We start from the raw sequence: 70753 nt of genomic DNA, 5'->3' as shown, positions 1-70753 counted from the left end.
TTAAAGGAATATTTTGGGAAATATGTTTCTTAGCTTTCTGGTGGGGAGATGAGAAGATTGATACCACTCTTGTATCTGCACGTTAAATATGAAGCTACAGCAGCCATTTAGCTTAGCTTAGCACAAAGACTGCAAACAGGGAAACCGCTAGCCTGGCTCAGTCCAAAGAAAACAAAATCCACTAAATCCACAACAACCAGCAACTTACAAAGATGTTATATCATGTTTGTTTAAATCGTACAAAATGTCTAGTTCTTTAAGTAAATGTATAGTGTCATCATCAATGTATTTAAAGTACCATAAGTAACTGTAACATAGCGTCAACAAAAATAACATTTTTTGCCAGCTAAGAAGCTCCATGCCAGTGCATCGAAGAGTCACTTGAACTTCATCAATCATGGCAGCATTCAAACCTGTCTGCCACTGCTATGGAGATGCTAACTGCTGTAAAATGCAACATATCTAATTATAACTTTTTTCTATATATGTTCAGTGCATAAATGCAACATGTACTGTAAAGAGGGCAGTCTGGAGTTTTTCTAAGCAGTGTTTTGTCACTTCTGATAGGCGAGCAGTTTCCCGCTGCTCTCGGTCTCACTGCTAAGATAAGCTTAACTTGTCCTGGGTGTACAGAGAGGAAGCTGATATTCATCTTCTCATCTCATTGTGGGCAATACAGAAAACTAGATTTCCCAAAAGCAGCCTCTCTCTGCTTCTGCCAAAAACCGGAAGTAAGGGATGCCGTCAAGCTGAAGAAGGAGTCCTATCGAGCCTGGTTGGTTCGTGGGACTCCTGAGGCAGCTGACAGGTACCGGCAGGCCAAGCGTGCTGCAGCCCGGGCAGTTGTGGAAGCAAAAACTCGGGTATGGGAAAAGTTCGGGGAGGCCATGGAGGAGGATTATCGGTCGGCCTCAAGGATGTTCTGGCAAACCGTCCAGCGCCTCAGAAGGGGGAAGCAGTACCCTGCCAACACTGTTTACAGTGGAGGTGGGGAGCTGCTGACTTCGACTGGGGATATTGTCGGGCGGTGGAAAGAATACTTTGAGGATCTCCTCAATCCCATTGCCACGCCTTCCGTAGAGGGAGCAGGGGCTGGGGACCCAGAGGCTGGCTCATCCATTACTCAGGCTGAGGTCACCGAGGTAGTTAGGAAGCTCCTCGGTGACAAGGCACCAGGGGTGGATGAGATCCGCCCTGAGTACCTCAAGTCTCTGGATGTTGTGGGGCTGTCTTGGTTGACACGCCTCTGCAACATCGCGTGGCAGTTGGGGACAGTGCCCCTGGACTGGCAGACCGGGGTGGTGGTCCCCCTATTTAAGAAGGGGGACCGGAGGGTGTGCTCCAACTATAGGGGGATCACACTCCTCAGCCTCCCTGGTAAAGTCTATTCCAGGGTACTGGAGAGGAGAATTCGGCCGATAGTCGAACCTCGGATTCAGGAGGAACAATGCGGTTTTCGTCCTGGTCGTGGAACACTGGACCAGCTCTATACCCTCCGCAGGGTGCTCGAGGGTTCATGGGAGTTTGCCCAACCAGTCCACATGTGTTTTGTGGATTTGGAGAAGGCATTCGACCGTGTCCTTCGTGGCATTCTGTGGGGGGTGCTTCGGGAGTATGGAGTCCGGGGCCGTCCGGTCTCTGTATGACCGGAGCAGGAGCTTGGTTCGCATTGCCGGCAGTAAGTCAGACCTGTTCCCAGTGCATGTTGGACTCCGGCAGGGCTGCCCTCTGTCACCGGTTCTGTTCATTATTTTTATGGACAGAATTTCTAGGCGCAGCCAAGGGCCGGAGGGAGTCTGGTTTGGGGACCACAGGATTCCATCTCTGCTTTTTGCGGATGATGTTGTCCTGTTGGCCTCTTCGAACCAGGACCTCCAGCATGTGTTGGGGCGGTTTGCAGCCGAGTGCGAAGCGGCTGGGATGAGAATCAGCACCTCCAAGTCTGAGGCCATGGTTCTCGACCGGAAAAGGGTGGCTTGCCCTCTCCGGGTTGGAGGAGAGATCCTGCCTCAAGTGGAGGAGTTTAAGTATCTTGGGGTCTTGTTCACGAGTGAGGGAAGGATGGAACGTGAGATTGACAGGCGGATCAGTGCGGCAGCTGCAGTAATGCGGTCGTTGTACCGGTCCGTCGTGGTGAAGAAGGAGCTGAGCCGAAAGGCAAAGCTCTCTATTTACCGGTCAATCTACGTTCCTACCCTCACCTATGGTCATGAACTCTGGGTCATGACCGAAAGAACAAGATCTCGGATACAAGCGGCTGAAATGAGTTTCCTCCGCAGGGTGGCGGGGCGCTCCCTTAGAGATAGGGTGAGGAGCTCTGTCACTCGGGAGGAGCTCAGAGTAGAGCCGCTGCTCCTCCACGTCGAGAGGAGCCAGCTGAGGTGGCTCGGGCATCTTTACCAGATGCCTCCTGGACGCCTTCCTGGGAGGGTGTTCCGGGCATGTCCCACCGGGAAGAGGCCCCGGGGAAGACCCAGGACACGCTGGAGGGACTATGTCACTTGGCTGGCCTGGGAACGCCTCGGGGTCCTCCCGGAAGAGCTGGAGGACATGTCTGGGGAGAGGGAGGTCTGGGCATCTGTGTTGCCTGTAATGCAATTGTTGAAACACATGAAAGTCCATGTGTTTGGCAACTCCGTCTCCTGCCATTGCTGTTTATGGGCTGCGTAAGGCCATTCAAGCCGGAGCAAAAGAGCATGGGAATGACACAGTCAAGTTCGTGGAGAGGCACTTTTACGTAGACGACGGGCTGATCTCGTTGCCCTCTCCGACCGAAGCAATCGACTTGCTCCAAAGAACTCAAGCTTCACTCGCTGGGTCTAACCTCCGCCTGCACAAGTTTGCTTCCAACTCCCAGGCAGGCATGCAGGCCTTCTGCCCTGAAGACTGTGCAGCAGTAGTAAAAGACTTAGATCTTGGTGGCGAAGAAACCCAGTCTCAGAGAAGTCTGGGCCTCATCTGGGAAACTATGACAGACACTTTCACCTTTTCAGTGGCCATGATAGACAAGCCATTCACACGGCGCGGCGTCCTGTCATCTGTTAATAGTGTCTTCGATCCAATGGGCCTATTAGCACCGGTCACAATCCAAGGAAGGGCTTTGCTCAGAGAACTCACTTCTGAAAATTCAGATTGGGACACTCCACTTCCTGAGGACAAGCAAAGCAAATGGGAAGCTTGGAGAGACTCCTTCAAAGACTTGAAAGAGCTTCATGTCCCGAGAACATACACAACAACCTCTCTAAGCCAAGCAAAATGCAAAGAATTGCACCTGTTTTCGGACGCTTCCACCAAAGGCATAGGCGCTGTAGCCTACTGCAGAGCAGTCTTTGCAGACAACAAAGTCGAGACCGGATTTGTCATGGGCAAAGCAAGGCTAGCCCCCCAATCAGAGCCCACTATTCCAAGACTTGAACTGTGCGCTGCTGTCTTGGCGGTCGAGATGGCCGATCTCATTAAGGATGAGCTAGACATTCAGTTTGATGCAGTTCACTTTTACACGGACAGTAAGGTAGTCTTAGGCTACATCTGCAACGAGTCAAAGAGATTCTACACATACGTTCACAACAGAGTGCAGCGCATTCGCCAGTCTTCAAAACCGGAACAGTGGCACTATGTGCGCACCGAGGAAAACCCAGCGGATCATGCATCTCGCTCACTCACACCATCTCAACTTACAAAGACAACTTGGTTCACTGGACCTACCTTCATTCATCGTCCACCTGCAGAAACAAAACAAGAAAGCAAAACATTTGAGTTAGTTGAACCGGAGAAAGACTGCGAAATCAGGCCACAAGTTAAAACCTGTGCTACTCACCTCCAAGTACTCACCTGCAAACGCTTTGAACGCTTCTCCACCTTCAAGTCCTTAGTCAGAGCAGTGGCACTCCTCATTCACATCGCAAAGTCTTTCAATGGCACAAATCCAAACAGTGAATGCAAAGGCTGGCACAAATGCAACTTACCTCGTACACAAGACGAAATGACCAAAGCAAAACACATCATTCTTCAAAAAACTCAACAGGCCGCCTTCGACAAAGAACTGTCTGCCCTAAAAGCTGGCAAGCCAATTCCAAAACAGAGCCCCCTGCTGAAACTCAGTCCAGTGCTTCAGAACGACCTCATTTCAATTGGAGGCCGTCTCAAACACTCAGAGCTTGAGAACTTTGAAAAGCGCCCAATTGTTCTCCCTAAAGACAGCCACGTCTCCCTCCTGCTCACTCGTCACTACCATGAGCAGGTCCACCACCAAGGCCGTCATCTGACGGATGGGGCAATCAGGGCAGCTGGTCTGTGGATAATAGGTGGCAAAGGACTTGTGAACTCAGTAATCCACAAATGCGTCACCTGTCGCAAACTTCGTGGAAAACAGGAAGAACAGCGCATGGCAGATCTTCCACCAGAAAGACTGAAAACTTGTCCTCCCTTTAGTTACGTCGGCCTTGACGTTTTCGGGCCATGGACTGTTACTAGCAGACGTACTAGAGGTGGACATGCCCAGAGCAAGCGCTGGGCCATCATGTTTACTTGTATGAGCTCAAGAGCTGTTCACATTGAGGTAATCGATTCTCTCGATACGTCCAGCTGTGTCAATGCCCTGAGACGCCTTTTCTCACTAAGAGGACCCGCCACAAAACTGTTATCAGATCGTGGTACTAACTTCATCGGAGCTTCTAAGGAGTTAGGCATGGACAAGACACTCGAAAACTATCTAAAGGATCAAGGCTGCAGCTGGGAATTCAACCCACCACACGCTTCCCACATGGGAGGCTCCTGGGAGCGAATGATTGGTGTTGCTCGGAGAATACTGGACTCCATGCTGCTTCAAAGCAAGGTGCAACTCACTCACGACGTGTTGTGCACACTCATGGCGGAAGTCACCGCAATCATGAATGCAAGGCCGCTCCTTCCAGTTTCTTCCGACCCGGACAATCCCTTCATTCTATCTCCATCACAGTTGCTCACCCAGAAGTCCTGTCTTCTTCCACCTCCCGGACAGTTCGTGGACCAAGACCTTTACACAAAGCAATGGAGACAAGTTCAGGCTCTTGCTGACCAGTTTTGGTCACGCTGGAGGCGAGAGTAGCTGCCGTCACTACAACAAAGACAAAAATGGACTGTTTCTCGAAGAAATCTTCGAGTTGGTGACCTAGTTCTGCTAAAAGACAAGCAGGCCCCACGCAACAGCTGGCCCATGGCTAGGGTCACTGCCACCTTTCCTGGAAAGGACAATCACGTGAGGAAGATTCAGGTGAAAGTAAGTGAACAAGGTAGTGTAAAGACTTTTATGCGACCAGTCACCGAAGTCATTCTTCTTCTGCCAATGGACACTTCTTGTGAGGTTTAGTTAACTACAGTGGCCTATGAGGCCAGGCGGGGAGTGTGTTGCCTGTAATGCAATTGTTCATTTAATTCAGTTCATCTTATAATGCAAAGTGTTTGTAGTGTAGTATGTGTAATTGCCACTAGGTGGAGCCAGTCCACCATAATGCAGACTGTTGTCTACTATGCACTCCTTCCAATGCTGTGTTGCTCTTAAGGTGATTCTTTTCGTAAATAAATAAGTTCATGGGTTTAACATATGAATACAAGGCTAAAAACAATTGTAATTTCATTAAGAATTGTTATATATAAATATTTCATGGTTATTTGTACGTTTAGAAGAATTAAGAAGAATTTTAGCGAAATAATACCACTTCCGGTTTTTCCGACCCACTTCCGGTTCCGCATCGTTGCACGGTAAACAGCAGGTATGCCATGGCTGGTGTGACGGTAATTAAACAAATCTGTTCCCATCTTCCTTGAAGAGTCAACAAGGCAATGCCGTAAGTGTCAAAATGTGTTTATAAGACGTTTAGTTATTATATTTTTGTATTAGTTTATAGAAAGATGAAGTTTGTGCACTTTATTTTTGCGATCTGAAGAGCTCATGTGCTCAATGCATTGTAATGTATTTTCAGTTTTCACCATTCGAAGAAGGAAAGTAAATCTTCAAAAACACGTCCCCTGTGGTCCTGGTCCTTCTTTAATGGTTTAGCTTGATGCTGTATCGATGGCATTACAGCATCCCTGCTTAGACTGCTGCCCCCGCGACCCGGCCCCGGATAAGCGGAAGACAATGGATGGATGGAGATTTCCCAAAAAGTGTTTCTCGTCTTTTAAGGATGTACAGCGTCGTCATGTGACCTAATGAGAGACGTAAAGTTCCTGCTAAAAAAATTCAAAATCATTCTAAAATCTCTTCACCACATATTGATAACTTCAGGTGAAATGATGGCTCTCTCTGTTCCAGCTTCTGTCAGAGGAGTGTGTGTGTTTGTGCAGCAGGAGTGTGTGAAAGCCAGACCAGAAACACACACACACGCAAACACACACACACACAGGCGGAGAGAAATGGCCTGTAACTAAAACAAATAGCTCAGCTGAAAATCTAAGTCAGCGGTATGGCAGCATTTTGCTTTCCCTATAAGATACTGTATAATGCAGCATTTTGCCGTCTGAAAATAATGTTTGTGTCGCTGACGAAGCAGCAGTCCTCCATCCATGCCAGACACCTGTACTTCATCCTGTGACGGGCAGCACAACACACACGCTGCACACACAGAGGAAAGTCCACGTCCTTGCCTCAAATCTCTGCTTTTTGCAGTTGATTTAAGTTAATGGTTTAGTGCACACTCAGTGGCCACTTCATTAGGTACACCTCTACAATCTAATGCAATCCAATACAATAGGTGTTAGTTCATTCTGTGTTTTAGCATTGAGACCATGGCGTTGTTATCCTGGACTGCATTATATTTAGATGTGTTTCTTTTATTTTGCCCCCTCATGTATGTAAATTAATTGAATTACAAAATTAGAAAAAAAAAACTTCTCAGTGTAATAACATGGACACATCATGATTATGCCTACCTAATAGCAGGTAAAAAAAAGTGAAGCCAGCGCAGACATGCCAAAAACCCCAAGGTGAGTCAGTCCCCATAGACCCCCATATCAAAATGCCCAACTTTGCAGCAGAAATAAACATAAACATGTCCCGTTCATGACAAAAGTACAGGAAGTGAGTTTCTATAGTTATAATTTGTATTTTTTAATATATTTAGGCTTAAAGTTAGTCCTTATGGCTGTGGCTGCTTTGAGTGACAGCTAGCCTCTGGGTTTCAACAACCAGGCTTCATTTGGCCCACCTCAGCTCCACCTGGCTCCACCTCTCTGCCCAGTTTTGGATTAGCCCAGAGCTAGGCGGAGTCAGACAGAGTCAGGGACTGCCAAGATGGAGCCGCTGTCAGTGAGCTCCACGATGGCTCTTCAGAAAGCTGTGAGCCATCAGCTTACAGTCTATGACAAAAAGTGAACATTCGAAACTTTGTGAAGGTAGAATCCATGGAGAATTACACTGTACAGGTGTGCCTACTAACGTGACCACTAAGTGTACATGATACTCTGGTGACCCGACCAGGGTCCTGTGCTATGAAACAAGTTCAGTTTAGTCAGGCTGTCTTACAGAAGCAGCATGGTGCACAGAGGACAAGGAGAAGCAGTCCCCACGTCTAAGGCTGCTCTAGCACGTACATAAAAACACATGATGTTCTTGTGGAGAAGATAGTTCTGACTTTTTACATTTTTGCAATACACATTCTACTAAAAGATGAGAAATGCATACACTGCTGAGATTATACATGAGTTGACACACATTTATAGGCTTGGCACAAAGGGGAAATAAAGAAGAAGTGGCAGCAGTGATGTTTTGTATGTATTGGTTTTATAAGAGGACTCTTCTGTGGGGTATTTAGTATTTAGTTTATATATCCAAAATGCTTTATGTTAGCATGTTTTTTTCTTCATGTCACCACTCCTCAGAGACTTTAACTTTCTCAGTAACAGTAGGCAGCTGATGGCCTGTTTCACCTATTTAACATGAGCTGTGATGGGCTGTATTGTGAGGGAATGCCAGTGGACTAAGGCCTGGATGTTTGGCAGACACAAGCCAGACCACATTGGCAGCAAGGGACACTCTGCACCCTGTGTGTCAATCCTGTGCTACAAAGCTGGTTACCAAGTGTGTGTGAGTGTGTTTTTTTAACTCCAGGATAACAATCCAATTCCAAGCTTGTGCACAGGAAAGCGGCTGGGTTTGTAGCTAACAGCCAATCAAATGCAACATCAACTAAACCAGAACAGCATTTTAGAGATGAGACAAAACTGTTGATTCCTGCAAAAAAAATGTGGTCGTTGCAACAACAAAACATAGAAAACAACACAGCAATCACATAATGAAATGAATGTGTTTAAATAGAAGTTTTAGCTTTTATACACAGTTCTGATTTTGAAGTTTAGTAGCCTGGAGTGGATAACTGTGATTTCTATTCTTGTTGTATGAGTGGAAGAATATGATGAATAAATATATAATAGCATTTCTTCATCATGTTAGTTGTATAGTGTACAATGTTGCTGCTTCTGTTTCTACTTCTGAAGGAATGCGGCAGATTGTGTACAATTATAAATAGCAAAAAGAAATTGAAGAACAGTGTATATGATACAAATATAGTTAGAATAATCTACCGGGAGCTTAACTGTGCAGACAATTTTCTTCTGGTCACAGTTGACTTTTTCATTTATACATCATTGGGTCTACATAACAGCAGCACAGTAGTCTATATTTATTCCTGTATTTATAGTATTCATGTATGTTAGCTTAATTAATATGCAAATGTAATATGAAAAAAACACATTACTGAGACTGCAGTACATCTACATTGTTGTGGTGCTTTGGTAGAGACAACACGTCGTGCTGTAGTTCTTCTACCTTAAATGTGAATGCAGTACTTTTGTCCATGTTGGGATCCCATTTGCGACGGTGAATCCATTTCTACTTCATGCATTCGATTTGCAGCCCTGAACAAAAACTGCCTGTCTCAGGTTCGGAATGTGGCATTGGTTACCGTGACAACATAACAAAGCTTGAACTTGAGTCATCTTTCTAAAGCCGAAGAGTCTGAATTAACCTCAAAGTTAGCTGGCTAGCATATGAAGCCTGCTTTGAGAAGCAGGCCGCTGGATTTTGCTGAGATATTTTGACAAAATAAGCTGAACTCTGACGACTTGTTTCCTTTTTTAGCCACACCTCACAGCTTTTAGCTGCAGACCAACTAGCAAACGCTCAAACTGCTGGGATGCCCCTGACGATGGACGAACGGATGGATGGAGAAATATCTGTGCTTTAGGGAAGATATAAGCAAAAGTGAACAAATAAAAAACAAGATGACAATAAAAATATATCAATAAATCAGAAAGTAAATACCTCAAACATGAACACATAAGGGTGATGTTCAGATATGCTACGAACACCCAGTACCTTTCCTGTCCAGTGTCATAACTGTTTCTGCTCTGATTTTTGATGAGTCCAACATTAGAAAATCACAGAATTGTTTTCTGCACTGGTCAAATAAAACACTATTTTCATTAAATCAAGGATCTTTTGGAGTTTTTCTCTCCTGTCTTACATTCTGTTTATCTTCAAACTTGAAGCCAGTTCTCCTCCATCAGCAACACTTTTCATGTTTTAGCTGTTGTCTTCTAATGTGTTTTTTCTTTAGTCCTTTCAGACAGTTAATAGAGGCTTTATAAAGTTATGCAGGCAGGTAACTATTAATGAACAACAAATGCATCGAAGAGGCAATCCTGGTGTGAGCTGACCACATAATGAATTTGAATATAAATCAACTTATGTACTTTTCTGGTAAGATGCTTCTTTTTTGACATGTGATTCTTATTGAACCCATACAGCTGGACTAAGGTGGACTGACATGAAGTGCTTACAAAAAAATCTTCCAATTTCCAGTGTTTTTAAATGATTTTACGACAAAACATGTTCTATTTGTGCCATGTACTCTGTCTCACAGCAGTTTCCCCACTGCAGGCAAAAACAGATATTATCCAACACTGACACCTTGTGGAATTCTACATCCATTACATCTGATGCTGCAAAGTCACATGTGGAAAATAAGGGGTTGCATTAAACCCTGTTCTCAAGTTTTTTGGTTCTTGTTCAGAGAAATTTCCCTGAGATATGCTCATTTAGTTAGCACACAACTTCTTCACAATTACATGTCATGTTGTGATGTGACTGAGTGGCAGAAGTGCAAATGAACTCTGTTGAGACATGTCTTCGTCTCAGCAACACACTCGAGAGGTTTGGAGCGAGAATATTAAGCTAGCAGATCAAAACCAGCAGCAAAAGGTGCAAACATGAACTTTTACTGCATCAGGTGTTGTATTGCTTCGGACAAGTAATTGTCCAGCAGTAATGCAGTCGTGTTAAAATGCCTGATGGGATGATTGTAATGGGTAATCTCCTCTTGTAGAGCATCTTTGTTATGGCCCATATTTAGATTTTAAAAGGTCTGCAATGGGAGGAAGGTGAGATGGATTTACCAGGCGACTGCTGTTCAGTCAACATTTACCACGTGACATAACTGCTGACGTTGCATCACATTGATAACAGTAACATACCTATTTTAACCCATGATCTTTTAGTTATTAAGTTATTATTTTGTCCTCACAGAATGATTGTCTTGTGCGAGAAGGAGGGTGAGAAGCTGTCTTTCCTACACAGCCTCTCTATTCGAGACCTACACACCAAAATTCATTCAAAATTGTGATGTTTAATGGCTGTTGGTGTGGAGTAGGCCTCTCAAAAACAAGAGGAAAGCTTTTATTTATTCTTACTCGATAATACTGACAAGGACGTTTTCAGACATGTTTAAGAAAAACAAGACTGATATAAAGAATTCAGTTTGATACCGTTTTTCCTTTGGACACACCTGTGTGTGACTTTGGTCCTGACTGAGGGGTGGACAGCAACAATGCACAACTTCCGGTCAAAGTCAAACCACGCAGCGGTCTTCCTCAGTGGTACACCTGTTAGTGAGAACACACACGTGAGTTGATGATCACAATGAAATCACTTTCCGTCTGTAATGTCGTTACTTAAAATAACGTTTTTGTTTTGTTTTGTTTTTTTTCTCAAAAGTGCTCTCGTGCCGGCTCTCCCCTTATTTGCTGGCCAATAGGCTCGTGCGCTGCAGGTGAGTCCCCAAGCGGCAGAGTGGCGTTGCGGTCGCGCGGACATAACGACGGCGGAGATGATGGAAAGCGAGCAGAGCCAGGTAACTTTTGGACGCTGGACTGTGTGCCTCTTTGAAATGTCTTATTTCTTAAGTCAATTTGGCCTGGCTCACCTGAGTAGCAGCGGCGGCGCCACGCGCTTCACTTTTGAATTGACCAGCTAGTTAGTTTGTAACGTTCCTCGCGAGCTGTTTGTAAACACGTGCAGTTGGCTACATTGTAAAGCGTCCTCGCGCTGTTTTGTGCTTCACGAGGTAACTTTGTTACTCATGTTTTGTTTGCGTTAATCGCGTTTTCCTGTTTTTAGTTGTTCTTCCCTGCAGTAATCACTGTCTGGATGAGCACTCATTTCATCGTAGGTGAACCCGCCAATATTTTATGCCTGCTAGAAGTGACACACACATTAACCTCAGGTTACTGCTGATCCTTTCCAAGGTAAATCATGTGTTTTAGATTTATGATTTTTGAAACGTCGAGCTGACTGTTCTCCGTCTACTCCGGCGCTGTGTGCAGGTTTGTGAAACGTCCTTTTGTATCAGTCACCTTGCTGCGAGCTGTACACTTAAATTGAGTTGTACATTATCTCACACTGATGGCAACAAGTTTGACAGCCTTAAAAACAAGTCTGCAAAAAAAAGTAATGAGCTCAGAGATGGTCTACAAGGAAAGAACAGTCAGCCAGTGAGTGCTGCAGGATGGGTGAAGGAACACTTGATTAGCCTTAATGCAGAACACTTGTGTTAACCAGTTGAACTTGTGTGGCTCAATATAAATGGAATTGCAGTCCTGGGTTCAGTGGACTACAAGACTATTTTTGAACAGTAATAAAAGCAGGAAGGTGTTCACTGTAGTGAAACAAGTAGAACCCAGCGCTTACTTGGTGGGAATAACGACATAATGACCACAGACAAGGGTGATGTCTGATTTCAAATGCCAATAGTACTGATAATATATCCAACCAAACTTTGTTAGCTATAATTGACTGATGTGTACTTGATTGGAATAAATGGGCTTCAGCACGGGGACAGGCATTGATCCTGTCAATAAGGGCTGAACTTTCCGATTAGGTGGAACTGGCCTGTTGCTGCGGGGGCTCTCTAACTTTGTTTTCCCCTCAGGTGCTGAATATTGAGCGGGTGCAGGAGCTGGAAACCTGGCTGAGAACGACCGATACAAAGTTAACTCAAGTTAACGGCCAGAGGAAGTATGGAGGACCCCCTGAGGGTGAGGGAGGCTGCTCGGCTCAAACACACTGCCTTCACACATGACGCTACAACCTGCTCCGATACACATCTGGGGAAATTAGGATTGTAACAAGAGATGAATTTCATTGTCCATTAGCCTTATTATTTTTAATATTTCTTAATTTAGTCTATCAATGAAAGATAATAACTGAAAATGGTGGAAAATGACCATGACAAGTTCTCGGTTTTAGACGACTTTTGTTAAAGCAACACTAAACATCCGAGGAGAAATTTACAGTGATGTGAATCAGAGAAAAGCCACAAAATTCTGAGAGCAGTAACAGAAGTGCCCAAAAACATTTGCAGTATCATCTCGGTTTTATGTTGGGCAGAAAATGACTCAGTTTGACTTTATTTGTATTGAGTGCAGAATAAATGTAAAGACAAACAGTATGTGATGATAAAGGGATTTTAGCACTTTTTTTACGTTTTATAACCCCATGACAAGGCCCCATAGTAAATGCTTCCTCACTCAGCTGAGCAAGTCAACCAAACAAATGTGACCTAATGACACTAGCCAGCGGTCACAGTTTGATCCCTGGTTCTGGTACTCCTTTGGAAATACACCCAACATCCATCTTCGGTTACTTTTTTACGTTTTTTACATTTTCAGAGTTATTCTAGTTTTTATTGTGGGACTCAACTGCAGAGAATACAAGGCCTGTATCTGAAGCAAGCTTGTATTGTATACAGGCCTTCATTTGTGTTTCCTTCTGTCTAATAACTATAATATGTGCTCAAGTGTTAGTACAAAGCCTCCTTGTTTGCTGATCTGCTCCAATTTGCCATTAAAGTTTTATTGCTGCATTACACTGTTAATACAAACCCAACACTTCTGTCTGTTTCAAATTAAAAACCCCCTTTGCATTTCAGTGGACAGTTTGCAAACTCAGTTGTGGAAATTGAGCCAAAGCAACTGTAAAACATTTGTTGATACTGTTGTCCATGGCACATAGGCAGAGGCTGCATCAGGCTGTGGCTAGCAGACAGTACTTGTTAGTAAGATAAATTATTTGTTGGCTTTTGTCTCTTCAGATGGATTGTTGCCAAGTATAAAAAGATCAGATAACTCCAGCCTTGTCCTTTAATGAAGATCGTAGCAGACAAAGTAGCCTGATGACACCATGTGCTGAATATACCAAATAATCAGGCAGCATCACCCACTCCCATCTTTTCTCCATTCTGCTGTCAGTGTGGGAGGGCCCCACCCCAGGAGCCCGCTGCGAGGTCTTCATCAGCCAGATCCCGCGGGATGCCTACGAGGATCTGTTGATCCCCCTGTTCAGCACCGTGGGGCCCCTGTGGGAGTTCCGGCTCATGATGAACTTCAGCGGGCAGAACCGCGGTTTTGCTTATGCCAAATACGGCTTGCCAGCTGTGGCCACCAGTGCCATCCGCCTGCTGCACGGTCACATGCTGGAGCCGGGCTTCCGCCTCAGTGTCCGCCGCAGCACAGAGAAGAGACACCTCTGTATGGGAGGCCTGCCCATCACCACCAGGCAAGAGGACCTAGTGCAGGTACAGCAGCTGTGGCTTTTCTTTGTGATTAAAACATGTTTTTGGTATTTTGGCATTATTTTTAGCTAAAGTGGAAGACAATTCAAATGAATTCCCATCACACCCAACATAAAATATCAATAGAGACCATCTACAATCTTTAAAATGCAACATCTATATCTTGGCAACAGGTTGCATGTTGTTGATTAGATTTGACTGTGGTTGGCATGTACCTCACTCTCCTGCTAGGCTGTTGCACTTGTTGGGGTTGGACAGCTTAACCAGGGAAAAAGTAAGTGGGACTGGAATTAAGGTAGGGTTGTAAGCAAAGCTGTGGGAGCTAGTTTGGCTAGCAGGCTAATAAGCTAATAAGCATTCTAAAGTTTGTAACCAGGCTGGAATCAATTAATCAGCTGATCTCTCAATCTTCAGCTGATAACCTTGATGTTGATTGGTTGGCCTGGTGTGCTCCTCCTTGATTGGAATGACAACCTGCAGCCACGCGGCCCTTTATGGAATCAGTTTGACATGCCTGACTCAACTAAACCTAAACTAACAATCATGAGCTAAATTCAATAGGGAGTGCCTTTACTAGTATGCAGTTTGGAGTGTAACTGACAACACCACTGTCTGTAGCTATGTGTCACAACATAACATTGAGGGCTGTGCTGGTAAATACATGAAGGACGATTACAGCTGAAGATTTACCAGCACTGCTGAGTACATCTAATAGATCTACACCACTCTGCCCTCCCAGCTCTGCTTTTCTTACACATGTGTCTGGACTAGTTGGGACACCTTCACTGGCTTTTTGTGGTGATCCAGTAACGTTTAACCTACAAAGGTCTGTATTATACAGGAAGTGCTGTTTGTTACAGTCTACTTTAAACAGAAATATAATGAGAAGATTTTAGATTACTGTCCCTACTGTGCAAATGAATATTACATAAACATTGTTGTCTTTCAAACTCACGTTTGCATGCAGGTGCTGCGTGCACTGACAGAAGGGGTGGATAGAGTGTCCCTGAAGGCTGGGCCTGGTATAGAGGGGGTGTCTGCTACAGTCGCCTTTTCATCCCACCATGCTGCCTCTATGGCCAAGAAGGTGCTAGTGGAAGGTGCGTGAGCTCCTGTTGATGGAGATGCACTGACACATGAGCCCCGTGTATGGCTGTAAATATGGTCCCATTATGCTGTCGACATAGTGCAGGATTCATTTTAATTTTTTTTACTCTAGCTAAATCTAACTGCTAAAGTAAGTGTTTCCTCTTTCGTACACTGGACCAGCATTCACAAAACCAAAGGACAAAATGCCATCACACAATTCCTTGCTGCAGCAACATTTAAAGCGACCACAGCAGACCCATGGCAATAACATTTGCCACTGCTTGGTTGTATAAGCTAATGAAAGTGCAGCCAGATTCTCTTGGCACTGTGGTTGTCCATATGAATTTCCCTTCACATCTTTTCTTTACCTCATGACATTTTCCATCAAGGTCAAGGAAAAGTATTTAGGAAAAGACACAGGATGTCATTTTTCTGGCTAGTCGAGTGTATTGCAGGACTGTCAGTATTTCAAGAAAATAAAGTTTGAAGGAATGAGAATTGACATGTAATTTGTATAAATGAAGTTGAACACAGTCCATGAACTACACTGGAGTCTTACCTTAATGGTAAGACCTTAATGGACTTGGTTCCCTTCATTCATGGTGCCCCTGCTGCTAAGGGGTGGCCTCAGATTTGCTGTTGTAACATTTACTGTAAGGCAGTTTGCAGTTTTCCATTTATGGTCTCAAATTGAAAATATGTGCAAATGGTCCTTAGATTGTTCTGTGACTTTCGATTTTAATTTGCACTCCTCTGCCGTGACATGGATGGTGGAACCATAAGCTTTTAGCCCACATTCATCAGCACCTGCCAGTCCCAGGCTATCTCCAGTTGTCCAAACATGGTCCTTAGGGGAATCTTCCTTCGTCTTTGCTACCTTCCCAAACAAAGGAAGCTGGGCAGGTTTTTCTGGGGGCAATGCATCATTGGTTGTTCTGCTTTTGAGTTGCTGCCAGGTACATGGGCACTCCATTGTCTCTACAGGCGTGCCATCCATTGGAAAGGCTCACTTTACACCCAGTGAGGATGTCTCTAAGTGTAGCTGGTGATGAGCACGGGGAATTTTCAAATTCCACTGGTCATTGGCCATGTTCTGTCCCTGACACGTAGGACCGAACTGATTGCTGCATTCTAGTCAAAGAGTGCATTTCCACCAGGCGCAGAAGCGTTCCAGAAGTGTATCTACCCTCTGCTCCACGGGGAATACATGCCACGTCCATTTTTGATGGACGACACATCAATCTGCACAGAGCAGATCAAGCCAGACAGGGAGTCAGGCACAGGAATCACAGTACAACGACTGTACCGATCCGCCTGTCAATCTCATGCTCCATCCTTCCCTCACTCGTGAACAAGACCCCAAGATACTTGAACTCCTCCACTTGAGGCAGGAGCTCTCCTCCAACCCAGAGGGGACAAGCCACCCTTTTCCGGTTGAGAACCATGGCCTCGGACTTGGAGGTGCTGATTCTCATCCCAGCCGCTTCGCACTCGGCTGCAAACCGCCAAAACACATGCTGGAGGTCCTGGTTCGAAAAAGCCAACAGGACAACATCATCCGCAAAAAGCAGAGATGAGATCCTGTGGTCCCCAAACCAGACTCCCTCTGGCCCTTGGCTGTGCCTAGAAATTCTGTCCATAAAAATAATGAACAGAACCGGTGACAAAGGGCAGCCCTGCCGGAGTCCAACATGCACTGGGAACAAGTCTGACTTACTGGCAGCAATGCAAACCAAGCTCCTGCTCCGGTCATACAGAGACTGGCCGGCCCGTAGCAAAGGGCCCCGGACTCCATACTCCCGAAGCACCTCCCACAGAATGCCACGAGGGACACGGTCAAATGCCTTCTCCAAGTCCACAAAACACATGTGGACTGGTTGGGCAAACTCCCACGAACCCTCGAGCACCCTGTGGAGGGTGTAGAGCTGGTCCAGTGTTCCATGACCAGGACAAAAACCGCATTGTTCCTCCTGAATCCGACGTTCAACTACGTCGTTCCTTCAGACAATGCCCGGCCAGGCCCCGTGGGCTCACCTGCGAGCCCCAGCTGTTCTGGAATCGGGGTTGTCATCAGGACTGATCCGTCTTTTCATGTGACCAAACAGAGACGTGTTAAGTTCAAACCTAGGAGTAGCAGTGACGTACAGAAACACTAATGTTGTAAACAGACTGGTTAATGAGTAAATGAGAGAATTCATATGTATTCTCAAAAAACAGATTTAAAGAATTATCTAGCCATTTTCAGCAGCTGTGTGAAATATCTTTGGTCCTTACTACTGTACGTTGCTCTTTTGTCACCAGCATTCAAGAAGCAGTTTGCACTGACTGTCTCAGTCAAGTGGCAGACAACAGTGAAGCCGAGCCTGGACGAGCCACTGCCTGCACAGAAATCAGCCCAAAAGCCCCCGCACCGCATCGTCAACTCTCCACAGCCCTCTGTCCTGCCTCCTCGCCTGCTCCGCCCTCCATCCATCCCCCCGGGTTTCTGCAGAGCAGTGGGAGGACCCACTGTCCCCCAGCAACCTCCTCCTCCTCCTCCCAGCTCCTCCACCACCTCCTCTTCCTCCCAGGGGCATCTAGTGTCTGCTGCATCATCAGCATCCCCCGTGATGCTGCTGCGTAAGCTGTGTGAGGCGACTGGGTTTGGCCGGCCACTCTATGAGATGTACTGCAGCCATACTGGGTATGATGGATTCCTCTACTTTACCTACAAGGTGTGTATCCCCGGGATAACCATGGCTTTCGAAGGGGTGGTTATGATATTGCCAGGACCCACTGCCACCACCACGCTGGAGGAAGCTCAGCATGCTGCGGCCCAGCAGGTCCTGCAGAGGGTCTACAATAACCAGCTCGTCCACTAACAAGCTTATTAAATAGCATAGAGTTCACCTATTTCTACAGCACTGTTTCAGGCTCTGTTTTGTTGATGTTCTATCTAAGAAAAAAAGATGTTTGATCTTATATGTAGTTGTTGATTTATGCATGCTTTTATTAGTAGTCGACATGTTTGTCTTGTTTGAACTTCTGTGGTTTGTTTTATGCATGTTTTTATTGTGTTACTGTTGGATTGGTTCCTCATTTTAATTAAATTAGATTTGAAAAGATGTGATGGTGTTGTTACTTTATATAGATGTCTGGAATCAAGGATAAATTGAAAGTCTTTATAAAGATGACTGATTTGACTACTTGTTGTTGACAATGTTTCTAGTGTTTCCAGTCGATTATCATACTTCTACTCACTACATTGTGGAAGTGAATATTGCACGTTTTACTCCAGTACACTTATGACATAATGGGTGCATCTCATTTTTCAAAATTGTCGTTTCCTCGATCCTCGCTCGAACCGGAAGTACTTCTGGTCCGCCAGCCGTTCCAAAGCGCGAGGAGGGCTCTCGGAGGAGCTATGAGCGAGGATACATGAGTGCATCCTACCCGGAAGTCTGTCAACTGAACGGTATGAAGACCCCGCCCCCACAGCTGTCACGTTTGAACGAGGTGGCGGAGAAAGTGCGCTAGTGTAAGTATCCTGCAGTGAATGGCTGTAATTCATCCTACTGAACGTTACGTTCTCCAAAGAGCAATAATACAAGAACATGAGGATCCGTCATATTTCAATCAAGTAAGAGATAATGTATAGTGAGCAGGGACGATAGGAACCTGCTCACTGTACATTATCCCGCTTTGAACTCTGCTCACTACTAAAGCATTCAATATAAAGTGACACAAAATAGTGATTAAAACATTTTATTGATTTAAAATGAGCCTACTCTCGTCTGTCACCGCTCCCACTGCGCAGCGGCTCTGAAAGTAAACACGTACGTTGCCTAGCAACCGCCTCTCACTAGGCGCAGGACGGCAGGCAGGATAACTTATTTCTTTACAGTTATTCAGACAAAACATGTAAAATGTGGAGAAGTGACGGGGTATCCCAGACCTGAGAGAGACGTAGCTGGAGACAGAGTTTGGTTTATTATTTCAACTGATGGATAAGTGGATGGATAAGTCCCGCAGCAGCTGATTTCTGCGTTCAGCGTCAGACATTAAACATCTGTCTCCAGTTTTGTCTCCACTCAGCAGTCTTTAATGTACAACCTGTTCTAACACTAACACATCGGCCTCTCGTCACTCGTTCCGCGTGTTATCTGAGTGAAATAATGAGTTTCATGGCATTGTCGGTTTGCCTTCACTGACAGCTCTGAAATGTGTCTCATTAAACAGGACAGAAGACACAGCGAGGCTGATAAAGTTCAGCTCAGAAAATGACCACCTGTTCACCTGAAGAGGCGTCCAGCCAAGAATGAACTCATTAATTCTCATGTGCGTTAATAAAAGTGTTTCATATTTATTTGCTAGTGCTGGAGACTTTTTAACAATGTAAATATAAGTATAAAATGTAAATATATCGAGGGCGGGGGGGGTGGGGGTGTGAATATAACGGTAACTGCAGCAGCTCCAGCTGTGTCGCGTCATCAGAAACAGACGTCGCTTCACGTGACGCTTCAGAGGAAAGGACGTCTCAATTCTCATAAAGCATATTTCCTCGTTTCTTCTCTCCTTGCGTGCTTTCCTTGCGTCCTCTCATGCATCCCTGGTGGGAGGGACTAAGACGCAAGGAAAAGACGCAAGTGAGGGAAACGAGGATGCAATTTTGAGAAATGGGATGTATCCAGTGCTTAGTTACTTTAAAGATGAACATTGTACATTAAAAAATATTTCTAATAGGTATTGTTATACAGTGACTGTCAGCCATTTGGCTTGTGAGTCCATACACTAAAGCAGTGTTTCACTGGAGCCTTGGTTTCATTTTAGTAACTGATGAAATTATCCAATGAGAGAAATCCCAAAACAGATTTATTTGTATTGCATAACTTAATTGTTGATACTGTAAGAACATTTTGCTGACAACACTTCTCTACTTTTACATAAGTAGGATTTTGAATGCAAATAACTTGTATTTGAGTATTTGCTAAAGATTTTCTTTAGTAAAGAATCTAAAAACTTCTAGTTTAACTCTTGTTATAAGTACATTATAGTGAGAATCATGCCTGTTTATATTGGTTGTGTTGACTAATATATATATATATATATATATATATAAAAAATACCAAAAAAAAAAAGTTTGCTGTCATGATTTAAATTTCTGGGTAAATTACCCATAATACACCAGGCTCATAGAACAGAGGTGAGAACCTGTGAGACAACCGGACTGCAGCTCGCCAATCCTCAGCCCTCGGACTTGTTATATTGGCCTTGCTGACTAGGAGTTTTGTGATATCCTCCCTAACAAAATTAAAGGAAATTAAAGGGAAACTGTCACACATTTCATAAAAGGCCATTGTATTTCTTTGGCACACACTTAAATACTCAGAGTTATCTGCCTAGTTTTTATAATATCCATATGTGGGACAACAAAAGTAAAACCACACCAATAAATAAAACTGCAGCCATCTGTATGGTGTGATAGCAATGAAGGTCTTGTAATTTGGCCAACCTTTTCACTGTAGTGTCTTTACACAAAAATAAGCATGCACACAACTGTGCATGTCCCAGGCCCAATATCCCAGTCAACACAGCAGCTGTTTGTTTTTTTTGTTTGTTTTTTTTGTATTGAGCAAAATGATGAATGTGTTTATTTCAGACACTTGACAGTACAGGCATGTTTGATACAGGTAGAAATTAGTCTTTGTTTTGTTTAGAGTTGAAGTTAAACAGAGGCAAATCATCAGATGGGTTCAGACAGAAAGTAAATCTCTCTAACAGTTTCTCATCCTTGGACCTGAACAGATAGAGCATTTCTGAATGAACACTGCTCAGAAAATAGACCATCTGTTCCTCTGAGCACACTATTATACAATGTTGATGTTGAAAGCCAGAATATGACTTTCAGACATAATCCAAAACAGGTTTCATTTCATGTAAACTGCAGCATATTTCCTGGATGGTGTTCTCGAATGACAGTGTTCTCTTTTAAAAAGCACATAATGTCAAACACACTTCCACTTAGCTTCAAAGCTTTTGGCTACCTGCTCTGTTACAGTGTGCAACATAATACCAGTCTATGTGGCTGCTATGAAAATGAGGATGGATGTGTGTTTTCAGGGCTGCATGACGTCCATCCACAACAGTATAGGGCTAGACAAGAAATTCTGTATGCGTTTGCAGAGTGTTTGAAGCATCAGTTGATGTGGTTGGGGTTGTGGCTGAACATTAGGAATGGCTAGGCCTCAGAGGTCCTCCTCCTGATCTCACCTACAACATCTGCTCTGGAAATATCAACCTGAGAGGAAAGGAGATAAAGAGACAGTGGGTTAGTTTGAACCACTGTAAGCTCAAACAGATTAGTGTCAGTCGAACACCAGTTTATTTAGGTAGCAAGAGTGTGTAACTGATATTATTCACATCCCTTTTTATAGAGTTTTTGAGATCTTTACCAAGGCTAGCTGGTTTAGAGCATTTTACTGGACTATTAACTATCCATTCAGAAGATAGGTAAAACTCCACAGGCTGACATTTAGTCCATCGAATGGTGGCACCAAGCAGCGAAGTTCACTGCTGGACCCCTGTTTGTTCCTGTAATTATTCTTTAAGTTTTTTCTGTAAAAAGTTTCTGTACAGCAAAAACTGTAAACCAAAATGGGCAAAACCAAAAGTAACCAAAATGACTCAGGCACATAACATGACACAAGGTGGCACTGTAACAATCAAGTTTACATTTTCACAATTTTCTCAAGAATAGAGTCAAAAATCTTCTTTAATCTCTCAATTCATCTGCAACTTTGCTCCAGTGGTCTTCTACTGTAAAAGTGACTACAAAGGAATGTGGAAATCAATAATTGGTCATGGCTTATTTGATCAAATCTCAAAATCATTCAGAGCTGAAATTTTTTCAGCACATCCACTGAATTGCAGCAAAAGTTTGCCTCAATGCAACCAATGATCAATTCAGACGTTCATCACTGTAATTTTCACATGTGCAATCAGTTTACATCTGTATCTCTACAAACTCCAAATGCTTGCAGTCTGCCTGGACCTTGATCATTGCTGCTTTTTTCTCTTTCTCTAATTGTTTTTATGATGTAAACTCTGCACACTTGTAGCAGAGGGATACTGTTACTGTGTTGTTACTGTGTGTAAATAAAGGTTGTTGTTGTAGAAAAGCTGCCAATCATAATAACACCTTTAATTCACACTGTGTTTTGTATCTGTGTCTATGTATGAAACAGCGGATATACAGTGTGTGTATTCTTCACCAGCAGTACCTCCTCTCTGGTGCTCACAACGCGCAGTTTGACCACTCCATCTTTCAGTTCCTGTTCTCCCAGAATGGCCACCAGGGGGATACCAGATTCCTCACAGTGCTGCAGCTGACTCAGCAGTTTGGGGTTCTTCTTGTACATCACCTCTGCCTGGATATTCACGCACACGCACACGCACACACACACACACATTAGTGATTATACCAGTTAGACAAAGTATATGAATAACTATTATACATACACAATAACTAAACTGAATGTAATGTCAGCCTCCCTACTCCCTTAAAGTCACAATCTCATAGAGTTTCACTGAAATAAATGTCTGTTAAGTCATTATCTATGTCAAATGGTGATTTAGCCCGTGGTCCACTGATGAAAGCTCTTGTATTTGCGGGATTATGCTCTGGATGTCGGTGGCGACGTTCCCGGGGGAAAAAAATCTTAATCTTAAATCTTATTACTAGGTTAGTGCTACTGCAACCAAAATTTTCCTACGGCTGCACCTTCAGATTAAAAGCATTTCACTGGAGAAACACAATGTGTCTGTTGGAGAAATTAACAAGGGGCCAAAACCTCTGACTTAACTTTAACATAGCTGACGATAGTGATTAGAAGTTAAAGCCGAAACTGGAAATGAAACAAAAAAAAATCGGCCAGGCCACAAGGTCAGTACAGTACTTATGAAACAAACACACACACACACGCACGCACGCGCGCACACACGCACACAGGCACACAGGCACACAGGCACACAGGCACCTTAATGCCAGCATTCCAGAGCTCAGTGACAAGTCTGAGTCTCTCCTCCAGCAGATTCTTCTGAGCAGACGCCACCAGGACCTGAACATCTGTGGTACGAATCTTCTCTGCTGAGGCCTGAACAACACAACACAACACTGTCACAGCCTAGACATCTAGACACATTTATTATCTCTACATCAATACAGTGGAACACATCCACCGTCACGTCAAACAATTCACATAGGTCATGTCTTTAAAAAATATATGAATTGGCAAAAAAAAAAATGCGGATGAAATTTAGTGATTTTGATTTTACAGATAATGGCTGATGCTAGGAGTGGGTGATGTGGCCAAAATCATCTATCACAGTATATGTAAGTGTGCATCATGGTTACATGGTTACATATCACTGTATAGTCAGCATTATGTTAATTTAATTAAGTAATGGCTTAAAGTAACACCTGAGTTAAAAACAAAAGACTCAACAGTAAAACTAACTTTCTTTCAAAACGGAAGCTTTAAAGGATAACTTTCGTTTTTTACAACCTGGACCTTATTTCTAGCATTAAATACGACCATTTACTCACCCAGACAACTTTGGTGGCATTTGGAGTCGTTTTGAAGAAATTAGCCCCAGAAGAGCGGCGCGTATATCCGTATAATGCGAGTGCTCGGGGTATCCATGCGCAGCCTCTATATAACGCATAATCTGCGGTGAAACTCGTTCATATTCCAAAATCTTGTTGTGATATGCTGGTGCTATTCCCCTCTGACCCGGCGGTCGGCTAGTTTAGCTGTAGTTTGGCACAGCTATGGTTCGTTATTGCGTATTCATAGCCGACCGCCGCAGAGTTAGCAGCGCCCAGCGTTCGGTAATGACATCATCCACGTCAGAGGTAGTTGTCTAGAGACGTGGGATGTTGATAACATGCCACCACGGACTCAGAGGGGAATAGCACCAGCATATCATAACAAAATATTGGAATATGAATGAGTTTCAAATTATGCGTTATATAGAGGCTGCGCATGGGTGCCCTGAGTACTCGCATTATACGGATATACGCGCTGCTCCCCTGGGGCTAATTTCTTCAAAACGACTCCAAATGCCACCAAAGTTGTCTGGGTGAGTAAATGGGCGTATTTAATGCTACAAATAAGGTCCAGGTTGTAAAAAACGAAAGTTATCCTTTAAGGTTCCAAATGAGAACCAAAAATGCAATAGAGGTTCATTATCACCACCAACTGTTCTCAGACATTCTCATCTGACCTGAGAGATGGTCAGGTGAGAATGTGGTAAACAGTGCTGCTGCCTAAATCATATGACCTTGTGAGGCAGCTGGACTGCTACATTGCACTGCCCGCATAACCCAAATCTCTACCGTGGACACATTTCTACTGTCACACAGTATATACACGAACTAGACAATTTCGGCACCGCCGAAATATTGACAGTGGCACGAGGGGGCTGCTGGTGTTATCTATACCACTGTTTCTCAAGCCTGGTCCTGGAGTACCACTGCCCTGCATGTTTTAGATGTATCCCTGCTCCAGCACACCTAATTCAAATGAATGGCTCGTTATCAGGCCTCAGCAGAGCCCAGTAACGAGCTGAGCATTTGAATCAGGTGTGTTGGAGCACACCTTACATGGAGCAGCAGAGCAGGGCAGCTGGTGCAAGATTCCTCTTTATTTAAATTTGGTGGGGGCTAATCCTTTAAAATTGAACTTTGACGAGAGAAGAAAGGTTTGTCGACAAAAAGATCCAAAAATTATGTGTCTCCTATTCACCATTTGGATTTTACGGCAATTTTAGAAAAATAATTCAGACGATTTCTCACTGGCTCTTTCACTCTAACTGATGATGTCATCCACTCTAGGGGGAGAAATTCTGAGCATTTTGTGTGTGTGTGTGTGTGTATTTAACTGTATTTGTGTGTGACTGTGTGTGTGTATGTATCTGTCGTTGTGTGTGACTGCGAATGTGTATGTCTTCGTCTGTTTGTGTGTGTGTGTCTGCTTGAACTACACATTTATCAAATTGTCCCAAGTATTTTGAACAAGCAGCCCAACCAGTTCCTAAATGGAGATGTGTCTGGTATATGTGTGTCTGAATGTGTATGTGTGTGTGTGTGTGTAAGTTCTGCCCCACCTGTGGATAATTACCTCTCTACCTCTCCCACTTTTTACCTGTTCCTGTTCAGTTTTGACGTGCTTGTTTTTAATCACTTTTTAGCTGTTAGTTAGCCCTGTTTGTGTGTGCGTGTGTGTGACTACTGTCTCAACCTTTTTGGGAAAGCGCTTTCTGAAGCTGAGTTTAGCTGCTTGTTGGACGGAGATTGTTTTCAAACAATGCCCTTGTTTTGACTGAGCTCGTTAAGAGGACAACTTTGATCTTAATGGATTTAATCATTCTCAGGCTGGTTGTCCTGCAGATGTGTGTGCGTGGGTTATTGACCAGTATGTGTGTGTAAATGACAGTTGCAACTGTTCACAATTCTCCCCTTGAACAGCTACTTTTTCACTGTCGGTTTCTTCCGAACAACTTGTGATTGTGACAAAACCGTAGCTGCTATCAAAAAACCGATTACACTGTGAGATGCGGACAAGTCTGGGCCAGATGTACGTGTGTTTTATGTCCAGATATTCTTTAGAAAAATGACTAAATGGTCGATTTAAAAAGACACTCTCCGGCAGGCTGCGACTCAGAAAACAGGAGATTGTATGGGTTTAAATGGAGCAGCAGAGCAGGGCAGCTGGTGCAAGATCCCTCTTTATTTAAATTTGGTGGGGGCTAACCCTTTAAAATTGAACTTTGACAAGAGAAGAAAGGTTTGTCTACAAAAAGATCCAAAAATTATGTGTCTCCTATTCAGGCGCACGTTTTGATATATAGTTTGCGAGGGTTTTCTCAAAGCTGTGGGACTAGTTACGCGCCGAAAGCTATGCTCGAGCCACTCGCCTTCTATAGCTCTTTGAGCTATAGAAGGCGAGTGGCTCTTGCATTGCCTCGTGCCACTAATAACACCCAACCTTAGCTGGCACATTACCTCAGCCTTCTGCTCCATGATGGAGAAGATCCTTTCAATGCCGATGCTGACGCCGACACACGGCACCTTCCTGCCCTTGGGGTCAAACATTCCCACCAGGCCGTCGTATCGCCCGCCGCCAGCCACGCTGCCCACACTAACACTCTCCTCGGTAGGTGGCCCATTTTGGGCGTCGTTGGATACCTGGGCCACACCTGCCTGAGTCAGCACCGCCTCGTAAATGATTCCTGTATAATAGTCCAGACCCCGGGCCAGACTGAGGTCAAACACCACCTGGAGATGACAGTGATGAGTAAGGAAAGTGGAGTAAAGACAGAAAAGATACAAAAAATACCATTTAAAGATCCCCTCCACACATATACTAAGGCATACATACAAATTGTGTAACGTATGTGTCTGGCATGGTTGGCACAAAAAAAAGTATTATTATTCACCACACTGAAATCCAGAAAACAACATCTACTTCTTCTCCCTCATTAGAAAGTCCAGAATATGTACATACGTTTCATTTCACAAGTTTAACTGCTGGAAACAGGATGTCCATTTTCAGTGTATGTGCATGGGAGGCTCCATGTTTTCACATCACACTTGTATACACTGAATATTCCAAACCTTTTATGTCACAAAACATGCTTGTAGGCCCACCTCCTAAAATCAAATGTTCAATGAGCACAGAGAAAATGTACAGATTCAGCAAATGAATTTGAAAACAGCCTTCTAGTGCCAAACTCTGCACATACATCATTGTACACAGTGAAGCTCAAACATTCAACTGTAGGAACAAGAAAACATTTGTGACTGGAGGGGCACGGTAATTATTATTGTGAAAAAATGTTATGGGATGTGTGAATAACAGCATGTTAGCTCACCTTGTCTGTGACCTGGAAGAGCTGCAGGTAACTAAAGAGCAGCTTTATGTCTGTCAGGCCAGCACAGGCCTGCTTACTCTGAGACATCTTCTGGTCCTGAAGGAGGCGCTCTGCTACTTCCATTCCACCTGCAGCAAAATCAGGAGCACATCCGGCAGATGACAAGCAACATTAGCATACTGGAGTCGTGCTTTTGTACACCTGATGAATTTAAGTACAATATTCACTCGATTTTAGCTCTGTTTTGGTCTCCACCAACCACTGAGAAAATACCTGGCACTTTAGCTGCTGAAGCTGCACTTTTTTCACCAGCTAGTCTCTAACTGTGTCTGTCTGCTGTTTGCTGCTAAGCAGGTAGTGTGCAGTGGGTTTAGCAGAGCTTGTCTGATGAAAACAGCAGCTGGAAACAAGGGTGATGGTTTTGGAATTTGTAAGCCAAACGACCAAAATAATGAGCAAAAAGAGGCTACAAAGCTCTGTGGAGCTGCAGAGTCAGATGATGATTCTTTGTGCGTTCATCACTGGGTGTGACTCCTTTCACATTACATAGTCATAGTAGTCATTTGACTTGTTAATAAAGCTAAAGCTCTATATACATTTCAATATAGAGATAATATTAGTGCTACTGCAGCTCGTAAACAACTGCAAAGTGTTTCCGTTCATGGGTGCACAAACTCCTTTGAATCAGTGGAGTTACAGGACGGTGTACAGTGACTACACCAGTTAAAGCTGGCAGGTGGAGATGTATGTGGACAACAGAGGTTTGGAAAGACATCCCTCAAAGAAGGATAGCTTTGAGGGACGAGCTTATGTTGCATATTTTCATCTGAAGTACTGCATCATACTTATAAACTGAAAATATGTTTTGCATGTAAAATCTTAAATCAGCAAAGTAACTAGTAAGAATAGCTGTCAGATAAATGTAATGGAATAAAAACAACACGCCACTGATGTCTCACATCTTGTGTGAATTTGGAGGAAGTCTCACCCTGCATACTGACGTACTCCCCAATCTGGTCCGCAGCCTCCTCTGACAGGCCCTTCTCATTCACCATTTCCTTCTTCACGTCCTCCCAGGGCATCTAGGTTTGAACAACAGAAAATGGCATGAGGGGATGGGTCAAAGGCAGGTACAGATGAATGGTAGAGACAAGGTGAAGGAGAACAGGGGAGTCAACATCAGAGTAACCATAAAGATTATCTTTAACAGTTTAGTCTGAAAGTCTGGCCTTAATACCAACAGTTTACTTCGTAGAGCACCATTTACCATCCACCTAAACCAGGTCTACCAATAAAGCAATTTACCAGCGTCACTTTATCACTATTAGTAACAGGTTTTGCAGAATTAAGCACATCAGTGCATCTCCACACCTTGTCCAGTTTATCCACTGTTGAACAGATAGTGCGGAACTTGTCATCTGGGACCCCACACACAGCAAACATTCCGTCAAGGATGCGTCTGTCGTTGACCTGGAAATGGAGGACATGGTTACAGAGCTGACAACCATGGATCATAGTATGGAAGTCTCATCTGGTAAATGTAATTGAATGGATGTGACAAACTTTGATACGGAAGTCTCCGAGGTCCAGCTCACTGAGGATTTCATGGACAATCTTCAGACACTCAGCATCAGGAATCATGGCATCATACTGTCCTGCTATGTCAAAATCCTGCAACACACACACACACACACACACAAATTAGTTTAAGTAGTGCAGACAATTTCTGAGCCAAAGAGACTTTTAAGTGAATTAAACCAGGTCCATTTCCAGAAACTCTAACAAATCAACAATTCCCTGGCAGGTGTGAAAACCATACACTGTATAAAACATAAACATAGTCGCCATGACATCACCCACAGGTTTCTGATGAGAGGCCGTCGCCATCTGGGCAGTGCCTGACTCCAGGTAAGCTAAAAATGGGCCAAGAGGTGGAGCGTGGGTGGAGCTGAGGCAGGCCAAACAAAGCCTGGTTTCTCAAACCTAGCGGCTAGCTGACACTCAAAGTGGCTAAGCCCTTAAAGGATAACTTTCGTTTTTTACAACCTGGACCTTATTTGTAGCATTAAATAAGACCATTTACTCACCCAGACAACTTTGGTGGCATCTGGAGTCGTTTTGAAGAAATTAGTCCCAGAGGAGCGGCGCATATATCCGTATAATGCGAGTACTCTGGGCATCCATGCGCAGCCTCTATATAACGCATAATCTGCGGCGAAACTCGTTCATATTCCAATATTTTGTTATGATATGCTGGTGCTGTTCCCCTTTGAGCCCGTGGTGGCATGTTATCAACACTCGGCGTCTCTAGACAACTACCTCTGACGTGGATGATGTCATTACCGAACGCCGGGCACTGTGAGCAGCCAGCCACAACACGGCTGACTCTGCGGCGGTCAGCTACGAATACGCAATAACAAACTATAGCTGTGCCAAACTACAGCTAAACTAGCCGACCGCCGGCTCAGAGTGGAATAGCACCAGCGTATCATAACAAAATACTGGAATATGAATGAGTTTCACCGCAGATTATGCGTTATATAGAGGCTGCGCATGGATGCCCCGAGTACTCGCATTATACGGATATACGCGCTGCTCCTCTGGGGCTTATTTCTTCAAAACGACCCCAAATGCCACCAAAGTTGTCTGGGTGAGTAAATGGTCGTAATTAATGCTAGAAATAAGGTCCAGGTTGTAAAAAACGAAAGTTATCCTTTAATTATGCATAACTTTAAGCCTGAATATAATTTAAACAAGTGCGTTATATAAAGATATACACATAGAGTTGTCATGAATGGGAGAAATTAGCTAAAGATAGCAAAACAGTTTTTGTACCAGACTGTAAACATTTAATTTCTGCTGGGCATTTTAATATGACGGTGTTTGGGGATTGACTTGCTTTTGAATCCAGACTCTAGTGGTTACTAGAGGAACTGCAGATTTTGGCACATGCATTTTGGCTTCATTTTTCAGCCTGAGAGGTTGCTGCTTGGTGAAAACATACATTAAGGATGACTCACACATTGATAAAACTCTCGGTAGCGTCCACGGGTCATGGCTGGGTTATCACGCCGGTAGACCTTAGCGATGTGGTAGCGCTTGATGTTGGTTATCTTGTTCATGGCCAGGTAGCGGGCAAAGGGCACCTGTAAAAGGGCAAGTTAAGGACGAAACACCTGCTTTGATGTAGAGAATCCAAATTAGTGGGTTAATGTAGAAGTGTTAGTTTCATCATTAAAACTATGACTGCTGAATGCTTTTTTCATGGCAAAACAGGACTAAATGTAACTAAAAGCCTTTGGTGTGATAAAATGTAACTCCATATTTCATCTATGAGTAAAAATTAAATGATATCACGACAGACAGTAAAAGGGACACATAAACTAATTACTGGTTTAATGAAGAGTCTTATCTAACAACCTGTTAGCATCTATGGAATCACACACTGCATCTCCCAATTAAAACAGTTTCTTCCATCAACCAAAATGTCTTTTGTTCAGAAGACGATTTAGCCGTTTGACCCGTTGCACTACCAAAAAAAGACTAAGAATAAATCAAAATCAGGTTCAATTCTGTCTTGGTGTTGACTCCTGGTGACTTTGCAGCTAAGACAAGCACCAAATAATCTCAACGTCATTTGTAGGATTCTGACCAGGGACATCTGTCACATATAATACCCCTCTCTCTGCTCAGATTTCCTGTATTTTTACTCTCACTATCTAAGAGTGAAAAAAGCTGAGTTAAGCATAGCAATAACACCTAATAAAATTAGCAAAAAAAACATAACACACACAACAGCATAGCCAAGTCTGTTGAACCCTAGTTAGCACCTGGTTTTAACTGCCGATGAGCAGACAACAGCGTGTCACAGTGAGGATACAGTGAGGTCGTATCTGAGGGACAGCAGCTCCCCTCCTTGGTCTTTGAGGTCATAGATGAGCTTGGAATCTTCTCCGTACTTCCCTGTCAATGTTTCCTACACACCACATGGAGATAAAAAAAAACCTTCATATTTGCATCTGACATGATCTCAAGTTTATCTTTCCTATTCAGTACATGTACACATGTACTTAGTTAAAGGACAGGAGTTTTGTGTAAAAAAGTGTGTGAAAATCTACCTTTAGTTCAAAAACAGGTGTGTCGATGGTTTCTGCTCCGTGACGTTTGAAGCAGCCGACGATGGTGTTAAAGACTTTCTCTCTGATGGCCATCTGCTTGGGGTTGTAGTCCCTCGTTCCCTAATAGAGCAAGACATTTGCTGTGTGTCAGTCTGACTGTGAAGTGAATTGATGTATCCATTAGCAGGGAAGTAGTGAATAAACTGAATGTCAAACAATGTATTTAATTTAGTTGCTTCGTGTCTGTTACTGTTTTTGTCATTTTTCATGTCAAATGTGTACAGAAATATTCTGGTAACCCAAGTTATGGTCATAAAAGATCAACAGTGACACACAACAATGGGACATTAACCACAGTAGGATTGTGAGCACAGCCTTGGAGCCCCTTTGTCACTCGATATTCACATGATTTGTGTCTCGTTAATGACATTGGTCTTCCATTTTCACCCAGTATTAGTAAGCATTCTTGTTTTTGATCTGCTGCATTTTGATCGCATGTCAATAGGCAAAAATCTTGCATTCTCGGTTAAAGGGTGACTCTAGAGGGACCGCACTGCCTGCAAGGCAAGGGTGTTACAAGTGCTGTGGGTCATCAAGCTAGCACTTGTTCTGGCAGGTTATTCTGCCAAGCATGTCTTCAGCCAGACAACCACTACAGCAGAACAACAATCTGCTACATCACAATGGCCATAGGTTTGAGGGCCTATGGCCATTGTGATGTAGCAGAGGGCCAATTGATTTGAAGTCCTCACTTCCAGAACACAGTCAATGCACATCAGCTGTTCATTTAACCCAGCAGCAAAGTGCCATGAAACAGCACTGTGATGATGCCACCAAGTCAAGAAATGACGTGCTTTTCTTAGAGCTGAAAGACGTTCACCAAATTATGAAATAACTTCTCCAGCCATCATGGTTAAGTGGGTTACTGGATTTACCAACATCTCTGAAAGCCCCTGATTTTGAACGCAGCGCAAGTTTCTACAGACACCACGAATCAATAAATGACATTGAAATTGCCCTGTAAAATAGTGTGATTCAGGATAAATGACAAACTCAAGAGAAATAACTGTCTATATCTGATAATTGATGAAACAGTGAACATTACAGCAGACAAAAGCTCATTGTGGGACTGAACACGGACAGCACAGTGCCTTTTCAACGAAGTGGTGGACAGTCTCAATGAGAGAGGTGTGGTAAATCAGCTGAGTGACAGGTCTGACAGAGCAGATGAAGCTAGTGTAATAACAGGTACACACTCTGGACTTGGCACCGTCTTGAAAAAGGAGAGTCCATTTTCAATCCAAGTGCACTCTGTTGCCAACCATGTGGCACAGCAGATGCATCTAAAGCTGCACAAACAGTTTCAAACTCCAAGCGCCCATTGAATTGAGTTTGTTTCAATTTGTTTTACAAAAACTCAGCAAGAAAGTAAAATTGACTTTGTGGGCTCACTGCCACCTGAAGCGACGAGGACATGATGAGTCTGGAGCTCAACGTGCCGGGTGCTGGCTCTGTCATAAAGGATAACTGGCCTGCACTCATAATGGAGCTGAACAAAGACGCTGCTGGAGGTAATTCTCAACATGATGGACTTGTCAGTCAGATTCAAGCTTACGGATTTATTGCCCTGACCTGTATATTTTCAGATGTTTTGCCAGTGATGAACAAACTAAATCTGCATTTCCAGGGTGAAGACATTACTTTAGCCAGCATCCAACCAATGTTACAAGCGTCTGTGGCCATTTTGACCCAACTTAGACAGCCCAGGCCCAGAATAACAGGACTTCAAGCTTGAGTCTGTGGATGGCGAGTTCAAAGAGATCAAAGTGAAAAAGGCAGCAGAGAAATTTGCGTGCAAATTCAACACTGTGAGGAAGCAGTACATCCAACACCACTCTGATGCTGTTGAGAAATGATTCCCCAGTAATTCCCTTTTATTATTATTATCTAATTCTTATTTTATTATTATTGTTATTATTATCCCCAGGGGGATGGTGGGGGTTTCCCTACCTCTGCTGAGCTATTTTACCCCTGGTGGGGACAAAATTGTATCCCCGTCATAGTGATTTATGTTGCTTCACCTATAAAAATATCTAATATCTGCCTCATCATGCTTTGTATATATTGGGTTTTTTTTGTACTAATTAACTTCATCCTTGATGAGCTGCATGTCCTTTTTTTTCCAATGCAAGTACACTGATTGAGTGCACGTTTAAACCGGAATCAAATTCCTGGTATGTGGACACATACAGCTGGTTCTGATTCTGAAGCTGATTGGCACAGCCAGCTGGTGCTGTACACAGTACTGAAAAGAGCTCTGCAGGATTTAATTCTGCCATGTTAAATTAGCATCTAACCTATTGTTTTGTTACATATGATCACATCTCCTATGCGACCCCATGACATCACATCGCTGACAGTGAAAATATTGCACTACTTTGTGAATTAGGTTACTTTTTTTTTTTAATTTATTAAAGTTGTCAAGTTGAAGTTTCCTAATTGTGTTATTAAAGTTCATAATTATTCTAGAAATGTTACTGTGACAGCAGCAAGAAATAGCTTTATATGCTCCATAGTCAAAATAGGCCCATTGTGGTTTTGAACATTTTTTTCACAAATTGAAACCTATTTTTCAGACTACATTAGGTCTGCTCTGTCATGTTTTCCAACGAAATACAGCAAGGTGCTGACAAAGCAATCAAGCTACTGATTGATCATTTTGGCGCAGCAAAGGAGACGGACACAGCACAGCGCCACCCTTCATTTGAGATGCAGAGTCGATGATGACAGCACTGCGTGAGTACAGCCGGTCATCAGCTATCCTGACTGGGAAAAGATGTGAAAGATTGCCAACACAATTGCTGTGTCCAATATGCTTGCAGACCATGGACTCTTGCTCCTGAACAGGATAAAAGCAGCCATGAGAAGTCGCCTCACTGATGAAAAGGTGACAAGGTTTATGAGACTTGCAAGTTGTTCCAAGGGGTTGGATGGTTTCAATTCTGCACAAGCAACTGAGCCAAGTTAAGTTCAGTGAGGTTGCGTATTTAGACGTATATAGAGGCATGTGGTACACGCCTTCACCATGAGGCAACAGTGACCCTGTTGTGTATACTTATTGGCAGGCAGGTTGAGATAGCAGGAAGAGGTGATGTTAGACAACCTTTCAATTTCAATACCAGCTTTGACTTTAGCCTTAGTAATACAGATTCCCTTTCCTCTATTCCTACAGTGACCTATATGTACAATAAATGCATGTGTATGTTTGAATAGAGCAGCATTGTGGTCTTACCTTTGCTGTTTTGAGGACAAACGTATGTTTGCCATCATCTCCTCCTAACTGAGCCTTCAGCTCCAGCAGTTTGGCTACCTCTTCATCAATCTGTAACACATAGACACAGAAGACAGACAGAAGATAGCTACTATAAGTAGATGATAGGAACCTTTCTGTAGAAGCCAGTGTCATACTGCCTTGGTCAACAGCAGCAAACAAACATTTAATTACACGAAATTTTGCCAAACACACATGCACACAGCACCAGAGGCCTACCTGAGCCACAGTGATCCCAGGGAAAGAATGCAGAGACCGGGCACGTGTTGCAGTCCGACAGCCCAGCAGACCAGAGCAAGCACGGAAAAAAATCATGCCCAGCATGTTTATCCCACAGCACAGGGGATACAAAACGCATAAAGGTAAAAAAAAAAATAAAAAAATAAGTCCAGAAATTGGAAAAGCAAAAGTTCAGGAGTGTATAATGGGTACAGCAATGTCCAGTGGCATTGTCCACAGCCAGCCACAGCAGCCAATCAGAATGGTCAGTAGAAGGTAAGCCAGGAAGTGAATTGAGCAATGATGTCCAAGAGAGTTGGATTCCCCAGGCGGTGAGGTTGATGACGGTGATGACAAAGGGTGGGACAGACCGAGGTCATCAAGGGTCAGGCAGGAAGAACAGGAGAAAAGTGGTGAGCAACCCTAGCACTAGGGGAGGGCAGCGCATGATGCATCATCATCATCATCACAGCGTGGAGGATAGAACATGAAATGTACCAAGTCAATCAAAGCAGTGAGGCCAACAGAGCCCACACACAGACAGACAGACAAACAGACAGACAGACCGTGTCCTGCTCTGACCTTTGTATCAAATCTATGTATCTTATCCAGTGTATTTAATCTTTCTAGTGTATCTAACAGTTTAACAGCTCCCTACATTTAAATCACTAAATTGGTGTATAATTTTTCAATAACAATAATTCAAGATTCTCAAACTTGAGTTTTGCCTGCAGCCTTTAAACAAGCATCAATCTCCCTGGATTGGAAAACTGGCTACTTTTCCTGGACTACCTCTGTCTGTGTGATGCATCTGGTGGCAGGGCATAAGATGACACAACAATCTGCAATGTGGCTAGTGTGTGTTGAATTGTCTAACGTTGACATAAAGAGTCCGTAATAAAAGAAAACGTGCAGTTACTGGATGCAAAGCACAAACCCTGATTGTCAAGCACAAACAAATTCAACAGGCATTGCTGGATTTTCCCAGGCATCAGACAACTGTGACACAAGAGCAGGGAATTCAGACTAAACAAGACAGAGACAAATAAAGGAGGACAGAGCTTACAGACAATAAAAGACTCAAACTGATGCTGCTATCTGTGGACCATTCAGATAGGACAAATAACATTTTTCATTTCTCTTCTGATTACACTACCCTGTGTTCACAAGGCAAGTTATTGCATCAGCTGTCATTACACATTTTGGAAGGACACCCTTATAGCTAATGTTTAAATGCATCATGACAAAGTTGTCTAAAAACGTCAAAAACAATCAAACAAACAAACTATAGCTGTTTTTGAGCCATACTAGTATGTTAGCTCAAGCTGATATAACGAAGTATACCGCTAGCTAGCTAACTCGAAGGAGGGCGGTTAGCAGATTAGCCGTCCCATTTGAGGTAGTGCTGACTAATGTAACACTTCGCTAAGTCAACTTAAGGCTGGCAGCTTATCCGGTTCAGTTAAAATGAAAACAGTGATATGAATAAAATTACAAGCACAGCCTTCTACCTGAAATGTGCATTATTTGTATGTGATAGTAGGCCGAACAGCTAGTTGCCCCGGCGCGTGGAGCTAGCTGTTTCCAGATCTACACCAAACAACTCAATGATCTTAAGCGATTTAATGTTGACTCACGTAACAATTAACACATATGCACTGTATAATATAAAGAGTGGATTTTTTTTTATTCTTGGTGTCTTCCAGTTCATTCGGCAAAAAAAAATAACAAAGGAAGAAGTTCTCAATATAAAATAACATCCGACAGACTTCATAATGGGCGTTTTTAACTGCAAACACGTAACTGATGGTGAATATAGTGAATGCCAAATAAAAGAGTGGCTCATATTCAATCAGACAGTCGTGAGTCAGTTGTGGTAAACATGACCAAAGTGAAATAGCGTTTGGTCAGGGGATTTCCAGTTAGCTATGCAGTATGAATGAAATTCTTGTGCGTGTACCGGGGCTGGCTAGCTGGACACCCTGTTCTGTTAAATGGCAAATGGACATGCTGTTCACCACATGTTAAGAACGTGCCTTGACATCAACATTAAAGTTCGCTGCTAAATCTTAATACTGACCTGCTCTTTGCTCGCCTTCTCTGACTTCAACTTCCGAACGACTTCACCTTGGCTTTTAATAGCTTCCTGTATCTGTGCTTTGTCTTCCATGGCTTTTCATTTATGTATTTCCACTGTAACTCACACCTCCAAAGACCCCTCAGCTGTCAAGACTGTCGTCGCGTAAAGCGGATACGGAAACACGTAAACTTCCGGTCGATGTTTTCAAAGAAAAAGCCTTCTTGGTGAAGGTGTACAACAATATTTTCAATCGCTACTTTTTAAAATTCTGATTGGACTTGTGTAAACACCGAACGAAAAGTATCAAATGCTACAGATGAGTACGGTATTATGGTAGGGTGTTATGGGTAAGTTTGCAGTTTAACATTTAAGCATATGAATTGATTACTATGGCTACAATTGGACTGGATAATAAAATTAAACCAAGCATTCATGTCTTCACATCCTTAAGTCCATATGTCTTTGTTGGAACATTTTAAGTGGTTACTAAATGACTGGTAATAGCTTTTCAAATGTTTTGTTATGTTTGCATTTCTCAATTGATGCTTTCTAGTATAAGAAACGGCATACTCACCTCTGCAGGCCTCTAAAATAATTCAGATGAAACAAATTCAAGATGGAAAAATCACTGCCTACGACCCATGACTACACTAAGGCCGCAATTTTGCTTCAATTTCAGGTCTCATAAACCAAAAATGCCAGGAACCACTGCTCTAAAACACTGCAGGAGGCTGTGGTCGGCTCAGGACAGAAAAATACCAGCCCCTGCTACTATAAAGGACCGAAAAACTGTCAAACAAAGAAACTGCCGACACAAATTGTATCTTTAGGCAGTGTGATACTGACTAAAAGCATCTACAGTAGAAACAGATATTCACTTATTCAAAGAGCAGAAGGAGAGCCAGCATACATTTCAACATTGCTTAGAAAACCTATGAGAAGGCTTGTTTAGTTTCAAGGTTACATATGCTAAATGACTAATACTGAAGCAACGTGGATCCATATTTGAGATTTCCAAGTGATTTAACTTCCATTACATCTAGTTATTTCCTATAAAATTAAACCATGAATATTTTTCAATACCAATCAGATATACCTACAGCATTACTTGTTTGACCAAATTGTTAATAAATGGCATACAGTGTTTAAATAGGCTTAAATCAATGTCGTTGTCAATGTACAGAATGTACAGACTTTAAACTCTGCATATAAACAAACATCTTCCTGTTCAAACAGTGACCAAAGTAAGTCCATAACCAAAGTCCACTTCCATTCAGTGAACAATGAACAGAGCACCTGCCAACATGTCTGTGAGTACAGCGTCACCATATTACTTCTTCTGTAGCTGAACAGACTTAATGGGCTGTAAAGAATGCATTATAACATTATGGGTGATGGTAGGAAACAAGTATAATGTGAGGAGGCGTTAACAGCGTGTTGCATAATTGCATGACTTTGAACGTCACGGCGGTTCATTATCTTTAGTGTCCTGTGATAGTCAAAGTGCTGTTTCTGAGGCTTCTTTGCTTTGACAAGCTTTAGGAATTCCTTGTGCATGGAAGTGATCAAAATTAGATACTGATTAGGGGTACAAACTCTCGAGCTGCTTGATTCAAAGAGTAACTATATTGGCCGGAGCAGAGGTAGGAATCTTCAACCTTTGAGAGAATGTTGCTCAGGACCACAAACAGACCCAAAAGCAGCAATCTGTCTTAGATTATTAGTCAAATAATTAGTCAGTCATCAGAACAGCTAGACTGGTGCACAACTACGTAGTTCATTATAGAGTCAGATCAGTGTCAGTGTTAATGAATAATTTTTTTAAGATTAGATTTATGTTTATCTGAAGGTTGACAGTGAGACGGCAGACAGGAAACAAGGGGAGAGAGAGGGCTGTGACATGCATTTAATGTCCCTAGCTGGAGCCAACCATTTATTGGGCTATATTTGATATATTTCACATTAAAATCTAATATATGACGCTTCTCATCCAGAGTGCTTTACAAGGATTTTCCTCCCTGGTCATACATCTATTCATGTGCACACTGACACACTGATGGCAGAGAACCACGACGCAGGGTGCTGGCCTGACCATTGGCTGCAACTTAGGTTCAGTGTCCTGCATTAGGACAACTGATATGTAGACAGGAGGAGGTGGGCACTGAACCGACAACCATGTGATTAGTGGAGGACACGCTCTTCCTCCTGAGCCCTCAGCTCTATGAAGAATTTAAACAGCTAGTTTCATGTACGACAACAGGCAGGCAGCTGTTTTTCAGTGTAAAAGCTCAGATAAGCCCACAGTGCACTGCCTGCTCAGCAGCAAACAGCAGACAGACACGGTGTGCATGTCAGACTAGAGTCAGACCCATAAAGTCAGTCAGTGTCCTGGGGGGATGGAGTGCTACTAGCTGTCACTCCTCCATGAGGACATTTGAATAAAGTCATCACTTTCTCAACTCCACACTGTACTGTGGGGTGTTTGAGTGTTAGCATCCTGTACCAGGACGACTATAGACAATGAGTCTATTTGTGTTAGTGGTAAAATGATCATTTTGGATTTTTCATGGGCCTGCTCTCTTTTTGAGGCCCCTAAAATTCTCACCCTTCTGTGAATATAAATATTAACCTTGAAAAATCTGCATCATATAGACTCTTCCACAGGGTCCAGACCGCATGGAGCTATCGCCACCTCCCTCAGGTCTAGAAGCAGAATATGAAGAACTTTTCACCACCAACTCCCTCCTCTTCCTCCATGAGCTGATCTCCACATTTGATGATGAGGTGGATGAGGTAGGGCAGCTAAAAAAACAAATCTTCATTTAATGCATGGAAGACTTGTTTCAGCATAATTCATCTGCTCTACTCGACTCTATTCAGGTCCTGCAGTTACGACAGTCCAGAAAGGCCCACTTGGACCTTTCAGGTGACCTGCCAAGCTTTCTGGAAAGCACCACACACATCAGGGGAGACCCAGACTGGAGGGTGCGCCCCGTCCCACCAAGGCTCCAGAGACGACATGTGGATATTGGGGATATGGCTCCCTGCAATACCCAGCGCTTCATTAAAGGTCTCCTGTCACCAGCACAAGGCATACAGGTAATACTGCTATCAGTTTCCTGTGACCATACGAGAACAGCATAAATAACTCTGTTACATATGCTGTACTCTTTGGCCATAAAACGCCTTAATACAATTGTTAATACAGAAATCACTTACCTTTGTAGGTGAATAACCTGACCATACTTCAGTTAGGGCCATATTAAAGTTAACTCTGTTAGTTGTGAGATAATTGCAAAGGACAACACATAACACTATTTAGACAAAGGAATAATAACACTAGTTTTCATTTTGACTCAATTCCACATACAACCCAAGAATCACATGCCTATATGCACTACTTCCTCCTATTTGAGTAATTATTGCTAAAAAACTGCATTGTCCTACTTTTTTTAGACATAACTGAGCTTTTTGAATGTATATTTTAATTACCAAACAACAATATCAAAGCACTACAGACATGCAAAGAGCTAAAAAGGGTTAAAGGACACACACGTTATTGGTTTTGCCATTTTCATGGGATTGGTTAATGAGAAAAATACAAAATAAAACCAGCCTTATCTCATTCTGAAGACCAGTTCATTCCAGTTTTTCATCCATACAGTACCACTAGTACATGAGTTGTGACCGTTAGCAATGATGCTATACCTTTGCCATGAGTTTCAGCAGGAAAAAAATGTGTTATAGCCTTAACTTGAAGAAAATGTAAGAGCTAAAATTAGCTAATAAAAACTTCATTCATTTCTTTTTTAAAAAATTAATATGCTAACATTCGCATTTAACGCAAAACACGATGGTCCCTGAGGTCATGCATGTCTCCAGATTCTTAATCTGTGTCTGAAATCACTCCCTGTTTACTGTATAGTGCACAAATTTAAGTGGACACCACTTTTTTAAGTGTCCAAATTCTTGAGTATGTGACGGGGATCTCCTACTGCCTCGCCAAGGACCAGATACTGACTGGATCAGGGTCAAATTATAATTCTTTGCCTAATTCTTAACTCTTAATATTATCACTTATAATCTTAAAAATTCTAAGTCTTAGGAGAGATCAGCTTTTCTTTAAAAATGCACAGAGTCTGGAAAAAGAGTCAGAGTCCAGAAGAGTTGAGTCCAGGGAGCTTTATTCTCTTCACAGATCAAAAAGCCCAGGCAAGTCCTGCCAAAAATGCCCAAATTCTGTTCTGCGCATCACCTTTTATACACTTGTCAGAGGGCTTGGCCACACAGTTTGGCCACATCCTTTTTATCAAGTTACATCTTTACACTGATTTTATTGGTGTTTACATAGAGGGGGGTCTTCCCCTTTAATGCATAATTAATAATCTCTTACCTAATTTCTACTGGTAATTTTCCACTGTAGCCTTTAGGGATTTTCCACTGAGATCCCTCTGGCCTCAGTATCTATTGGGATCTTAGGAACTTTCCAGATTACTGCTTTGTACTAAGTTTAGCAAGTTATCTCTATTCTAGTGTTTTTATTGGTGTCTAGCCAACTCTTAGGACATTTTTTAAAAAGATTTATATAACAGAACATAGGCCAAGCAAAACAGAAATAGTACTAACTTAACAGACATATGACTCACTAAGTAAACAGAGATTTCACTAAATAAACATAGATGTGATTTCTTAAGTATACAGAGTTAAGAGTAAAGAAACATGTTCAGAAATCCTCTTCATGTGCCTGTCTCCCCCATGCCCCTGAGCACAGAGTGAGCACAGAGTGGACAGAGTGAGCACAGAGTGGACAGAGTGAGCACAGAGAGGACAGAGTGGAGTGGCACAATCTTGTCATGTAACCCTCAGATCTGACACTACATATGTAAGTTTACATTCTGTATAATCCCTCAAAAATTCCACAATCCCATGATGCACTGCATTTTATAGATGCAAAAATGACAGCTGCAATCAATAAGTTTCTGAACTCTCAGTATACTGTTGACTATTGACTGAACTATTGAGCGTCTGTTATACAGAGACTAATGACTGACTGAAGAAGGGAGGGATTTCAGACACAGCCAAGTCCAGTTCAGACTGTCAACATCACCTCTGATGGTGGAAAAGTTGCTGTATCCATCTCCGCTGGCACTTTTAACCACAACTAGCTTTTCTGTTGTGCCACTAAAGACTGAAATCCTCTCTTTGGTTTGGGCAGGTTGACTTTGATGATGGGAACTGTCCTACATATCACAACCAGATCAAAGGCATCCATAATGTTTGTAAGGCGGTTCATAACCAGTTCCCAGGTAAGTGGTTTATTCTAAAGTGAAACTGACGTTGGTGCAGCTGCATTACTGTACATGGACAAGAGCAAGAGTCACAGTACACACTCATGTACCACAGCATTCATCCACCATCCATGTGTTCACAGATGTTCCACACATATCTCAGGCTCCAGTGCTGATGCTTCGTCCCCGTGCCTGGAACATGGTTGAGCACAACATGATGGTAGACAGCATTTTCTCTACTTCACTCAGATCATTTACTGATTCAGAGCAGATTTAGAAACTGTCATTGTCTAATTTTTTTCCCAAACAAAGATGCTATAATTGACATTTTACAGTGTCTTAGCCAATAACATTACCAATGAATAAAGGATTCAGCAACCACCCTGAATAATTGTATTTGTGGCAGTGCAGAGAAGGCTTTGAGACAGCACTTAGACTTTTATGTTGGAAAATACATATTACAGAACATTTAGTTGAACCATTTTCACAATATCCGAAAAATCCTTGTATTATTTGATGGAACTGATATATTTACTTGTTCTGAAACTATTGGCTAATTGGCAACTTGGTGAAGGGAGAATTAATTCTAAATAATATTTGCAGTAAATATACTAAATGAATGTAAATTGAATACCATCAGACAGAATTAGCAGTTTTCCAACTCGCTGCTGTGGTAACTTGTGACGGGTTATAGGCTGCATTAGTACATGATTATCGAGAAGATAACAGGCCATACATAAAGAAGGCTCCTCTGCTGTTGTGTGGCTGTCTGTCAGGTGGAGGGGAAGGAGGCTCCTGGTCCTCTCTTTGACTTTGGACTCCTCATGTTTCACTGTGGAAAGACACTGTTTGAAAACAAGAGTGGACCCTTTTTCTACCTGTCAAAAGTAACACACACACACACGCACACACACACACACACACACACACACACACACACACACACACACACACTCAAGCACACAGATGATTTGTTTCTGCTTGGTTTCCAGGTGGAGAGCACCATGGAGGCCAGACTATGGAACAAGATCTTTGTCTGGACACAGCAAAAGGTCTGCACAGGTGTCAGGGTTTCCACACATATCCGTCAGCATTGCCTCAGAGGCTTCACAGTCTGCACAGCGTGAAGATTTTGTTTGATATATATTTAAATATATACACACACAGTATATTTAGAAGAGATAAAGTTGGAATATTTCAACAAGCATGTCTTTGTGCCAATAAGAATGATCTAAAACTAGGTTTTACCAGTAAGCACCTTACTATCAGAGGTTTTTGCATGGAGAAATGAAATGAAAGTAGTTGGATCAAGAAGCGACTTTCGCTACTTGATCTCGTAGCATAAAAATGTCTTTAATGATCCGTTATATGGAGCTGTAGCTAAGTGAATTTGTGTGTGTCTGTGTGTGTCCAGCTGGGCCTGCCACTGGGCTGCATCAAGGCAACAGTGCTCATTGAAAATGTACTAGCAGCATTTGAGATGGAGGAGATTCTCTATGAGCTACGAGACCATTCAGCAGGACTCAACTGTGGCATCTGGGATTATTCAGCCTCCTTTGTCAATAAGTTTGGTGAGCCAAACATTCTGGCTTTTAGCTGCTCTTGACATTACTTTGAATGCTATGTTTTCTCACTGAGCCTCTGAACCCAATCAATGCTGGAGCGAGGGTCAGTTATGGTCATATGTTTCTCCTCCAGGCCACAGAAAGGCCTTCCTGCTGCCCGACCGCAGTAAATATGTCAACATGGAGAAGCGTTTTCTGCGCAGCTACATGGACCTGTTGGTTCAGACGTGTCATCGGAGGGGAGCGCTGGCCACAGGAGGCATGGCTGCCCTGCTGTTACCTCAGGACCCGCTCAGCGACTCCCACAGGAGTGTGTTGGCGACTGTCACCAGGTAGGAACATCACTGCTCACACACATACTTGTTCATGAGACTAAGTGCTTAAAGCACTGCAGTGCAGAAAGTGGAAATTCAGTGATGAGGCTGTGCTGTCCGTTAGCCCTGTCTTGGCCAACTAGCCTAGCAAATGAAACAGTCACTCTGGTTATCCAGGCAGACGTATACTGGGCAATGGGACAACACCTTCATTAGTCACACCCCAGAATGCAGAAGTATCGGAGGAAATGACCTGATACTGATAATTTTACAGGACCAAGAACGCTAAGCACAAACCAGATGGGATGGCATGTCGCTGCAGAATGCTGTGGTTGCCATGCTGGTTAGGTGTGCTTTGAATTTTGAATAAATCACCAACAGTGTCACCAGTAGTCCATACTTCATGATGGGGAACTCACTCGCTGATACCATTCATTCACCTTCTCTGAGTCTCACAAAGACACAGCAGCTGGAACCAAAAATCTCAAATGAGGACTCAACAGTCAGATGAAGCACAGATCTCCACTGGTCTGATATTCATTCCTTGTGCCTTTTTGCCCAGGCAATTCTCTTCTTGTTGTTGGTCTCCCTCAGTAGTGGTTTCTTTGCAGACCATAAGACCTGATTCACACAGTCTCCTCTGAACAGTTGATGTTGGGATGTGTCTGCTACTTGAACCCTGAGAAGAATTTATGTGTTGTCTGAGGTGCTGGTAATTGATGATTTCTGAGGCTGGTGACTCTGATGAACGTCTGACTAAGTCTTGGTCTTCCGTTTCTGAAATGGTCCTCATCAGAACCAGTTTCATCATAGCATTTGATGGTTTTTGTGACTGCTTTTGAAGATACATTCAAATTTCTTGAAATTTTTCAGACTGACTGACCTTCATGTTAAAGAAATGATGGGCTGGTGTTTCTCTTCACATAGCTGAGCTGTTCTTACCATAATATGGATTAATGCAGCGGTCGAATAGTACTGTATACAAAACACAGACCATCTCAAACATAGAAGATGTTCCTTTTTTAGACTGACACATTGTTTTATTTATCTATTTTTTTAATATATGTCCTGTCACAAAAGGGTTGAAGAGTAAAGCAATTTCGATTCTCTGTTTGTCCTGTACATACTGCAGAATTGACAATAAAGCTGACTTTGACTTTGACTTGACTTTGTTTTCTCCCACGTCACAGACTTAAGCTGCTGGAGATCAAGGCAGGTGTGGACGGTTTCATGGTATATGACCTGAGTTTGATCGAGCCCATGCAGAAAGTAAGCGCTGGATCATTAGCCATTCAGAGCTTCCTACAAATACAGAGTGGCTTATAATGACTCGTGTTTTCTGTTCATGGTGATTCTTCACTTCTTCCAGCTCTTCAAGCTCCACACTGAAGGTGATAACCAGCTTCACCAACTTCGAAATGATGTCACTGTGGCTCCTGAAGACCTACTGTCCATGCCTTCGGTCAGTCGATCACTTGTCCCAGAACTCATTCTCTCATTGCCATCATGATGGGGTTGGTGGAGAGAGCTGTTGAACATGTTCCTCCAAAGTCTTCCACAGGTGTTCAGTTGAGTTCAGAAATTAACAGAGCATGATAGGATGTTAACTGCTAGCGAGGTAAAATGTATAATATATACCCTTGTTTTTCGCGGGGGTTACGTTCCAAAAAGAACCCGTGATAGGCAAAATCCGTTAAGTAGAAACCTTTATTTTTTTTTTACAATTATTATACAATTAAATACTCTATTATACATTGAAAAGAAAGAACAAACCATTTTACGGGCTCAAGCATTTGTTTCAAAAATAGAAGTACTTTAGAAACGTTTTTTTTCAACAAATAACTTCTGTACTGTACTGTACTGTCAAATAATAATTTTAATCATCAATGTGAACAGAAGGCTTCATATTGCGGAGATTAGCACCGCCCACCGCGACCCAAGTAATTGGATTAAACGGGAGAAAATTAAAAATGATTATGAAAAAAATACTAAGTACAGTAGGACAAATAGTGACTCAGGTGTATTTCACTGCTCTTCAGACTGAGCCGCTGCATCCTGACTCCGCTCTGCAGTGTTTTCTTCTTTTGAACCCCGCGGTGCAGGTGTGTTTGTTCGGGAGAAGAACATAGTGATAGGCAAAACTCGAAATTGCAAGAGAATTTGCACGTACGTAATGTAAATTTGGCAAGCCGTTTTACGTACGTGTACATATTAAACTGAAACGTTATTGACGCACAGGTAGAGAAGAAGCGGAGTGACAGATCAGAATGCAGAACACAATGCACGATGCAAATCCGTGAAGTAGCGAAACCGTGAAAAGTAAACCGCGTTATAGCGAGGGATCACTGTACTTGCTTTGTTAACTTTGTGTAAAAGAACAGGTCTGTAATAATAACATGTATTAACATGTATTCTGTCTTCTCTCAGGGAGGAGTCACCCTTTATGGTTTGAAGTATAACATTGCAGTTGGTGTCCTCTTTATTAATGCTTGGCTATCAGGTACGTACATTTACGTACTCTTGTTCCTCTCTTGTTGGTCTTAAAGAGCACACCAGATGGAGTCTTTTTGTGTAGACTGATGAGGCCATGCTGTGTTTCCTAGGTAATGGCCATTTTTTCTACAGAGGCCAGGTTGAAGATTCAGCCACAGCAGAGATTTCCAGATCTCAGGTGAGTTTAGGATGACATGATCAGACTTCAGCAGCCTGCATGTCAACAACACATAGGATTTACTTTAGCCATTTATCAAGGTCTTAGCTAAAGACACGCTCTCTTTTGATGGGACTTGCGTTGTGCATGCATGTTTTTCAGCAGAAAAATTCAACCTTTATAATGACGTGTCAACATCACGGGGGAACACGCCTTTTTCACACTTGGGATAATTTATTGTAATTAACCAGCACTGTAAAGCTGAAATGACCCTGAAGTACGGCTGACTGGACACACTACGTGTTTGTGTGTGTGTTAGGTGTGGCAGTGGATCCGTCATCAGACTCAGCTGGAGGACGACAGCAGGGTGGTGAGCAGGCGGCTGGTGACTGACCTCACCAGCGACGTCATGATGGAGCTCAGCGCTCTCTGTCACTCTGTTAGGTGAGCAGACTCTCCTTCAGCACTTTTTTTACTATACATACAGCTCTGCTCTGAAAATGATACATCCCGTCCTCCTTTCTGGGAAATGTATACGGTACATTGTTTGATGGCAGTCCCTATCTGTGCAGTTACCGGAACAGAGTACTGCTGTTCTTCAGCTACAACTTATAGCTATTTAAAATCCTTCATTTAAAACTTATTTGCAAAGTAACTATTTCAGTTGTATCATAGGCTGACTTTGACATGCCCACTTCATACCATGACTGCCCTGCTGTGTTGAGGCAGCCATTCAGAACAACTATAAACACATTTGATTCCTGAAGGGGTCAGACAACGTATTGTACGATGTTTAACGTTTTTGAGGAGAACAATGGAACAGTCCTACTCTGTTCTGTTCAGACACGTAGTGAATTGATGGGTGTTTGTACTGATGTATGGCGAGCGTGGACCAAGCCATTAGTAGGGTGCAGCACAAAGAGGTCCTGGGAAGAGTACAAGGCAGTTAGAAGGCTTGGAAGAGCCTGTGTAGTTTGGTCCAAAGGGAAGACCATGGTTGTGGAGGAAGTCACACAGGTGGAACAGCAGTGCTACCTCATTAGGGCAGTGTCCCAGGGCCAGCAGGGGGCATGGGAGGCCACCATAAGCAGAGGCATCCACTGGACAGACATCTGGCAAACCCTCCAAGCAAAACTTATGAACCCTCTCCCAGTGGTTTGGGAGTAAGGACAAGTGCCTACTGTGTGGCAACAGCAACACAGGCCTCCAACACATCCTGTCAGGGCTTCAGGTGGCACAACCAGGTGCTAAGGATGCTGCCGGAGCTGCTGGGGAAGTGCAGGGGGGGAGCAAACAACTCCTCAGGTCACCATCATTGCATTTGTGGAGCCAGGAGAGAACCCAGCAGCAGGAAAGACAACGTCTCTGCTTACTCCTGGAAAGGCATGGGAAATGTATGCTGACCTGGGCAAGCAACTTTAGTTTTCCCACCTGAGGCCACACAAACAACTCCCAGCTGTTGGGTTGTGGTCCCCAGCTGGGATACAAGCAACACACAAGTTCAAGTAACTCAAGTGCTTGAACCTTGAGATTATGCAGAAATATCTGGAGAAAGGTACAGGAAAGAAACAAGCATGAAAAACAAATTTTTCTGTGTATGTCTGAAGACAAATGCATCATTAAAAATGATTTTAAGTCAACTGCCACAATATATAGACATCTATATACATTCACAAGTGAACTTCACACTTATGAGACTCCTGCAAAAATACACCCAGCATGTAAAGGTGAAAAGAGCCACAGGTGAAATGCTCCAGTAACTGTCCAGCACCACTTTACAAGCCTATAATATTGGCCTTGTGTGTGTGTGTGTGTGCGTGTGTGTGTGTATGTGTGTCTCTTCTTCAGGGAGAAACAGAAGTTACACACAGCAGCAGACATGTTCATGGAGATGGTACTAAAGAGAGATTTCCCAGAGTTCATCACCACCTACCTGAATCAGGACCACACCTTTCTCAGCTCCCAGACCTCTGGACAGGTGGAGGCTCTGGACTCAGACATGTGCCAGTCCAAACTGTGAAGGTCCCGCTGGAAGACGTTCTCTAGTCATCGCTCTCTTTACATAACACACTTTGAGGACATCACTTTTTAGAAATTACAACGGATATTTTTCACAGTTTTTTGATGTTCTGTTGATTTGATCAGGTAGTTTAAGTTGATGATGATGATCGATAATGAAAAGAACCCTTAGCTGCAGTCATGTATGAAACTGTGGCTCAGTTTGGATTATACTCACCTCTTCTGAAGGTGCAGACACGACACTGGTGCAGAAATAGGTTTGAAGGCTCTGTGGCGACAGCCCTCTTTACTGACTGCAGCATTAACAGGTACTTCACTGGAGGAACAAGGGAAACAGGACAAACATGGAGTTATCTTTAGTAAGTAATCTTAGTGCAAATCGAACTCAAGATTTTAAATTAATTGCAGATGTAATATTTTCTACTTCAATATTCTGTCAATACATTAAAATAAATAAGCCTGCCATGCTTTCTGCATGAAGATTTAAATGAATGCCTTCCTGCTTAAGTTTCTGTAAAAACATAAATCTGTTGATTTGAGCTGCTGCCAAACTGACTGAAATGTTCATAGACACACTGTGCCAAAGTTCAGAGGCAGGACTCCACATTTTAACCTACATCATCAATCAGTCACTGATAGAACTTCTTACCAATTTGGCATAATGACACATGAGTAAAGTATAGCAGCATTAAAGTACAAACCAGCACAATATAACAATCTCAATATACATGATGTGCTGGTCAGCATTGATGGATTCTCTGTAATGTTTTTCTACTATAGAACCTCCTGAATGGGATGGTTCATTCATATATTGTAGATATTGTAGTGCTCTCAACTGGGAAAAATGTTCACATCAGCCTACTAGCTGTGAATACAAGCAGGACACTGGACTTTTCTGAAGGCTGTAATATCCACACAGCCACGTGACTAGTGGCCGTTAATCAGTACAGGTTTAAATATTGTTGCTTTGACTGTTGTATTGTTCTGTTAAGTTTTTGCTCTACTCTTATTTTTAGCTCTTTTCCTGCCAGAAGTCACAAAAAATGTGAAAACAGCTTGTTAAATATTCACAGTCAATTTGTTAGCCTTACTTCAGTTCACAGATGTAGGATTTATTTAGGTCACAGGTAAAGTAAGGCAGCGCTGGACTCAGAGTGACAGAGCTCTCGCAGGATCTCTGTCAGAAGGAGCACCGATTTCCGGGTGTGGTTCACAGTTATGTTCTTGGGCTGGTACAGCCCTGTACAGAGGTTGGACCCCCACAGACCGAGTCTCATTGGCCAGTTATCTCTGACATGAACAGGCCAGCCACTGTTCATGTGAACTTATTGAAAAGTGATATAAAAGATAAGTGGATGTTGTCATTGAGGCGTGTATCTATTGCAACAAACCTAACATGACAGATTAGAGTGGCCTGCTTATCAAACTGAACTGTGACATTGTTGATTAAATGAGAACATCCAGTAAATATCATGAGTTCAGTGAAAAAGTGCAAATCTAAAGTGAACAAAGGTCAATTATAACATGCTCTACAGTAAATTGCTGTTATACTGTATAATGACAATCAAGTCGGTGATCAGTCATCTCTCATTATCATTTACAGTACAAGCCAATGTGAGAAAAAAGTGTTACTGACAATGACCAAACCTGATGGTTTGTAATTATTGCTCCAGCTCCTTCCCTTTCTTTTTTATTGGTGCACAGTTAGCATGGGATGACTGTCTCTACTGTGGTCACTTGTGTTTTGGTAATAATTATTAGATCAGTGTTAATTTGTGTGATGCTTGCTTGCTCTCGGTGGATTTAGCTGTTTAGAAAGGATTCTGTTTTTTACTTGGCTGGGTGCCTCTGTGGAGTATATTTTACAGTAACATTTTTTATTATTCATATCCTGTGGATTGTGGGTAATAGCACCTTTAGAATTCAGTATGGACGGGATTATTCCTTGGTCTTTTCTGCGTTGTTGTAGGTTCCAGATATCTACTTGATTTGTTACTGTACTGAAAATGTTTATATTTGGGTTGTTGGATAAGGAACTGTGTTTTTGTCCTGTATGAGACTTTATGGTTGGGTTTTAAATTGTTCACTGGGTTGTTGGTATATTTGCTCTTTAGGTGTTTAACTCTTTGCTCTTAGTCATTTTCCTGTTCTTGTTGCTGTTGCAGAAGTTTACTTTCTAAATCAAACTTACTGTAATTCCTTTATTGCGTCAGAATTATGATATAGGAAGTTATCAATCAACCTTTTTACTTACCAACACTTAAACGTAGTAAATCAAAAGTATGTGATATATTAAAATAATAAAAAAGTAACTTAAAAAGTCAACATAACATTTACTAAGTCAGATCTGTCAGATACTGAGTCTGTATTACTAAACTCAAACATTAGTTCTGACTTTTTTACCCTGCTACTAACCTTTGTCCCATCGACACTCACCGGCCACTTTATTAGGTACACCTTGCTAGTACCAGATTGGACCCCCTTTTGCCTTCAGGACTGCCTTAATCCTTCGTGGAATAGATTCAACAAGGTACTGGAAACATTCCTCAGAGAGTTTGGTCCATATTGACATGATAGCATCTCGCAGTTGCTGCAGATTTGTCGGCTGCACATCCATGATGCGAATCTCCCGTTCTACCACATCCCAAAGGTGCTCTATTGGATTGATATCTGGTGACTGTAGGGGCCGTTTGAGTACAGTGAATGGTGTGTTATCCTGCTGGAATTAGCCATGAGAAGATGGGTTCACTGTGGTCATAAAGGGATGGACATGGTCAGCAACAATACTCAGGTAGGCTGTGGCATTGAAACAATGCTCAATTGGTACTAAGGGACCCAAAGTGTGCCAAGAAAATATCCCCCACACCATCACACCACCACCACCAGCCTGAACCGTTGATTCAAGGCAGGATGGATCCATGCTTTCATGTTGTTGACGCCAAATTCTGACCCTACCATCTGACTGTCCCAGCAGAAATCGAGACTCATCAGACCAGGCAAAGTTTTTCCAATCTTCTATTATCCAATTTTGGTGAGCCTGTACATATTGTAACCTCAGTTTCCTGTTCTTAGATGTTCAGAGAGGCTCTTCTGCATACCTCAGTTGTAATGAGTGGTTATTTAAGTTACTGTTGCCTTTCTATCAGCTCGAACCAGTCCGGCCATTCTCCTCTGACCTCTGGCATCAACAAGGCATTTTCAACCACAGAACTGCCGCTCACTAGATATTTTCTTTTTCAGACCATTCTCTGTAAACCCTGGAGATGGTTGTGCGTGAAAATCCCAGTAGATCAGCAGTTTCTGAAATACTCAGACCAGCCCGTCTGGCACCAACAACCATGCCACGTTCATAGTCACTTAAATCACCTTTCTTCCCCATTCTGATGCTTGGTTTGAACTGCAGCAGATCGTCTTAACCATGTCTACATGCCTAAATGCATGTAGATGCACCAACTCAAGCTGTGAAAGATCACTTCACGCTCTGGTTAAGACTCAGACACGCAACACTGCAAAGACAGCTCTTCTTCTCTTGCACACTCAGCACCTTAACATTTTATTATATCTAGTTGCCCCTGCATGGATCACAGTGCGATCAGTTCAAATGAATCACTTCAGAAAACCAGTTTTATTCAGAACTCTTTGATGGTTGATAAAGAGCAGCAGGTTGACAGTGTGCTGAATTCGGTCTGGAAGCAAGTGGTTTTTATGGGATACGTCACACCTTTTCCCACCAAGATCAAACTGCAGAGGTGCAGACAAGTGAAGGAAACAACACTCACCCCCAACATCATCACCACTACCACAATTGTACTGTTTGGTTTTGCAAACATTGTTTTATTAATCCATTTGTCAGTTTGTAATATATAAATTACTTTTAAAAACATGAGAAGCAGATGCACCTTCAAGAAGGACATGGCGTGAAAACACAGGAGTTATAGAAAACCTAGACTGTGTTTACAGAAGCCATCTCAGCCACCCACGTCCACTTTTCCCAGAATCCTTTTTTGCCTCCACATACCGTATTTATCAGTTTTTTTTCAGTTACAGAACAACTGTTGTTGTTTAAAAAAGTTAAATGGGCATCGCCTTCCTCCATGTGCCAGCTCCCTTTCCCGTCTCTCCTGTGGCGCTCCGTCCATCCAGATCAGTGCAATGCGAGGGCGACTCACAGCAGCCATAGCCCAGGGACAGGAGGGGGGGCTGGGTTGGGAAAATGGGTGTGTTGGCAGACTAAGGCGTCTGGCGGCGTGTTCGCACCTCCTCCTCTTCCTCCTCCTCCTGCTGCTGCTCCTCATCAGAGCTCACATTTCGTTTCCCATGTCATCATGTTCTCCCGCCGACAAGTCGCCGTTGGCGCTGATTGTGGTGCTGTTGTCCTGGTAACCGGGTGGCATGAAGGCCAGGCTGTAGGGGTAGATCTTATGGCAAGCGGCACGGTAAGCCTCAGCAGCCTTCTGCTGGCCCTCGCCCAGCTTCCCGTCACGCAAAGCCTCCAGCACCTCAGCACAGATCTGCAGCACATAAATACAAACACACAGTTAGATTATCTGAATGACTGTGGACACTAACCAAAACCAGGGATGGCACGTGTGTGATGCCTGGTAGCGTAGGTGTTGGTAAACCACCACATACCTGGATGCTTTTTCCAGACAGTGACTCATCCAGTGCTGTAGCTATCTCACAGGCCATCTTGTCAGAGGAAGGCTCCAGGTAGACCATCATCTTAGCAGCTGGGAATACAAGAGAGAGACAGCTGTTTCAAAACAAAAGCCCCTATCAGACGAGCACCCTGTTTCCCCAAATGTGACGGCAGTTTCACATGTTGGCCCCATGAGTGAATACGCAAGTCACATTTACACAAAGATCATGATGGTAATTTCAGTTCATGTTTCAGCCGCAGCAACACGAGGTTAGATACGCACAGTCCAAGTTTTGTTCTGCATTCATAAATAAACTAAATCCACCACCCATCAAGCACTGAGCTCCTGTATCATGGCTGACTCACTGGGGACCGTTTGTTTGAAACCTCAGCCATGCTGGGGGTCTCTGAGCCGGCTGCATTGGCTGCCACTGTGATACTCCGTCAGGTTGTGTTTGTTACTGATTCCAGATGACAAACCACCAAAGAGTCATTTTTTCCATGCCTCCACCTCAGTTATCAGCATTAATGTTTTTTACATTTCACAAGCAGGCCATCTTTCACTATGAGAGCTGCGCAGTCCTTTATACATGAGGGCCTCATGTTTTTATTTTTGAAAAGATTATTGGAAAAAAACAATAAAAAAAATCTAAATAAAATGAAATAATTAAATTTGACAAATAATGTTTGTTTTATTTGTCAGTGAAATAACTTTTTCAGAGTGTTTCAATGACAATGTTTCCTTTTTCAACAAAATTTTAAGTCACTGTTCTGCTCCTTAGGGACCACAAACCAGAAAAGAGAAAGTTTACTTTTGGCCTATTATCAAGTTACCCAAAGAATCAACGTTAACTAGCTACAGCTGATACGACCTGCCACCGGAGAGGTTTGTCATTTTAACTGGCAAAAGTGACGGTCAGCGCCAAGTGATCTTTGCTAATAAGAAAGAGAAAGGCAGAGTTAGGAGTCTACAAAATCATGTAATTCTCCAATTGAACTATCAAAACTTGCACCAATGCACACAAATACATTTACATTCACACTCACACCACACTTTACTGGCGTGCAAGTGAAATGCTGCAGTGTAGAGGCGGCTGTGGTAAAGGAGAGCAGTGCTGCAACACTGGCAGGCAGAGGTGGACAAAACCCAGGGGAGACAAACAGGCTCACATAAAATATATATGGCTTAAATTCTTCTTCTCCTTCACTGAAAAATCCCAAATCTCTGCACATATCATTTCAAAAGTCTGACTGGTGAACACAAAATGTGTCCTGCTTCACTGAAAAGTCTGTTCACGGTGTATGTTCGTGTTTCCACATCACAGCCTGACTGGCTCCCAAACTAGTTGTGATGTCACAAAATCATGCAGGTGTCAAACTGAGCTTTAAGGCTCAGAGAAACGTTTCCCCTTCAGCAGATGAACGTGAAACCAAACTGCACAGAAATTCTGTGTCTTTGAGTGGCAGGGGTTTTACAGAAAGATGATGATAGACATCTCCTGCGTTAAAGAGGTCTGTGTGTGTGTGTGTGTGTGTGTGTGTGTGTGTGTGTGTGTGTGTGTGTGTGTGTGTGTGTGCATGCGTGGGTGTGCGTGTGTTGCGTACCGGCCAGTCGATGTGGAATGGAGCTGGAGTGTTGGCTCAGGTAGTTCTTGTTGAAGCTCTGAGGGTTGCTCTCCCCAAACAGCCTGGAGATCTCCTGCTTCAACACCGTCCTCACCGCCTCCGCCAAGTCTGCACTCTCACCAACTATACACATGTAAACGACACACACACAGCTTTAAAAGTCTTAATTCAAAGTGGGACATGTCAATCTATGGTGGTCTACTGGTATTGGTATGGTATTTCTATGGTGCCACCATCTCGACTCAAAGGTTCGTAAGAACACCTGCCCTTCAGGTGACTTTGACAAATCTCCCCCAGTACTATGCAGCACATGTTACTATGGAACATTAGCTCACCTCCTTTGAAGAAGCGCACTAGACACTGGTGCAGCCATGGGTTGGAGGGCTCTATGACAACAGCCCTCTTCACTGACTGCAGCATCAACAGGTACTTCTCTGGAGGAATGAAGGAAAGCAGTTGGGACCACTGAAATGAGTGTGTGAGCCGAGGTAAAATGCAGGCTGGCACTATCTGTCTGACCTTTCCTGAAGTAGATCTCGAAGGCCAGGAGGTGAGTCTCGATCTTGTTGCGTACCAGGTTCTTCAGAGGGATCAGGAACTTCACGGCCTCCTCCAGAGGATTCTCCGGCTGGGAAAGAAGTCAACCACATCAAATTATCATCTGTGAGAATTCTACCTATCAGCTCCGATACCTTCTGTCATGCTGAAAGAGCTGGAAAATGAACCCACCTTGGCCAGTTTGTCTGGTATTAGCTCCTCTTTTGGCCCTCCTATCTCCTCATCATCGTCCTCCTTCTTCTTCTTCTGGTTCTTTAGCTGTTTCTCTTTCTCTGCATTCTTCTTCTCCTCTTCTAGCTGCGCCTTCTTCTGGGCTCTTCGCTGTTTGTTGCGCAGTTTCTTCAACTCCTTGTCTGTCAGATTCTCTACAGAGAAAACAGTAAGTGGTGTTTGGTGGTGCTGTCATGGTATTGTTTTGCACAGTGTCCTTTAAGACCAACATGCTCCAGAACTATGGATCTATGGAACCACAGATCACAGGAGGAACTATAAAGTCTGTTATGCACATTCCTGTGTGTGTTTCCATTGCGTTTGAAGAACCATGAAGATGAGGTAAATTAAGATTCCTGAGTTCCTGAAATGGGTCCTAACCACAGAAAAAATTCCAAATAAGATTTCTGCCACACAACCTGTGAATAACACACCTAGTTAACAATTCTGAGGAGAGAATTATGATATTTTCAGCCAACTACAGCCACAATCAGTTTTTAACTAATGTATTACAATGAGTCAAAATAAAAAGGGATTCGAGACAGATTATTCAGAAATTATGTATAAAACAAACACAAATGTTCACAGTGAAAAAGAATTAAAACAACGACATACAAACTCACTCACAATTGGCATCATGCTTAGTTCCTGGTAGCAGCGTAACTGGGAAAATGATGCAGGGCCCTATGAAATCCATTTTAGTTATTTCTAGATTCTATTTTTTCCCCAAATTCCATTTTTTCCATGTTAATGTTTCTGAATTCAGAAAGGGTGTCTAATTATGTGGTAGGATGAATAAAACTTCAACAGATAGATAAGAAAATATCAACAAATTCGATGTAACACAACATACTACTATTTTTTTTTTCTTTTTTAGCAAAAGGCTCTCCTGCATACAGCCTCCATATGCAGCTGGAACTCTGCAGGTAAGTGGGTCTGACGGAGGCTACTCTCACATTCAGCAATGCTCCTTGTTCTTGCTGTTTATCCCAAAAGGGTGTAGCTTTTTTCATTTTTCCAACAGATTATCTGACTACGCGTACGGCCATAAAGTCTTCAACAAACTCATGTCTGCACTTCTGAAAATTTGTTGAGGTAATGAGCTCTTTCAGAGGACCTGTTCACATGACTGTGAGTGTGTGTGTTTGTTTCTGTAAAAAACTTGTGATAGAGAAAACCCTGATTTTAAAGGATAACTTTCATTTTTTACAACCTGGACTTTATTTGTAGCATTAAATACGACCATTTAGACACCCAGACAACTTCGGTGGCATTTGGAGTCGTTTTGAAGAAATTAGCCACAGAAGAGCGGCGCGTATATCCGTATAATGCTAGTAATTGGGGCACCCGTGCGTAGCCTCTATAAACGCATAATCTGCGGCGAAACTCGTTCATATTCCAATATTTTGATATGATATGCTGGCGCTATTCCCCTCTGAGCCCGTGGTGGCATGTTATCAACATCCAGTGTCTCTAGACAACTACTTCTGACGTGGATGACGTCATTTTCGAGCGCTGGGTCTTCAAGTTCACTTTAGGGACACGAAAAAACGTCTCCACCACAGCCCGGTTTATCATTGCGCGGAAATCCTCCAGTGTTGTGATACAGACGTTTATTGACACATCCTCCTCTGTTGTCATCGATGAACATTGTCCACAAGAACACCACCAGTTACCGTCTACTCGTGGACGCGCAGCCGTTTGTTGTTGTTTGACCAGCTGTTCCTCTCTCTGCCTCCACGTCCTCCTTTCAACGAGCTCCTCGTCCGTGCACTCTGGCTCAAACGGTAAGGACGTCCATCGTAAACAAAGTCATCGTCCACCACCTCAGAGTCGGAAAAATATTCATCCATTTTGTGAAAAATAACAGTCGCAAACTACAGCTAAACTAGCCGACCGCCGCAGAGTTAGCCGTGTTGTGGCTGGTTGCTCGCAGCGCGCGGCGCTCGAAAATGACGTCATCCACGTCAGAAGTAGTTGTCTAGAGACACTGGATGTTGATAACATGCCACCACGGGCTCAGAGGGGAATAGCGCCAGCATATCATAACAAAATATTGGAATATGAACGAGTTTCGCCGCAGATTATGCGTTTATAGAGGCTACGCACGGGTGCCCCAATTACTCACATTATATGGATATACGCGCCGCTCTTCTGTGGCTAATTTCTTCAAAACGACTCCAAATGCCACCGAAGTTGTCTGGGTGTCTATATGGTCGTATTTAATGCTACAAATAAAGTCCAGGTTGTAAAAAACGAAAGTTATCCTTTAATGAGTTCACATTTTGGCAATGTCTGTCATATTCTGCATTTCATGGTTGATTCTGTTCTTACAATCAAATTCTGCAGTTTCGTCCTTGCTCGGCATCATGGGAATCGTGAGGCTCTAATCATGGGTGTAAACCCCCTTGACAATCAATGACTGATCTAAACAGTACGGGAACATTTGAAATAGAAAAGGCTGATTTTGACTTTTATAAAAACATAAACTCTCATTTGAGAGGTATTAGTTGACTAACAACGGCACTGTTTACAACACACACACACACACACACACACACACACACACACACACACACACTCTCTGACCGGTGTCTGCCTGGCTTTCCTTGTTGTCGTCAGTCAGAGGTTTGTCGTGCAGGGCCAGGTAGATTTTGATGGCGGTTCGAGCAGCTTTGTAGTAGAACGGATGCTGCCGCAGGACATCCTCCAGCTTCAGCAGGTCCACGTAGGAGCGCAATGTCATCTTCCTCATGCAGTAGGTGTGGAAGTCAAACTGGTCATCTGTGATCTCCACAAAATGCTAATGAAGAGAAGGAGAGAAGAAAGGTGAGGAATGAGCCAGCGTTTAGATCTGTTGATGTTAGAAAAATGAATGTGGTACGCTCAAATGCACAATGTCGGGAGCACCTGAGACTGTTTGAACTCCTGAAACCATACAGAAAGCGTACCAAGCTGTTGTAGCATTTATGTTATCTCTGATAGGTCCAACCACAGAATGCTCACTGTGGGTGAGAGAGCATGGAAGAAGACAATAAAACTTTTGTGTTACTCATAGTTCATAAATAAGATTTATCCACATGTCTCCATTTATTGATAGCAGTTAGCTACCTACCTAAACTCTACTAAAATCTGCTGTTTCCCAAACAGCTTCAGCTGAATTGCCACCTCCTTCTGGACTGAAGTGGGGCCGACTGAATTTCATGTTAGCCTGGAAAATCAAGATGCGATCTGTGGTCTGGGGTATGGTGGTGAGGATAGTTGTGGAAGCTCACCCTCTCAATCTCGTGGCACTTCTTCAGGGCCTCTCCAAACTTGTTCATGCCTTTGTAGGCCAACGCACACTCCGTCTGGAACCACATGCACTGCATCTCATTCAAGTTCTCGACTGCAGACGTCCCCTCCTGAAAGCAGACACTTCCTCTATCACATTGTGTAGCCAAAGACAAACTGTAGTCAGTGAGGTGAGCTGGAATCATGGTGGTCCATGCAAATGCTTTATGGAAAAGACCTGGTTTGGTCTGTGTAGTGTTCAAAGTTGGATTCAGGAAAAACTGCACAAAACGTATTGTAACCTGTTCATTTCAACCTGATGAATCCCACTTTCACTCACCAAAATGTTACTCAAATGTAAATGAAGGCACTTCACACTGTGGATAGATAAATACTGCTTTTGGAAATCAAGACTGGAACATAACTGACGCAGCAGTGGCTGCTAAGAGGCTAAGGTGAAGGTTAAAAACAGTAAAATGTGACTAGAATGCATATGATGCACAAATCTTCCAACCCTTTTTTCCCCAGCATGCACTCTTCCTGTCTTTTACCCGTGTGAACTTGGAGCACATCTCCTCTGCTTCTTTGATGAGGCCAGCCTTCAGCATGTACTTGGCACACTTGGAGTTGATGAAGCGGTCAGCAGTGTCCAGGGCCTGAGCCTCGTCCATCCACCGAGCTGCTTCCTTTATGTTGCCTGCGTGCTGCAGGGCCACGGAGGCAGGGAAGAAGACAAGGGAAGAGTGAAAGAAAGCCTCATGATACCAAAGAAACCTAATCACTCAACTTCAAAATGACTAACATTCTGCTCATCTGTTTATGTACAGAGTTCATACTAAACCTTGTAGATCTTGGCCTTGATGAGGAAGAGCTCGATGAGCGTGGGGGTGCTGTCGATGGCAGTGTTTATGTACTCCAGAGCGAGGCTGGGCTGGTCTATGAAGTCAAAGTGCTGCGCCAGGAAATACTGTACCCACAACAGAGTTGTAGGAGGCTCCTCCTTCCCATCGTCTGTGCACATATTTAAGACACAGTAAGTGTGTGTGGATTCACAGACCTGCTACACAAACATCTGCCTTCATGTGAGATTTACATGGTCTGGAGTGACAAATACATTAAAATCAAAGTATTCAGGTGAGACAAATGACCAGCAACACTCACCATTTTCATGAAACATTCGACAGCTTTTTAGACAGGATTCATAGCCAACTACTAGTTCTTCAATGATTGTAACCTGCATGAGGAGGAAAAAAAGGTAAATGGTAGTTTAATTTCAGAGGGAATTTCAGTGAGGAAGTACATATTCTAAAGACCATCCTGCTTACCTTTTCTTTGTCTGTATAGAGGGATTTGAGGGTAGTGAAGACAGGTGGACAACCTTTACTGAAGTTCATCCTCAGGTAGCTGTCCAGACATTCACGAAACTTCTCCCCTGGCCAGCACAACACACGGTAAAGGTACAGTAAAGTGAGATTTACACTGCCACATAGCAGAGAATGACTCCTCTGAAGAGGCATGTATTTACATGGAGGGCTTTTATCACAGATCTACAAGAAAATTAGAATTGGAATAGAAAAAAGTTTCAACTGGGTTGTAATGAAGTGAAATGACATTTGGTTTTGGATTTTTTTACCATTTTTACATAGTCATTTTCTAGTGCTGTAGTGTGTGGGGTAATGACATTTGTTTACTAAGCAAGCTATCTGCTGATGAAGACCATGAGATGCGGTATGTGTTAAATTCGGTGGTGCTGAAGGCTGTACTGTGTTCACCTGTGAGGAAATTAAGCGGCAGTCTTCGTGGAACCAGGCCTTTAGGAAACTTCACCCAGGAGTCCTCATAAATCTTCTGCCGCTCTTCTGTACTTCCTGAAAACAAACAAACACGCATAAACACGGAGTGTAAGGAGATCCACAGAGTAAACATATCACCCAACACCCAACACCTTTTTGTTTACTTCATAATTCCATATGTTATTTCACAGTTTTGATGGCTTCAGTACTAATATACAATGTTGAAATAAAATATATTGTATCACATGGAGCATGCATGTGGGCCTGAAGATAGTATTCACCTGGTTTAAAGGCCTGTTCCAAGCCCTGGTAGTAGGCCCAGTTCTCAGGGTTCCTCTCCTGCAGTTTCCTGTAGACCTCAGAAGCCTCCTCAGGCCTCTCCAACTTCAGCAGCAGCTCTCCTACACACACATTCACACATTAGCAAATAGACTCAAGATGAGAATGCCTTTCTGTAGGTCCGGTTCTTTCAACACAGCGGTAATAATGTACATGTTTAAGTCCCAAACCATTCGGTCCAGGACATTAAGTTTGGTATGCAGCTTTTTCGGTTCTGAATGCATTGTGACCCAAACAACTACTGTAATAGTCTATTTATGTCTGCACTTGCACGTGCAGAACGGAAATTCTAGAGTGCGAGTTTTATCTGGAAAGTTTTGGAAGTGCACCAGTTATTTTCCATCCGCTGCAGTATGCCAGTCAGTTTAGCCCAGTTAGCCAGTTTAGCAAAGTTCATTTAGACATTTAGATCCCTTTTATGGTAGCATCATGGTTTCCCATTTGTTACAGTGAAAAAGATAAGTGTCAAACTCTCTATTGACATTGTTTAACTGAAGTCTGATATGTCTGTGAAACACTTCAGACATGTTGTATATGACGGCATCACCTGAATGCTTTGATTTTGAAAGCGAGACAAAAAAACAGAGTCCCTCACAGCATCAGGTAGCCTCTCACTGCAGATTCAGACCAAAGCAATAAGTAATGCTATAAAAATGTTTATCACGGTGCATATGCTACCACACCCGCCGTAGAGAACACAGGATTTAAGAATATGGTCAAAGTGCTTGAGCCCTGATACAATACATGTGTGTTATAATCAGTCCATTACAGTAAGAATGATGGCCGCTGAGCCACTGTTGAATGTTTACAAACTAAGAAGTATTTTCTTAAGAAATGACAAAAAGGTTATTTCCTACACATTTTCGTCTCCCCTACTGGACTGAAAATTTACCGAACTGTGGTACATACTGAACAGTGACTTTTCTATTACTCCCTTATTTCAGCACTAACTCAGCACAATGTTTGTATTTCATAAGTTTAACAATCCAATTTACGAAATGATGAAAAAGACTCGTGTTTAAACAGCAGCAGGTGAACATTTTGTCCAGAGGAAGCTGGAGAACTGAACCGCTTCAGAACCCACCTCTTGTCTCCTCCACAGCAAGCTTGTCACAGATCTGTTTCTCGTAGTTGTTGAGGTGATCGAGGGCCTCCTTGTGCAGGCCGGCCTCCCTCAGAACCTGGTTCTGATACAGCAGCAGTTCACTGTACTCGTAGTCCACCTTGTCTGGGGACGTCTGGACAAACACACAGAACAGAAAAGGGAAAAAAGAGTGTGAGTGGAGCATGCTGGAGCAAACTCGAACTGATATGAGTGTTTGAGCTGTATGACTTCTTGCTAATTATCACTGGTGGGAGTGTGAACTCAGGAGCGTTATCCCATTGCCAAGCTTCCCTACCCAGTTAGGAGTTTGCAGCAGGTGTTATACACTACACCCCCTACTCAGTAAGTTTTGTTTTATTTATTTATTTAGAAAAAATAAAATTCTAAATTCACATCAATGGCTTGCTTGCATTTGTGACATCATGGCATTGCTTCAAGCACAGATGAAGACACTTGCCAAGTGATACTATAGTATAGATACATTTAACATATATAACTGTCTGCTTAAGAGCCGAGGAAACGACACTGGGTTAAATTAAATCTGTTATAAATTTCATCTTGGAAAAAAATACCTGGATTATAAATAGTACCGTCATTCCTTCTTTCAAGCATGTTTTTCTATTCTGAGATTGTTGAGGAGTATTTCTGGTCCTTGTCAAACAGACAGCATGATTCTTGGGAGAGAGTCCAAGTTTTTGATAGTAAAAAAGAAAAAAAATAAAAATAAATGCACATCTTCTATTCAGTTGTGGCACAGCATCCACTCCTGTTAAACACACTTCTCTTAAAGGACAATTCCAGGTTCTTACAACTTAGTAGGGCTGCTCTGTTATTATATTTATTTAACTTTTAAAGAATCTTTTTTAAGAGTCTTTTTAACATTGGATTTCCTTGAACTCTAAATATAATTCAACTGAAAAACAAATAAAGCAAATGTAACGTGTATAATGGCTTCATTATTCAGCTCTATCAGAGTGATTCATCTAAGTTTTCTCTGACTCAGTCAGCATTGAACGTGTTGGGCAGCCAGTGGCACGCCGTCAGCTCTGGGCATGTTGCGCACACATAGTCATCACTGCAGAGAGCTGATACCTGCACTGCAAGCTGTCATGTGCTGAGGCTCTCTAACTTATTTGTATGACTTTTGGGACTGCAAGAGTGTGGAACAGCAGTCGCTGCCTGTTCACTGCGAGTACGCTCACTCATACATGTACTTGCTGTGCGCAGCTGCACGTCATGTGATATCCTTCTGTCTGACAGCTGTATTGGTACTACTTCTCTTTACATCATCATGGCTAAGGCTGGACTAAATATGCCTCTCTACGCTTGGCTGAGGCTCACTTTGGGCTTTTGAGGGAGGGGCGAAAGCGCACTGCTGCAAAGTATAGGGTGAGCTCGATTTATTACAGAAATCAAGGCATCATTGGACTGTACTATAACAAATCATGCATGTGCAACTCTTGTACTATACTTCAATGGGAAAGTCTTCTGAATTAAAATATTGCACCTTCTCAAAATAATGCTTGTGGCTCTGATTTGTTTAGATACAATAAAGACTTGATGTCTTGCACCTCATCAGGCCTTTTAACAGCACCTGAGATCAGGTGACAGAAAATCAGGATCAGAAAATCTCCCATGAAGCTTAACATATCAGCTGCTGAGCAAAATGTACAGTACACATTCAATTGTGGGATTGTTAGCAGACAGTAGTGTGCATGCCATGGACAGTAGTTTTTGTGTTCCATTCTTGGAATTGTTGGTGGGCAGTAAATTGAGCATATATTCCACACAAATGAATCCGGAACCCATTCTTGTAAGCCTCAGGTTGCAGCGAGGTTAATGACTACTATTGTCTGAACTCATGTGAAACTTGATGTGATATGTGTTGTACGTCATGCTTGTGTGTCAGGTCGCAGTTTACGTTATGTCTGTCCAGACTCATATAATATATGTAGTGAAGACTTTGAGGGAAAATTAATAGGTCTTAAGTGTATTTTTGGTGAAATGGATTCCTGGGCAAGTTCTGAAGATTTTTATTGTTTTTTTTTTTTGTAGGGGGGGGGGGTGTCCTCAAACACACAACTACATCAAATACTGTGCACCTCCCCTTCAACTATCCTGGGGAGGCTTTTCACTTTCTCTTTTGGCTTCGTTCTGCAGAATGTCCCTGTCTACTCCAGACCCCACCGTGTCATTTCACCATGGTTAAAATGGTCAGTTCCTGAAGAGATCAGTGAATACTTATAAACCCCCGCCCCCTATTTGCTGAGTCTATTTGCTTCTAGATATATTTAAAGAAATCCTTACAGTTCAGTTGAGTAGCTACAGCTTTGGCTTACCTGTTGCGTTTTGCGGAACTCCTCAACAATCTTAGCAGCCATCTCAAAGTCCTCTAACAGGTGATAGGCTACAGCATATCCGATCCACGAGGCCCGCTGGGCTGGACGGAGCTGCAGCAGTTGGTACCGAGTCTCCTGGAGAGGGAGAAGACCAGCACACCACAGAACTGTAAACAATAGTATTTATGTTTGATTATCCTTTTCACCATTGACTTATACTGGTCAGTCAACCTCTCCTCTGTCCATCTTCAGCATCTAACTTTCCATCTTGTATAGCAGAATGGGCAACTGCCTGAACATGCACAATCTTTTGCACCCAACACATTTTCATCCTGTGTCCCTCCACCCAGACCTTTTATGTGGATGTTTCTATTTTTAAACACATCTAATCTCTGTAGCGATCCTCACCCTGTATCCCTCCAGGTCCCTCATCTGGATCTGCAGCAGGGAGAGGTCTCGCAGGATCTGCAGGTTGTCCTTGTCCCACTTCAGAGCATTGCGGTAACACTTGATGGCCTCGTCGTACTTTTTATCTGAGCGCTGCAGTAGGCCGTACACATGCCAGCCTGGCAGAATGAGGGAGCTCAGGAAGCAGACACACTGTCCAGGGGTCGCATTCATAAAGGTTTCTGGTTCAAAGAGTTGCTCCTACTGACAAACTTCTAAGAAAATTCTTAGAATAATGATGTTTTCAAAAATCTACCCTTAAAATCTAAAATCTACCCTAAAAGCTTAACTGCCTTGTGAACTGTTTGTAAAACACAGTCACAAACACATGCAAATAAAAAGACTGGGTGAATTTAAAGGCAGGCCTAAACAAAGAGCAGCCAAGCAGACATGATAAGACAAGATAATCCTTTACTACAACTACTTACCTCTAGAGGGGAAATTTGTGTGTTAAATTAAGTAAAAAGCAAGTCCTCAAGGGTATAAAAGAGTGAATTCAGCAGCTGTGGTATTTAAGTGAATCCGACTGTCAAACTGTTTGTGCAAGATGAAATCTGGGTGCCCTGAGGGGCTGATGGAAGGATACAGACATGGCTCTTCAGGTCATTGCGTAGGCCTCGTCTCACCAGCTCGTAGGCCTCCTCCTTCTTGCCCAGACAGTTGAGGGTCAAGCCCTTCATGGCCAGTGTCTCTGGAGCACAAAGAAAGGGTGGGGAGTTCATAACAATGACACTGACTCGGTTTACCAACTCAGTTAGTTCACATTAACTGTTGGAATGACTTACAGAGCATACTTTACAGCATTTAATATGTTTGCTTGCCAGCTGAATGGAACAGGTATCAGTAGTAAAAAATAACAATTTTGGAACAAATACAACAGAATGACGGGTACGCCAATTTAAAATCCTGCCACTGTTGCTAACTGTAGGCTAACAAAGCCTGAACCACTACAATGTGCAATGGTAAACAGCAAAGCAAATATCACAACTAGAGGCGGACCAATATACTGCACTGGCCGATCACAGCTTATCCCACATACATCAGTATCACTATGTATATCAGCTGATGAATAACAAGCAATATAATAGTGTGATTGCCAACATATTCGTACAGTTGTATGTGCTCTTCCCCCTTCTCCGCCTCTTTGTGCTACTTGGTTATCGCGCTGAACAGAGCCTGTTGCTTTATTTGTTAACATGCAGGGAGAGAGCTATGCACATACCCATAGAACTGGAGTTACATCCAGTAACTCCTATTTTTTTGACTATAAAGCCAACTCCAGTTATATGTAGTTGTGTAAGGTGGCATTATGAGCAACGCATGCCAGTTTCTCTGTTGCTGGCTGCAAGAACCAATACAGAAGTCTTCATCTACTCACACCATCCAAGGAAGTGAAGACCCAGTGGATGAACTTGATAAGGGATGTCCCCACAACAACAGCCAGAAAACTTGTAGGCTATAAATATGCGCTAATCATTTTACTTTGGGCTGCTTTTAGGGCCAATACAAAGCAGGATTCACTACAAAACTGAAGCTCAAGGATGGACTGATACTGACAACCACCCTTATAACCTTTAAGTTTTGCCATTTTTATGTTGCTTTACTGTTTATTTTGCTGGGTAGCATGTTGAATTTAGTGTTAGCATGTTCTGCAGCTTAATGTGGCTAGTAGCAGCTATTGCTGACACACTCTGGAGCAATGCTGGAGTATTTTATATTGAGGGACAGTCGAAAGAATCAGTGTGAAGGCTAGCCTCATTTGAAACCAATGCAATAAACAAAGCAGTGGGTTGGATGTGGGCAACTGATTTTCATGATGCTTTTTGTGTAGTCTCCCAGATACTTCATACTGTCTCAACACTTCATACTGCAACAAAAGCGTTGAGTTTTCTGCTGTGACATATTATGTCTGTATGTGTGTCTATTGCTGCACTATGTAAATGTACTTCAGACATTCTCCATGGTACACTGACTGTTACACTTACAAAATAAACTTTGGCTTTTCTGCTAAATAAATGCTGTTAGGATACCTAATCCTACTTCTTGTCTCACTGTGAGAATGATTCACATTATATTTACTAATTACCTACATTATGGGGCAGACTACTTGTCCCAAAACACATCTAGGCCTGTATCTCATTTTAATTCCTGTTAGGAGCCAATAAAAACGTCTGTTTTTTAAATTATTTTAAGACTTATAGGATATGTTCTCTTACATTGTTAATTGAGTGAAACGAGGGAGAATCATGTTTTTCGTGAAGCATCCCGTTTATTTTTGCAAAACTGCATATAATACTATCACCATTAAAAACTTTTTTTTTTTTAAGTACCATGATTAAATTTTAGGTCATATTGCCCACCCCTGGTAACAACCAGCAAATTCACCACTCAAACACAGAAGGAACAAGGTGACAGTGAAGCATGTTTCACAATTTCCTGCTAGTTCAGCAGGGGCCAAGGCAAGAAGCTCATGTCTTACCTCCATGCTCAGCAAACTTTGGGTTGCCCAGAATCTGTTTGCAGAACTTCAGGCCATTTCTGTACTGCTTGTGCTCATAACATCTCTGCAACAAAAGACAGAGCAGACTTTACATCAACATCTGAGGCCAGCAGCCTGCCATTCTCTGCTGCGCTAATCCTCAGAGAGCCTTGTAAAGTGACTGAAAAAGACATTACTGCATGTGTGTGTGTGTGTGTGTGTGTGTGTGTGTGTGTGTGTGTTCGTGACCAGCAGAAATAACTGGTCCTTCCTGCTACGAGTGAGCAAAGCACAACATGCACCAAATATTGCCTCTTTGGCAGTGCAGTCAGCATAAGATGTCAGCATGGAGATTAATGGAAGAAACAGAACTTGAGAACAGCCTTGATGATGGAGGGCTGCTGATGAGATGTAATCAGACAAGCGGCCAGATGGATGTGCCTGTGGCCAGGAGACACGAGGAAATCCTGCCAACTCCCACTACAATGTATGCACTACAGTCCCTGACTGACACAAGTAAAGTACAGTCAGTCCAGTGCCCAGTAGTAGGAACATTACAGGTATTATTAGTATTACATTGTGTCCGGTAAATAAATTGAAACTCTTGACTTAACAGTGTTTCGCGTGTTTGATATATGCCGAATTTAAATGTGGCTCCGACTGATGTATTAATAGCACTGAAATTTCCTTTGTGTTGTACAGATTCAAGTTAACCATTTCATTTCCATACTAGTCAATGAATTTGAATTGACAAGTATCCGGCAGTTACCCGGCTAACTGTTAGCTCTAAGTTCACGTTATGCGCTGGAGTCAACTGCTCACAAAATTCAGTTTGACAACTACTTTGGGCGCACATACAAGACAAATGTTGCTAAACGTTATTGACATTGCAGCCGAATAAGTTTCCAAACTGCCGCTGTTAACTAAAAAGCTAACTCAACTATCCACCTAAGTTGTGTGTGGCTGTCATGTGTCTCGCAGCTTTGTCATTGATATAGTTTGGATGTGTTGCAAGGCCAAAGCATAGCTACGATACCACATGACTGGTTGCTAGCCAACTATGCTATTTCCTTAATTGCATTGTTACGACCAGTAGTTAATAACAGATATATCATAATTACAATGCGTTTGGTGAATTGAATCTTTTGGTTAATGAACTAACAACTCCCTTGCTACTTGCTCTGACTGCTAGAACTGACGGCTACTTGGCAAAACTAGCATTAGCTAGCAAGCTAACGTTATCTCAGGCATGTAGCCTACCAATATTCTCTTGAAGAGAGCATTCTCCTTCGGCGGTAGAGTGATTGTGGGCATTGTGTTGGCTTCCTATGCCTCTGTCGGTTCACACATGAATAATATCCTCTTGGAGTCTGAGATCCTGGACTGCTTCAGTCTCTTCAGGCTCCTCTCTCTCACGTGTTGAAGCCGAGGCCCCCTTCCGAGCAAAATGGCCGATGAGCTTCTCCTCCGGGTCAGGCTGCTCTCTGAGTCTGCGTGTCAAACACGAGCAGCAGGGTAAAGATGCATTAGTGACCAAATGGCCCTGTAATAATAACGACATGACACGATGTGATAGTTAATCATACATCAACTAAAAATTATCCGGATATGTTACAAAATAATAAACTACTAAAATGATGGATATGTTGGATGAAGGGACAGCACGCGCTGTCCTGTTCAAATTTAAGACTGGTTTGCTTTTCGGAAAACGATCACACTTGGTAGAGTATACAATTTTAGTAATGATTTTGATCAGTGGTAAAAGTAGTTACATAGATAACTCAACAATCAAAACTTTGTTTCACTAAATTTAATTTTTAGAATAGGGACTATTAAAAACGGAGATGTACAAGAGCGTGCGATGATTTTCAAAAGAGAAGTTGATGTTCTCAAAACAACATACTTTTGTTTAATATAAGCAAAATGTAAGAGTATGTCAAAGGGATTTAAAATTGCATAGCGTATACATAAAAATGCTTCATTTTTTGATGGAATTTTGTGCAATATCAACGAAACTATTAAAAGAGCAATTTTACTTTGCTAAACTGATATTATGTAGATGCAAACGCTTAGAAACTGTAAAATCCAGATAACTGTTGAGGTCAGAGTTACAAATGTCATTTAATAACGGCAAACATACCAGGTGTGGAGTGAGTGGTGGAGCGACTTATCGATGATCTTGGAATCATCTACTCTGTCCTTCCAGGAAGTTTAATCAACCGTGGTGTAACAGGATCGCGAATCAGGAGAAGGGAGCTGATCTTTCGGCAAAATGACTTTCAGCCGGTTATTATCTAGAGCTGTTCATGTCAACAAAGGTAATGATATCATGGAAATGAATTCAAGGTTACGATTTTTACAGACCTGTGTTATCTCTTGATACGTGCAACATGAACGTCGTGTTTATTTTGAAGCCTGACCTTAGCTTAGCTTAGCATTCTTGTAGCGTTGCCCTCACGCAGGCGATTTTCTCCCTCTAAAGTCCTGCCTTTTATGGCAGTGTTACTCAATTTGGTGCTTTCAAGCAAGTTGTTTACCTTTTGCTAATATATTCTTTGTTTTGTTTTTTTCGAGTTTAACAGTTAACCCAAGTTACCCACTCAATACCATTCTCTCATCAAAGGAGATTCAAGCCAAATGTCTTTCAGAACTTGTGCAATTTAATGCTGCTCTGCTTATTGGAGAACCCACACTTGGAGTAGAACTTCTTTTTAATTTATTAGTGTGAATGGGGCCCGTTTTTCAATTCGGCTTGTCTCCAGTGACTAGACAGTCCACAGTTACTTACAAGGTTCATTCTTCTATTCTGTTAATAGCTTCCTTCATGTCTGTTTCAAGAACTGACTGTCAATGCCAAGACAATGCTCATTCTCTATTGAGAACGCTGGTTCTTCATGCTCCTTTGTCATTTTTCAGTTTTATCCAGGTCTGTGTTTACAAGCTCCAAGCCTGACACTGCTAACCCCAACTGGTTCCGCGTGGGTCTTGCCTTTGGATCATCTGCTCTCCTATGGGGCCTGGTAAATGAGCACATCATTTCACACGCAAAGTTTTAATAACATAGAATCCAATTAGCATTTATTTACCCAGGGTTTGTGTTAGCACAGCGAGTTATCTCTGATTTGTATGGAGAACAAACTCTGTTCATACGCCATTTATTAATGTCTTACAGCAAGATAAAAGACCTTTTTTGTTGCTACCAATTACAATCTGAACACACAGAGCGTCCACCTTGCCCTCACTGTATCTCAAAGTGTAAGCCATTTTTTCACCCAGGGGAGGGCAGCAATGAGCGGCAAGCAATTTTATTTGCTGTTCATTTAAAATGCAATATATGGATATACTTTGTACAGCAGGAGGGGTTGTGTCCCTGCAATTTTTACTTGTTTTGTTTTAATAAGAAGTCTTGTTAAAAGTTTGGTTTTCTTATACTGTTGTAAGAATGTTTATTTCCAGTATTAATTTTCAGGTTGCAA

At 42.8% G+C, this 70753-nt stretch overlaps 4 protein-coding genes across 5 annotated transcripts; 2 read left to right on the top strand and 2 right to left on the bottom strand.

The window, feature by feature from the left end:
* The first annotated feature begins 11141 nt into the window (after positions 1-11141).
* On the top strand, positions 11142-17833 carry dnd1 (DND microRNA-mediated repression inhibitor 1). Its single transcript, XM_041944331.1, has 5 exons — positions 11142-11165; positions 12243-12348; positions 13561-13886; positions 14851-14983; positions 17274-17833. The coding sequence occupies exons 1-5, from the start codon at positions 11142-11144 to the stop codon at positions 17831-17833; spliced, it is 1149 nt and encodes a 382-aa protein (XP_041800265.1).
* Positions 17834-20229: 2396 nt separating this feature from the next.
* hars (histidyl-tRNA synthetase) lies at positions 20230-36788 on the bottom strand. Of its 2 annotated transcripts, none has more exons than XM_041943902.1 (13): positions 36634-36788; positions 34296-34385; positions 31004-31123; positions 30766-30861; positions 29906-30031; positions 28449-28556; positions 28257-28355; positions 27874-27967; positions 26886-27013; positions 26017-26289; positions 22988-23104; positions 22232-22378; positions 20230-21249 (listed from the first exon to the last, which is right to left on the bottom strand). In XM_041943902.1, exons 1-13 carry the CDS (start codon positions 36721-36723, stop codon positions 21190-21192), a joined length of 1548 nt encoding a protein of 515 aa, XP_041799836.1. In that variant the 5' UTR covers positions 36724-36788; the 3' UTR covers positions 20230-21189. The 2 variants fall into 2 exon arrangements, with proteins under 2 accessions (XP_041799836.1, XP_041799835.1); XM_041943901.1 differs by lacking the exon at positions 36634-36788 and adding an exon at positions 34554-34682 and having other exon boundaries at positions 20231-21249.
* Positions 36789-39309: 2521 nt separating this feature from the next.
* mlsl (malate synthase-like) lies at positions 39310-48470 on the top strand. The gene is made up of 14 exons (XM_041944230.1): positions 39310-39426; positions 39514-39732; positions 41849-41939; positions 42065-42141; positions 42698-42808; positions 42914-42973; positions 43336-43492; positions 43620-43818; positions 44991-45069; positions 45170-45262; positions 46228-46300; positions 46404-46471; positions 46770-46894; positions 48299-48470. The coding sequence occupies exons 1-14, from the start codon at positions 39310-39312 to the stop codon at positions 48468-48470; spliced, it is 1641 nt and encodes a 546-aa protein (XP_041800164.1).
* Positions 48471-52104: 3634 nt separating this feature from the next.
* Positions 52105-68725, bottom strand: LOC121611604 (N-alpha-acetyltransferase 15, NatA auxiliary subunit-like). The gene is made up of 20 exons (XM_041944229.1): positions 68538-68725; positions 67278-67362; positions 65385-65489; positions 64760-64917; positions 64352-64486; positions 61992-62145; positions 60850-60969; positions 60548-60643; positions 60101-60207; positions 59937-60009; positions 59617-59786; positions 59327-59479; positions 58778-58906; positions 58092-58305; positions 55464-55657; positions 55254-55362; positions 55070-55168; positions 54714-54857; positions 53102-53199; positions 52105-52980 (listed from the first exon to the last, which is right to left on the bottom strand). Exons 1-20 carry the CDS (start codon positions 68589-68591, stop codon positions 52771-52773), a joined length of 2607 nt encoding a protein of 868 aa, XP_041800163.1. The 5' UTR covers positions 68592-68725; the 3' UTR covers positions 52105-52770.
* Between the last annotated feature and the right edge of the window lie 2028 nt (positions 68726-70753).

The sequence above is a fragment of the Chelmon rostratus genome, chromosome 9, assembly GCF_017976325.1.
Source record: "Chelmon rostratus isolate fCheRos1 chromosome 9, fCheRos1.pri, whole genome shotgun sequence".
NCBI classification, from domain to species: Eukaryota; Metazoa; Chordata; class Actinopteri; order Chaetodontiformes; family Chaetodontidae; genus Chelmon; species Chelmon rostratus.
This window is presented reverse-complemented; position numbering and strand designations above follow the sequence as displayed.

What these genes read in the sequence shown, in the direction of transcription:
- hars (XM_041943901.1), bottom strand. Translation starts at nt 34,658, where the DNA reads ATGCTGGGCATGATTTTTTTCCGTGCTTGCTCTGGTCTGCTGGGCTGT. An exon ending in CCCTCAGATACGACCTCACT is followed by an intron (nt 30,032 to 30,765) that starts GTATCCTCACTG and finishes GCCCTTTTACAG; the next exon opens with GTGCCCTTTGCCCGCTACCT. An exon ending in GGAGTACGTCAGTATGCAGG is followed by an intron (nt 27,014 to 27,873) that starts GTGAGACTTCCT and finishes ATTTTGCTGCAG; the next exon opens with GTGGAATGGAAGTAGCAGAG.
- dnd1 (XM_041944331.1), top strand. Translation starts at nt 11,142, where the DNA reads ATGATGGAAAGCGAGCAGAGCCAG. An exon ending in TGGAAAGCGAGCAGAGCCAG is followed by an intron (nt 11,166 to 12,242) that starts GTAACTTTTGGA and finishes TTTTCCCCTCAG; the next exon opens with GTGCTGAATATTGAGCGGGT. An exon ending in GTATGGAGGACCCCCTGAGG is followed by an intron (nt 12,349 to 13,560) that starts GTGAGGGAGGCT and finishes TTCTGCTGTCAG; the next exon opens with TGTGGGAGGGCCCCACCCCA.
- LOC121611604 (XM_041944229.1), bottom strand. Translation starts at nt 68,591, where the DNA reads ATGCCCACAATCACTCTACCGCCGAAGGAGAATGCTCTCTTCAAGAGA. An exon ending in GGGACCTGGAGGGATACAGG is followed by an intron (nt 64,487 to 64,759) that starts GTGAGGATCGCT and finishes CTCCCTCTCCAG; the next exon opens with GAGACTCGGTACCAACTGCT. An exon ending in TGTCTGGAAAAAGCATCCAG is followed by an intron (nt 52,981 to 53,101) that starts GTATGTGGTGGT and finishes TATGTGCTGCAG; the next exon opens with ATCTGTGCTGAGGTGCTGGA.
- mlsl (XM_041944230.1), top strand. Translation starts at nt 39,310, where the DNA reads ATGGAGCTATCGCCACCTCCCTCAGGTCTAGAAGCAGAATATGAAGAA. An exon ending in ACCTACTGTCCATGCCTTCG is followed by an intron (nt 45,263 to 46,227) that starts GTCAGTCGATCA and finishes GTCTTCTCTCAG; the next exon opens with GGAGGAGTCACCCTTTATGG. An exon ending in TATTAATGCTTGGCTATCAG is followed by an intron (nt 46,301 to 46,403) that starts GTACGTACATTT and finishes TGTGTTTCCTAG; the next exon opens with GTAATGGCCATTTTTTCTAC.